The sequence below is a fragment of the Pipra filicauda genome, unplaced genomic scaffold (assembly GCF_003945595.2).
Source record: "Pipra filicauda isolate LSUMZ 115617 unplaced genomic scaffold, ASM394559v2 scaffold31_size4109673_pilon, whole genome shotgun sequence".
Taxonomy (NCBI): domain Eukaryota; kingdom Metazoa; phylum Chordata; class Aves; order Passeriformes; family Pipridae; genus Pipra; species Pipra filicauda.
Genome location: NW_024104443.1, coordinates 2,302,776 through 2,374,864, shown reverse-complemented (window position 1 = coordinate 2,374,864; position 72,089 = coordinate 2,302,776). Strand labels below are relative to the sequence as shown.

Sequence of the window (72,089 nt, the reverse complement as noted above, 5' to 3'; positions counted from 1 at the left end):
GGATCCTGGTGATTTGCACTACTTGGTCTATGGCTCCCCTCCCTCACCATTTATCCTGGTATTTTTTGCAAAATGCCCTGATTTTTCACCTCTAAACTAACTTCATATCTATTATGTACATTAGACATTGCTTATTTCTAATTGTATAATTTGGCTTAGAATTAGCTTCAGCCTGCATAGTGTAATGTACACAGCTTTATGCTGTAGAGCAGAGGATGTAAAATATCTTCAAAATGCTAAGAACATTATAATGCTCCTTCTTTTGTTGTAAGATCAATAGAAATTCTATCCTGGTTCTGATCTTACTAACCAGCATCAGGTAGGAGTTTGATGTGAGCTTATGCTTAGCTGTGATTAGCTTTTACATTTTGATGACTTGTGAGTATGAAAGACTGATGGTGCAGGTAAAAAACCACTTTGAATAGGAACATAAATCAAACTCTATTATTTATGTTTCTAGGTCTTCATGCTACCAAATCCAGAAACTGAACCTTTCTGAATGACTTGCTGACATCACGAAAGAGAAGTTGTACCTCAGCCTACATCTGTGCATCTGTACACTTGATGCAGAACTCAGTGGGTTAGATCTTTGACTTGTATACAGTTATGGAGAAAAGCTGGGTGATCATAGTCGCCTTTTCTTGCCTGAAGGTGTATGTAACCCAAACAGTTATAGCCTAACAAGTGAAATACATGTGTTTGACAGAGATATTGGCTTTTCTTTTTCTCCCAAGAAAATATAATTGTTGAGAAATGCTTGATACATGGTCATACAGACTTGTGTGAATAGTTATGCCTGAAGTACATCAAAGGGAATTCAAATTTATATTGTTATGTTTATACCAAAGGTTAGCATGCTGATTAAATTTTGCCATCTTTCTAGACTCGTTACTTACACCAGCCTTTAAAAGAAATAATATTTGTGTGTAAACACTTTCTTTCCCTGATGTATCCCCTGATGTTTCACTGCCTTGTCTTACTCTACTACACTGTTCCACGATGAGAAGACATAGGGTTTAAATTTGAAGATAATATTTTGAAAACAGCTCATGAATTCTTTTATATGCTTTGTAAAATTTGAGTAAACTCACTCTTCTATTGCTTGCTTATGTCTTGACTGACTTCTAATATTTTGCACATAATGGAGTTTATTTTGCAAGATGGATTACAGAAAACCTTTTCTCATTCATCAGAAATGTGCTACCTTAAGTCACATTAATCCAAATTATTCTCTGCTTGACATCTGCACCACTTAAAATGCGACAAACAGGTTGTCAGTGTTGTAAATTATACTACTGTTTGATTAATAACATGCATACCTTTCAAAAGAAGAGAAAGCTCAAGCCAGATCACATGGTCTTAATAGGATTCTGTCTGCCATTGCAAGTTTGCTTTGACTAGAAAATGTTGTAGTTGATGATAACAGCCATGAAGATGAACTAGCCAAATTTCTGACTTCTATTCCAGTTGAGATCCAGCTGCAGGTGGCATTGATTGATTCTGATCTATTACGAGGTCAGCAAAACAGGTCAGCTTAAGTCAGTTTTATTCCAGGAGAATGGTAACAGCACAAACCAGCTTTGAGCTCATTTCAACCACCTCAGGTTGGTTTCAACCAGCTGTGCTCATCATCCATGTGTGTACGAAAAACAATACTGTGTTCAGTAGATTTGTTGCCAAAATATAAACAGGCATTAGTTCATGGTAGAAAAAAATTTATTTTTGTATAATTCCTTCAAATTGCTTTTATTGAATCCTTGGATTTCTCCGGACCCTAGAGAGGAACAGATCCCATGCAATCATGGAGTATTTTTGTGGCTCTTTTTCTCATCTGAACCCCTCAAGGTACTTTTATATTGAGAAAGAATAACTCTTAGGTATTATGCTATAAATATAATATTTGCAGGAAATAAGCTTGTAAAAAGTATATGGAACAAAGAATGACAAAATTCTGTTTCACATGCTGAATCCAAATAAGGCAAAAATGTTATGAGCCTAGAGAAATTCTCAAGTTGCAGAGTTACTAATTTTCACCAAATTGTGGCCTATAAGACAGACCACTTGTTTATTAGGTCTACACCTTCAGAGTGACAGTGATAATTACACACATATGTTATTTTTAGTGCCAGTTTAATTATCCCAACTGAACTCTGGGAAGGGTTGAGGCATATCAGTACTTTATCATGTCTGCCGTACCTGTGGATGTCTAAAAGCACAGATCACTTATGCTTTGCGAAACTAATCAGTCACATACTCCACATGTGAATGTGTATGTAGTACCAGTATATGATCACACTAAAAAAAAAATCCTCTTTTAGATTATGCTGTTTCATATTTTACACTCATGCTAGTGCAGTGGAATTCTGTCAATCTTTAGTAAGATTAATTAGTAATTCTGCAAAAGAAATAAGTATCACAACCCCCCTTCTTTTTTTTTTTTTGCTGTCTTGTGTTGTTTCAAAACTTAATTATAGTAAATATGTTGTGTTGAGTTGACCTTGGCTGGCTGCCAGGGCCCACAAAGTTACCCTATCACTCCATCAGTAAGGCATGGGGAGAAAGTATGACAGAAAGTTCATGGGCCAAGAAAAGGACAGTAACTTCACTCACTGTACTTGTAACCGACTGACACCACTTCTTATTGACACTCAATAAGCTACATTATTCAGCAAACTGTAGAAATCATACAAGAGTATGTTTTCAAGAGATAACAGGCTGTTTCAGGGAATAAGTAATTTTGTTTTGTCAGAGGAATGATGTTGCAGGGGACACAGCAACTTTAATTCAGATAAGATGCCAAAATCATATGATTTCTAACCCTCCAACTTTTGCTGAAAACTGTCCTATTATACTCTGATTACTACAATTTTTGTATCAGCTACTCAGAATTCTAACACAACATGAGAGAGCTGGAGCACCTTTCCTATGAGGACAAGCTGAGAGTTTTGGGGTTGTTCAGCCTGGAGAAGGGAGACCTTATAGCACCTTCCAGTGCCTAAAGGGACTAAAAGAAACTGGAGAAGGACTTTTTTCAAGGACATGTACCAGCAGAACAAGGGAGAATGGTTTCAAACGGAAAAAGGACAGGTTTTGCTTAGATACTGGGAGGGTGGTGAGGCACTGGAACAGTTTGCCCAGAAAGGTTGTGGATGACCCAGCCCTGGCATGTTCTGGATAAGGCTTTGAGCAACCTGGTCTGGTGGAAGGTGTCTCTGCCCATGGCAGGAGGCTTTGGGACTAGGTGATGTTTAAGATCCCTTCCAAACCTTAACATTCTATTATTGCATAATTCTATCAGTTTCTGTTTTACGTAAATCAATGACCTCATAAAAATAGAAATGTGAAATAATGGTTGAAAAAGAAGATGGAAAAGACAGTACCATGTAGTTTTCTTGACAAACTAGGCAAGCTATCAAAATAATGGCTGCAGAGATCTGTTAATTAAAGATAAATATTACAGCTTTTTAGATAATTTTTCACCATCCATTATTAAAAAAAAAAAAGTTGCAGCAACTTACACTCACACAGGTTACATTCAGTTATGATAAAAATCAATTTAGAAACATTTGTGTTTCTGAGAAGAACATTATTTTTGAAAAGAAAAGTAAAATTTACATATGAAAGAAACAAAACAAGTAGTATGATAAAGGACTCAGTCAGATGTTAACAGGAAGCCATGGACATTGTCTGTAGTCTACTTCTGTCTGTTATATGGTGTATCTTGAGTTTGCCTAATCATGAACTATGAAGATTCTCTGACCTTTGATCTGTGTTTAGCAGACAGAAGAGGGATGACCAGATGACCAGGAAGGAGGGATGACAATACCTTTGTGAAGTTGCACAGATGCGTTCTACTTGCAGGGCATTGTCTTACATCCTACACATCCAAAGCAGCATTTTCTCTACTATAATTCCTTGTAATCCTTAGTTTAGAGACGTGTCAATGGAAGGAGGTAGGTGTGCATGAAGTATCCCAGAGATGTCTTGGGTATGACATATTTTTACCTGCAGTTGCAATTCACACTGAAGTGAGAGAGGGGACAATGTGGTTACTATCATGTGGAAAGACTATGAAAGCATTTAGGTGGCTGGATCAGGAAAGAAAGGTGAGAAATTTAAAGACAACTCTGATCTGACAAGTATAGTTAAGGCAATAAATCTACCTGCAAAATGTAGTGGAAAGTCTCATGAGAAAATCCAATCTAACTGAAAGAAAGTTTAAAAGGCAAAATTTTTAATCAAGATATTTTAGCTAGTTAGTTTCCTTACCTGGGCAACTATTTTAGTGGCAGTAGCAGCAAAATGAACCTCTGTAAAATGAAGGGGAGGGAGTAGGGAGGAGATGAACTTTTTAGACTTTGGAAGCATTTAGATCAGTTTCGCAGTATGTGTTAAAAAAGTGCTGATGCTTTAATATTCTACGTATGTTTGGTCTCAATCCATAGAATATTTCTCATGTTTGTCTGCATGATGGCATATCCATTCCTCCTGGGAGTTTAACTTTGTACAGGTATACCCCTTTGACAGAACTTCTCAATACATGAACTTCAGCAGTTTATGTGACAGTGATGAGAAGGCAACCCAGAGTAAAATAAACAGTGCAGACAAGGGGGCAAACTGGGGTGAAAAGGACTGCTGGGAACTTAAAGAAAGGAAAGAGAAAGATGTGGCTGAACAGAAAGGGAGCTTCTTTGGATCATAGAACATTGATAGGGAAATCTATTTGTTGGCTGGATGCCAAAGAGTCCCTGTTTCTCCTTCATTTTGAGAGTTAGTGTAAAATACTTATACTGTCAATTTCCAACAACATTTAAGCACTCAAGTACTCTGCCTAGTATTCTGTAATTCCATCTCTGTCTAGAAGGGAGTTTGAATATATTCAAGTGTCTTCCTAAATCAAGACAATGGATTTAATGTTTGAGTTCCAAGAGAGTTGTCATCCCTCCAATACATAGCCCTGAAAGTCAGGGGTTGTGTAGTGGTTTGAACCTTGTTTTCCCCAGAGGCTAAGAGAAGTGGTAGACCCCAAGGGGTGGAAACCCCTGGAAGTTTTGAAATTCTGCCCAATGGACGCTCCTGCAGAAATGTAAACATATCACAACCAGACCGGAAAAGAAGAGTTGTAGTTTTGGTTTTAGGAGAGGTGGCCATGTTGTAGAGCCACGAGGAAGGGGCTCTGAGCCCCTTGGGCCCTCTGGGGCCTCCCAGCCCCTGGCTGGGGGGCTGCAGGGACCTGGAACAGCATAAAGCTGGGCTAGGTGCCTGTAGTTATGCCGGGAGATGTTTTCTCCATGGGCACAGAGCAGCAGCCGACACTGACCAGAGAAACAGTGGCAGAGAGCCAGAGATAAGGACCTGAACTGGAGGAGCAGCAGAAGCAACATGCAGCACCAGAGAAAGGACTCCTGGACGGAGAGCCAGCAGCCTGAGAGCTACAGAGTTCTTGGGGGTAAGACTGTACCACACTCCCCCAAAACTCCCTTGAGACCCCTCTTGGAGAGGGGGGACATGGACTCCTATTTTGGGGAGCAGTTTTGGACATGAAGCACCGGAGAGAGAGAGGAGCTGAGAAGCTCAGAGCGTCCCGGAGCTGGATCGGGATGGCCAGATGGAATGTAGGGGGAGTTGACCTTGGCTCCCCCCCCCCTTGCACTGCTGCCACGGTGGCAGCCTGAGAGACAGGGCACAGAGGCCCTGCAAGAGATACCAGACCGTCACGAAGACCCCCCTGTGTCTTCGTGATATGACGTGGTGATACGACCTTGTCTGGGGTTACGAAGTCCACGGAAGACCCCTCGGTTGTGAGGCGATGGGCCGAGAGAGAGGCTTGTATACCTCCCTCGTGGAGTGCTGGCAGAAAGCCAGCTATCAGCTGCTGCATGCGTGAGATGAGGAGAAACCTGCTGCATTAGAAGATCCTGCTGCTTAAGGACTGGAAGGGATCTGTCCTTCTTTCCCTCCTGGACTTTTATTCGGAGGGGAGAAGAGATCTGATCCATTGTAAATACATATGTCATGGTAGAGATAGTTTGTGATCATGTGTATAATGTGATATGGTATTTATTTGTACAGTCATTGTAATATATTCCCTTTTCCCCATTTGGAGTCTGGTGTGTTTTTGTCTGGAAAAACCCATCTCACATTAGGTTGAGATGTGGGAGGGGGAATGGAGCTAGGGAATTGGATTTTGGGACTATCTCAAACCATGACAGGTTGCAAGGTGGAAAGTTGAACATATAATTTGTTGTAATGGTTTGCACAGCATACCTATGACAAAGCTTTCTGTTACACTTCAAGTCTATACAGGCAATTGCTGGCAGAAATCCACCAAATACATATTTGCTGGGACTAGTTTTAAAGTTATTATCCATTTTCATTTTAGGTATTCACACAAATACACTGTAAAATGTACATACAATCTACTTGATCTCTTGTAAGTTCTTGTCCCTCTTCCCTGTTTTAATGGAAATATATAAAATAGGAGTTATGTCTCATTAATAGTTCTCATTTTCCATGTAGACTGAGAATGAAACCAAATTTTGGATTACAGTGTGAAACCATAAATAAGTTATCAAACCCACAGTACTGTAAATTCAGAAATTGTTTTGTTCCAGAGGTTCAGTTTACATAGTTTTCATGTTCTTTTCAGAATTCTGAGCTAGATCCTCACCATTGACCTTTACTTCTTACTTGAAATTCTACTTTATGCTTTATCCAGTTTATTTTTAAAATACTTGAGCTTCTAGGATTTCACAATAACATTACCTGAATGACCACATAGCTTCAAAATATTGTGAAGACAGAAAGATTCAGATGTCTCTTAGGCTTTGGTTGTTAAATCTCAGGATAAGTTATCTTTACTAGTTGAAGAAGAAGTTTAAAAAAACTCCGGTAGAGGAAAAAGGTAAAGGTAAAGGGCGACTGATAATTGAAGAATACCAGAGGACAGTTTATTAAAAAAATTGACTAAAGATGGTTTGCTGTACAGATGACAGGGACTATGACTGAATAAAATAGGCAGAAAGCAGAGAAACAGGTCTAAGGATGGCAAGTGAAGAACTGAATTGGCCAAGCAAAGATGCTGAGACAAGATGTTAATGGTGGTGAGAAAGACTGAATGCAGAGTGGGGGTTGAGCATGCAGTCCTGGCCTGTCCCCCTTCCACAGCCTTGAAAAGAGCTGAAAGTATTTACATTTCACTGTTCTTTTGTTTCATATCACATACTGTACAACATGGAAATCAGTTTACATCTTAAAATCCCATGCACAGGTGTGTGCACACATACAATACGAATTTGATCCAGCATCTGAAGTTAGGAAATGACAAATGGATCTTGCCTTGCAACTTTAATGCATGAGAATTAAACAACCTTGAAGTAAGACCTTGTCTTATTCATTTCATAGACTGGATGCTCAGGAGGTGATTCATTCATTTTATTCATTTATTAAAAAATTGAAAAAGTGTCTAGTGAATGAGGACACTGAGATAAGAATGGATATGGGAATGTTAAGTGATGATTGTGAATAAAACTGCAAAAATATGAGTGCTTTTGGAAGGGGAGAGAATGCCAAATGTTTCACTGTGGTATTTTCTCAGGACATTTTCTAACTTATTTACATTGTAAATGATACCAATAATTTTTTTCCTTAAGAATATTCAAACACCTTTACTACACGAAAACAGTTTTCTCCCACAAAAAATGGACAATAATTTAATTTTGTCTTAATGCATACAAATATTTCCGAAATTTTAATTCTTGAGCCCTGAAAAATAATCCATTATACACAAAGATATCGAATACCTTTGAGGATCATATTCTAAGCTTTATCTTGCTCAAGGTGTGTGAAGATAGTCAAGTCATTTACACTACATTTTTCTACAGTTGTCTGTAGTTATATATTCTTAATTTTTTAAGTGTTTGACATGAGACCGGGGGTCTGATTTGAAAAGCTCTTGAGCAACAACTTTACTTGGAGTTTTCTTTGAATTTTTAAGGTCTATAAACTGCTAAGTGATCTGTAAAATCAGATCACACATCTCTGATGGGATGTTCTGAATAATTTACCACTTTTCACCCTTATCTCTGTATCTCAGACTGCCAATAGAAAATAAGCATAAAAATGCCTTCCTCCCACAGAAGCTTTGTGAAGCTAAATGAATCCATGTGAAGTACAAAAGTACCATATAAATATCATGTAAAAGAGTTCATGAACACAGTCAAATATTTGATTCTACAGTAAGAAGCTTCTAGTAGTTCGTGTTAACCAAGGCCTAGAACCATTAAAGGACAAAAATTACCAAAACCCATCTGAATATCATTTTATATCAATTACACTGAACATAAAGGAGACCTGTAAGGTAAGAACACTGTGCTGACCACTAAAGGAAGACCAACTTACTGTTGCAGAGAAAATTTTGTATCTCCTAATTCCTTGAGTTTATGCTTTTGCTTCTGAAGTAATAATTACTACTACTGTGTGCATACATGAACATTGTTTTCTTTCTTGCTCAAGTCTACCCTCTGAATAAGTCTAGTCCATTAGATAATCCTTCAATAACATTCTTCAGATGTATTCATAATTCACGTTTCTTAGTTAACAGACATTATATGTATTGCTACTCAGCTAGTCACAAAAGATAACAATAAGGGTCTATTTTGTTTTAAAACACTTTTCCAAATTCTGTTGAACTTAAGCCACTCAAAATAAGCATAATCCTTAAAAGGTGTAAAGACTTTTAAGCGGTTTGTTTATATATTAAACCACAATCTATATCTGTGATTAAAGAAAGAGTATTGTACACATTGTATACCTTTTTGACTTCTTCAGTTGTCTCATTTTTAAGATTATGAGATTGTGATAAAGTGGACCAATAGAATCAGTATCTACAACAAGGCAGTGAAAATAATGGCTTGAGTGCTTTGCAACTGGTGTTGGGGTAATGAAATGATTATATAATCCTTTATATTCATTTGTATAAATTGTCTGCGGGGAATATACTTCAGTGGGAATTTCTGTCAGTACTGGTATTTCTGTTTAGATTACAAAGTGTTATGGGACCACAAAACTGTGAAGATATACTTTCTCACATACATTGAAACTCATTCACTGTGAGAAATATCTCTAATTAAAATTTAGAAGACAGCCAAATAAAGTGAAACAAAGAACTTCATGAACAGCATGCTGGGTGCAACGAACTCATTACCTGGTTCGAGCACACCCAGCCGGGAGGGACGAGCCCTTTCTAAGGTCTCTTGATTTACATAACCACTCCCTCGGTCCTGCCATGCCAGGCCTTGCTCTTTTCTTCCTTAGAAGGTAATCTTTGCCTTTTGGCTGTCCTCATCCACCTATCAGGTTGTTTCCCTGCCCCCAGCCACATGGTCCCTTGGCAGCAAGCCCTTACTGCCTTACATGCTCTCCAATTTGCCTCTCTACTAAAACAGTAAGTTAGCAGTAAGTAACAGTGATTAGAACAAGAAGAACAGTAATCAAAGCAGTGGCCAGAACAATAAGAACAGTAAACAAAGCAGTAAGCAGCAATAAGTAACAGTGACCAGAACAACATGCAACTCACCAGCTCCTGACCACAAAATGGCTCTTCAATCTCCCCAAACAAAATGACCTCCAGGTATCTCAACATGAGGTAACCATGGAAATCCCTGCTTGTAATAAAACCGCCTTATTTATTTCCCACAACCACCAACTAAAGAAAATATAAAATAGCTTTACATTTAGGGTTTGCTATACTTGCTTTTGTATCAGCAGACGTAAGCGGTGAAATTTCCTCCTGTACAAAGACACAAGAAAAAAATTCCAGGTGAAACTGATTCTTTTATCAGTGGGATTTCTGTATGTTTTTTCATGATTTTCCAGACAGAAATATGCTTGCATGCAGTGTACAGTCGAGGTATGCAAACCTTTTAAAAATGGCAGATGTATCACATTTATGGCCTGTGGATTCTAGAGCTACCTATCTATGCAATTGCAATTGTTCTTTGTCTGGAAAAATCTGAAACTCTGCTTGTATCAAGACAGATTTTATTTATGTTTTTTTTTTCTGGAAAAGAATTTGTCCAGAGCAAACCAGATATACCATTTTCCTCTTCTGGTGGAATTCCTATAAAGCATGAAGATTACACATTGCAGCTTCTCCCTTCTACAACCAAGAGCTAGGTTAAAAATATGAAAGTATCTTTAATGAAATTACGGATCTAAATGATCAGAAATGAAGATGAAAATCATTTAGTAAATCTCTAGGATGGTGACAGTATGTGCCGAAGAGGTTCTAATATGGCTGTAAGGTAAGGACCAGGTGGTTTTAATTTTGAAAAATAAGTGTTGAAAAGTAACTTAGTATAGTATGCAAAGTCAGTGACCATGTCATAAAATATTCTGAAAAATAACAGTAATGCCATTTGAATTCCATTAAATTCTGAACTGTTTCAGCCACGGAATTTGTCTGACATGTTATGACAGTGCAGCGGGCAATTACCCAAGAGCTTAAGGACACTCCTGTGGGATTATGCACAGCGATGGTTGAGCATGAGTAGTAATATCCCAATTAAATGGCAGTTAGTTGCCTGTGAGAAGTCATTTCAAAAGTTGTTCAGTGCCAAAAATATTGATGTTATACATTATTCAGTTCTCTTTTTAATCATAGAAGGACAATAATATGTGGGGGTTAGTTTATTTGTTTGTTTAAAAGGAAGAAACTGTCATTTATTCCTGTATTCTTGTGCTTGACTTAGCATAGTTTTAAGGCAGGAAGTGGTGGCATTTTGGGGTTTTTTTTAAGCTTATTTTTCACTTACTCCCTTAAGCATGTTAAGCATTTTTGCAGATGAACCATTGAGACTATTAGGAGAATACCAGTAATAACATATTAATCATTGAGAACATTGTCTGCACTCTCTCCAAAAACTGACCTTCCACTCTAAGTGGCACCATATTAATACATTTTATTTAAATAATATGTGCATTGAGTTTTGAAGACCCAATGTGTTTTGTGGAAGAGTAAATTTCAGGAAAAATATTCAGAATTATATGAATTTAAGAGTACAAATATTCACATCAATAATGGATTCTAGGCATTACCTGTTGAGATAAAGTATTGAAACAGCTTTAGTCTTGTTTCCAACTAAAAGTAATGAAAATCACTTGAATTTTGAATATTAAATACTTCCAGTGAATTCCTTCTATTATCCATCAACCATTAACTATTTCATAAATTATTCTGAAAATAAATTAACCAAATCAAGGACTAAATTACATTTGATATAATCAGAAAATATTTCATGGATGATTTGAAAAATACAGCCTATATTGATTAGATAATTTATTGGGCTAGAAGTCAGCTTAAAGAAGACAGAAGTTCTCTATCAACCTGCACCTCAGTAAGTCTTCCATCATCCCCATATCACCATTGTCAAATCAGAGCTCAAATCAGTCCAGCAGTTTAATTACCTAGTGTGGTGGTTTGAGACCCCCAAAAATCCAATTTCTAGTCCAAGCCCCCCTCCCACAATTTGTTGCAGTGTGAGAGGTTTTTCCAGTCATAACACAAGACTCAGTATGGGGGGAAGGGAATTATATTATAATTATTACTTACACAAATAAATACTATAATAAATTATATACACAATTCTAACTCTCTCTCCTATGGTAAAACAATATTTACATTAGATCAAGTCCCTCCTTTCCCTCTAATAAAAGTTCAGAAGGGAAGAAGGAAAAATCCTTTCCACTTTCAGGGCAGTAGTGTCTCTCCTCTTCAAAGCAGTAGTCATAGCTGGAATCTCTCTCTCTCTCTCTCCATTACACACAAGGGAGTCTCTTCTCATCCCTCAGCCCTTCAGCTCCAACCGAAGGTCTCGCCCTTAGACTGTGATAACCGGGACAAAACTAGTTTCACCGTGGTCATACCATGGAATGCAAGACACCCCATGAAAGTCCCTTCCTCGAGGGGTTGAGTTCCCTTGCATCAGAACGTTTAGGGCAGCTCTCAGATCAGTCTTTGTCCCAAGCATCCTGCCAAAGCTCCTTTGCTCTGTCTCAAACTGCCAGCGTGGCAGCAGGCGAGGGTGGGGGGAAGGCAACCTCCCCCGCATTCCATCTGGCCCGTTCTGATCCAGCTTCAGAACATCCCTGAGCTTCTTAGCTCCTGTCTCCGGTGCTGCTGCATTTCAGGACTCCCTTCAAATGGAAGTCCACCCCCTCCTTTTAAGAGGATTCTCCAAGGGTTTTTGGGAAAGTAATTCAGTCTTACCCCAAAAACAGTCTCTGCTGAGTTTTCTTTGCTCTGTTGCAAGCTCTCCCTCCTGCAGGAACATCTCTGCGTCTCTCACCCTGGCTACGTGCCATCTCTGCTGCTGCTGGCTATCTTCTTGGCTTTCGGCCAAAGCTCTCTATTCGATGCTGTCTCTGCTACCACTTTTCTGTCTTCTGCTGCCCACTCACTGCAAGGAAATTTCCTCCAGTTCTTAGCTACAGTACTTGGCCGAGTTTAACACTGTTCCAAGCTCCTGCAGCCCCCAGCAGGGCTTGCTGGCCCCTACCTCTTAATGGCTCAGACCATGGCTGCCTCTCTTCCAACTACGTCATCCTCCTTCTTTTCTGGTCTGGTGTGATATGTTTTAATTTTGCAGGGGTGCTGATTGGGCCAACACCAAGAAACACCACCCCTCTGGAGTTAATGACTTTCCAACTCCAGGGGAAAACCCTTTTTAACCCAGGACACCTAGATAGCCTCATCTCCTCAGATGGTAAGATTGACGGACAGAGAGACAACAGGTTAGCAAAGGCACATAGAGCTTTCGGAAAACTCCACAAAAGAGTTTGGCAAAATAAACACATGAAGAATAGTACAAAGATCAGTGTTTACAGAGCCATAGTGCTGTCTACTCTTTTATATGGATCTAAATCATGGGTCATCTACCGCCAGCACCTGCGTCTTCTAGAACGCTTCCATCAACGCTGTCTCCGTACAATCCTAAACATCCACTGGTCAGATTATGTGACCAATACATTTGTTCTAGAACAAGCAGCAGTCACAAGTATTGAGGCCATGTTGCAGAGAACACAGCTGCGATGGGCAGGGCACGTCTCCAGGATGAAGGACCACCGCCTCCCTAAGATCCTGCTTTATGGTGAACTTGCCACTGGCTGCCGCAAGAGAGGAGCCCTGAAGAAAAGATACAAGGACTCCCTGAAACAACATCTCAGCCTTGGCCATATTGATCACCATAACTGGTCTACTCTGGCCTCCAATCGGGAGGTCTGGAGACACACCATCTATAACACTGCTACTTCCTTTGAGAAAGCACGCAGGATCACCCTTGAGGAGAAAAGGCAATGCAGAAAGAATCATGTCTTGCAGGATATACCACCTAAGGAGTCCTTCTGCTGTGCCTTTTGCAACTGGACTTGTCTATCTCGTATTGGCCTTTTTAGCCACTAGTGCATTTGTAACAAATGTGGGTAAAGCCCTTCCCAAATCTTCATTCGCGAAGCCCAGCCATGATGACATCTCAGTCACGCATCTCAGTTACACAGCTGTTAAATGAACGAAAGCCACTATGTTTCATCTGAGCGCTCCCAGATGCTTGCACATGATGACCTGCAGGTCCGTACTGTGTTGCAGAAATCCCTTGGTCCCAGAACAAACCCAGGCAGCTCACAGTAGGAGAGGAGCCTGTAGGTGGGTCATGCTGGGTACCAGCAAGTACACCTCATGTGCTTCCTTCCCTCCATCGAACAGCGCAGCAAGGAGGTCCAATGTGAACAATCTTTCTGTTTGACAGTAGAAATTATGAATAGAGTTGTTTTCTTCTAAGAAAAACCCATCATAGTTCAAAGAAACAAAATGGGTGAGTTCTGCCCAGCACGAGTGGAGAACTGTGTCTGCAGGCTAATTATTTCAACTTCAGCTATAGTTTACCCTTATTCTGTAAACAATCTACCTTTCTTAAGTGTGATTATTCATTTTATTTGATACACTGATATTCTTGGAGACAGAACTTGTAAGAATGTGGTCTACCCTGTCAGTGTAGCAAATTAGTGACAATTATCAGACTACACGTAAGACGTTTCATTGAAGACTCCCAAGCCTTTATCATCTCATTAATCAGAAAGGCAGAAACAAGCTTACAGTATAAAACAAGAGTAAATGAATACTCATAGCAAGTTTATATTTGTGGATAGTTTCAGCTGCTGGTGAATGATCTTTTAATTTGAGCATTTTAGACACAAATAAGTGTTTCTAACTCTGAAGGAAAGATGACTCAACAGCATGTAACCGTGAAATACTTTGTTTCCCCAATTCTCAGTATAAAATTTTCTTCGCAGTGAGGTCTAAACAAAGGACTCTAGAATAAGTATCTCTAGATATGCATAAGGATGATAGATCAGGTTTTAACTGTTGGAAAATATGCCATACAATTTATTTTTACGTAGCAGCACGGCCTTCTTTGGAGTGTGGGAGAATAAAAAAGCAGAATATCTACCTTTGGTATATTAAAATCTTCCAGCACATTTTCACTAATATGTTATTAATCTCCAGTATGTAGAGGTTTTTCACAAATTATTTTCTCTCTCTGTTGATTTGCTGTAGACAGTGGAACACACAATATGTAAAAGAATATTACACAAGGGTTTCTGAAGGTATAAAGAGAGATTTATCATCTACACAGCATTGCAATTGTAATATCTTACGTCAGTGGGATTGCCTGGCCCTCAGCACTATATTTTTCACATCAAGAATGAGTAACGGAATCAAGCCCTGCATCTTTCTTCCAAGAAACTGAAAGGGTCAGAATTTCAAAGACTGAACAGCTGCTCTGTGAAATTTTGAAGGTCCCTTCACCAGTTAAGTGCCTCATTCTCCACATTTTGACAAGGTTTTCATGCCTAGGCTTTTTGACAAACTCCTCAAGGCACTTACATAATCTTTACTTGGATGTCTGAAACTCTTCATATATGCAAATAAACACGAGATCACCCTGACAGTACATATGTAATGACACAGAACTGGAGGAATTAACTTAAAAAATGCTACATATACTTTTTTAATTGCAGAAGAGGGGAATATTATCACAGAACTGCAAACAGAAAGAGCATTTGTTTCTTAGCTCATGTTTAGGAGTTTTTGTGCACTTCTGGGATTTTTTCTGAGCAGTAGAAATGCTAACAAACAGAGGTTGTTTTTACCAATTACTTTCAAGCCATAAAACAGAGAGATCACATCATGATTGATTTTGACCTTTGCTATCTATGCACCATGTTATGTATGTGCCATTTTCTTGTGGCATCTGCTGAATGCTGAGAAGGTATGTGTCAGCATCACATCATTACCTACAAATTTATTCCACACTCAAGGTGCTAAAAATTAGTGACATTCAGGCTTTCAAATCGGTCTGTACCCTTTTGAAAATCTCACGTTCCCATATGGTGAATTCAAAAGGTTGGTTACCTCCCAACAAAACCTCACATAGTCTAAACCTCACATTGAGAATGCCCCAATAGTTTTGGATCAAGTGTTTGGAGAAGGTTCCTCCAATTCCAGGGTCCTTGAAACATTTCTGTCTTTTTCCTAAGGAAATCAAGAATTATACTGTACAGGTCATTAATGGGATTAAGTCCCAACTGAATTAAGAGGTGAATCCAACTATCAGGTTTTTTGTGTTTTTTACCCACTTGGAAAAGATAGTAAGGAGGTGAAAGCAGAGTTTCACTTAGAAATAAATAACAGTATAGTAGTATTCCTCTAATTCATCTGGAGTCCAGGCTCAAGATTATTGTGTGAGCAGTATATGGTGCAATCTCTAATTCTTCTCAGCAGTGGGACACTCAACTCTCTAGTTTTCTTGAAAATCAATGTTTTTGGTTTTCTGGGGTTTTGTTCTGTTTTATTTGTTGTTTGTTTGTTTGGTTGATTCTTGTTTGGTTTTGTATTCTCTAAAGTATGGAAAAATGGAACATTTAACAAAATAAGAAAAAACCTTTCTTGGTACCTAGGCCTTCAAAGCAAAAATCCTCAAATTCAAGCTATTACCCATCCCAATTTTCTGTAGAAAAAAGATTTCAGGATATGACTCAATGTTTTGACAGTTTCTGCACCAGTGGCTAAATTGACTTAGATTATGACTGGCCTATGCCCTCGGTGTGCTTCTAATTGAAAATGGTTGCTGATTCCACCTTAGACTAGACACACAGCAGAGAAAGACCTGTCTAAATCAGGAGAAGAAATGGAAAATGCTCCAATTGTCTAGCTGGCAGCAGATGTACCAACCAATGGGGTTTTTTTGGTCTTGTTTTACAGATTGTTCAGAAAGGGATGGAAAAATATCCAGGTTGATTGCTCCCATAAGTTTTGCAGACATTTCTTCAGAGAAAAATCTATGTGCTACAGGCTATTAGCTGAAATTAATAATTCATATGGAATGCATGAGCTCAACATGCCATGTTACTTTGTCAGATCTTGGACGGGATGCTATAAGCACAATGCATCAGCACATCTCAAAGAGCAAATTTTAAAATCAAATGTATAATATTAAATTCATTGTAGGGGTATCTTCAAGCAGCCAACCTTAATAATTTATTTTTATGTGTATTTATGCAGCTAGCAATCAAGTATTTTAGCATTTCATAGCTAGTGAACACAATAGGATTATGAACATGGTCAAATCAAGCTCTACTTTTGAACTGGAGAAATGTTTACAGAAAATGTACTGTGGTGTTACACTGTGGTGTATTACATTGCTAGTGAAAGATAACCTGGAAAGTCAAAATATTGATTATTTATTGTCAACTACTATATTCTTCTGAAGGAGTATGAAAAGGGGGAGGTAATGGAAATACATACTGTTTATCCAAAGAAATGCCTGGAAAAGACTGGCTGGTCACTTCTGCTGTATAAATTTGTAATAAAAAGAAGTATTATATATGTGCTAAGCGCAAAAAGGCTAATTAGCCTAAATAAAACTAACACAGCAACATTCTGTGACAACTTGAAAAAGAAAGTTACTATTTTGCACAGAATCTATTCTCTGCAATGCATGTTCTTAACAGCTGCCTAATTTGTCAAATTTAGGTAGTGTCACATCAATTTAGGCCATATACCAGTTTGACAAATTTGGGTGACTTGGTACTTCTGAGGTTTTAGAAGTCTGTATACAAGCAAGAGTGCAAACTTCCTTTTCCCATTGTAACATTATCTACATTTATGCCCTGCATCTCAAAGTACATTTACAGTTAATTTGTACCTCAGAAAAAAAAAATTGTGCTTATAAAATTCAAAGAGTCTCCTCAGCAGAACCCTGAAATTATTTCTCAAATCAGAAAAATAATTAATTTCAGCATTCTTTAATGTCTCTTTTTGTTCTAAAGTAAATATGAGATTTAAAAAAAAAAATTAAAAAATGTTTTAGCAGATTAATCATTGACAAGAGGTATTCCTTACTATGTTAAAATCATTCTCCATAACAAAATCCATGTTTTCTTCAGTATTTATTTCTTCTGTGGCATACTAAATATATTCAACTGCTACCGTTTCAAGAAAAAACCCCAAAGAAACCAAGAAAGGATCAGTTGCTAGAGCAACTACAGTTCACTTCAGATTGAGTATCTGTGTGTCTCTTGTACCTGTTATCCTGAGTTGGATAAGAAGTTAGACAGGACCTCCTTTGTTTAAGCCTGTGTTTTAAGATAGCAAAAGCAATATTTTTAGCAGAATATTTTCTTCACTCTTTACAACTTTGTATGGCTAAGTTTGACTCTGCAACTTTAACGCCAGCCAATCTCATGTGCAAGTATTGCAAACTCATTTCTTACATGGTTCTTGGAAGTTTTACCCAGCCTGTTAATTTGAATTAGGTCACCATTCACCATATATCTTCTCCCTGATGCTTGTTTCGTGCTCGATATTTTAGATGTTCAGGCTTTTGTTCTTTGCAGAGTACAAAAAGCTCCCAAATTATCTGGATTATTGTTTTTGATGTAGGGGGTTTTTTGGACCTGGTAACCTTAAATCACTTTGACATTTTGGAATACCATCCAAATACCAATACCAATACCAATACCACAGATACCATCAAGAACCTCTACTCTAGGGGCTGAAACTGTGGATATTCAAAATTTAATGCAAAATATATTTGTCACACCTCTGATTCACTAGTGAACATGAAAAATAGCACAGTATTCAATGAAGGATATGTTTAAATTTATTAGAGCAGAATGAGAATGTTTTTTAAAACTTTCCTTAAAATTTTTTTTAAAATTAGAAAATTTAATTTTGTCAAAATCAAAAATAATAAGAAAATACCAGGATTAATAAACATGACATTGGAAAACATCAAGTGTCACATGAAAGGGGGGGACATTAATTGATCCTTTTCTATTTGACCACTCCATCAGCACCCCCAGGGAGTAAAGCCTCTTGATCCTGACCAGCCTGTCAGTGCCCCATCATGGGCACCCCACTGAACAGTCCAGGGTATCAAAGGGTGGTTTGACTAACCTGTTCAGGGTCACACACTGACAGCATTCCCACTCTTGGTATATCACCAGTTTTGTCAAGTATGTTACGTACTGCCAGCTGCTGCTAGTGCCCTTGAAGGGCTCACACTGAACAGTTTATAGAATAACACACTTTGTTAACAATACATTGATAATAGAAGACTGTGACAGGTCAAGGTTCAGAGATTGCCTGATAGTTGATAGTATACTAAGTGCAAAAATTAATTGGAAATTATATACAGACAATATCTAATTATCAGTAAAAGCTCATTTCCAAGTACCCTTGAGCACTTTATGTGTAGTGGCAGTAAAGCATCTGAAATGTTAAAGTCATATGTGCTGTTATAGCTGCAGCACCAAGGACACACCGCTCTATCACTCCCCTCCACAATTGGACATGAGAAAGAAAATACAATGAAAGGCTCATGAGCTGAGACAAGGACAGGGAGAGGCCACTCACCAATTCCCATCATGGGCAAAACAGAGTCAGCTTGGGGTTATTAATTGAATTTATTACTAATCAAAATCAGAACAGGATAATGAGAAGTAAAACTATTCTTAAAAAGACCTTCCCCCATCCCTCACTCCTTACCAGGCTCTACCTCCTCCCAGTCAGCAGCACAAGGAGACAGGAATGGAGATTATAATCAGTTCATCCCAGGTTGTTTCTGCTGCTGCTCATGGAGAAGAGTCCTTCTCCTGCTCCAACACGGGATCCCTTCCACAGGAAACAGATCTCCATGAACTTCTCCAATGTGGGTCCTTCCTGCAGGCTGCAGTTCTTCATTAACTGCTCCAGTGTGGGTCCATTCCATGGGGTGCAGTCCTTCAGATGCAGGCTGCTCCAGCACAAGTGCCCTGCGTGGTTACAAGCCTGTCGTGGTTTTAAACTCCCAAAAAGCCAATTTCAAGCCCCCCATGAATTTACTCAAATAGTGAGAGAAGTTTCACATAGGGACACCTCAACATGGGGGAATTATATTAAAACTTATTACAAACATAATAAATACTATAAAATAATATATATATACAACAATTCTACCTAACTCTTCTATGATAAAATAATATATTTATATAGACTAATCCCTCCTTTCCCCCCCATAAAGTCTAGAAGGAAAAAAGAAGTCATCTTTTTCACTTTCAGGGCAGCACAGTCTCTCCTCTTTAAGGCAGCAATTTCGATTCGTCATAGCTAGAAAATCTCTCTTTCTTTCCATCAGAATGCAGGGGGTCTCTCTTTCACATCTGCTTGGCCCCTCGGTTCCAATCAAGGGTCTCACCCATGGACTGCGAGCAGGGACAAAACTTGCCTCACCATGGTCATATCATGGAGTGCAGGGAGTTAAAGCTCAAAGTCTTTATCCTCCGTTTCATAAAAGTGCCTGTCTCTGGGGATCAAGTTCCCCGCGTCAGAATGCTTTAGGGGCTTTTAGTTCAGTTCTTACCCCCAGAACGTTCCATCAGACGTCCCTCTCTATCTGCTCTGCCTCAGCTCTCAGAAGCAGGCCTTTGCTCCATCTCAGCTCTCAGCTGGTATTTCTGTTTTTGCTGCTGTAAACTCAGAGTTTGGCTTTGGGCCATGTTTTGCTGCTCACTGGATATCTTCTCTTGCTCTCTGGAATTCCTCTGCACAGTCTTTTTGGCCAGAAGCCAGTCTTGACTCCAGCCGTCCCATGCTGCCTCCACCGCTGCTTCCAGGGTCATGGCTAATCAGCTCATCCCACTCTGGCCATCCCTCAACTCACGCTGGCTCTGCTCCAGTGCCGGGTCTGCCTGCCGGTTGCAGCCCTCCGGCTGACCGGTTTGGCACTGCGCCGCCACCTCTCCCTGACGGGGGGGGGAGCCAGTGCAGCTTAACTCAGCATCCTGGCCCAGCTACAAAGCTGTGCCAAGTCCTACTGACTTAGGGCCAGGGAAGGAAAGAAGCCCCTGGCCCCCATGGTCAGGACCGGGGGAAAAACCCCCCTGGCTCGCTCCTCTAACATGTGGCATCTCAACTCATGGCCGCCTCTAATTCCAGCTACCTAATTAACCTCTTCTTTTCCAGTGTGGGTGAATATGTAATTTCTGCAGCTCAGTAAGCTGTGATTCGCTCAGCACCAAAAACACCACCCCTGGAACTAGCCGCTTTCCAGCTCCGGGGGAAAAGCCTTTTTTTCAAACCACGACAAAGCCCCACCAGGAAACCTGCTCTGGTGTGAGCTCCTCTCTCCATGGGTCTGCAGGTCTCTGCCAGGAGCCTGATTCAACATGGTCTTCTCATGGGGTCACAGCCTCCTTTGACCAACCACATGCTCTGATGTGGGGTCCTCCATGGGCTGTTGCTCCACCATGGACCTCCACAGGTTGCAGAGGCACAGTTGCCTCACCATGGTCTTCACCATGGGCTGCAGGGGAATCTCTGTTCTGGCATCTGGAGCACCTCCTCCCTCTCCTTCTCTGCTGACCTTGGAGTCTGCAGAGTTATTCCTCTCACATATTCCCACTCCTCTCTTCTCTGAGCACAATTACATTTGCACAATAACGTTTTCTCCTTCTCAAATATACTATCATTCCTGATGGGCTCAGCCCTGGCCAGTGGCAGGTCTGTCCTGAAGCCAACTGGCACTGGCTCTGTCAGACATGCGGGAAGCTTCTGGTAGCTTCCGTGAGAAGCCACCCCTGTAGTCCTCCCTTCCTGCTACCAAAACCTGGCCATGTAATACCAATACAATACAATATCTTTTTCCTAGGCAAACTGATTCACTTAGAAGAAACAGGCAAATTTTAGATATACAGGACAAAAGCAAGCCTATTTTTTCCTGAATATTAGCAGTTTAAAAAAAACAATCTGGTCTTTCTAAAACCTTTGTTTCTATAAGACTTCCAATCTGATGCCTGAACTTCAGGTGATAGGTTAATAATTATTAATTCATGATTCATACTTGGACTATGTGCAATAAAGTGCTGGCTTTCCATTCTCCTTGTGATCACACTGAGTTAGCATTTTCGCCAAGTTCCCATAGATGAACAGCTTTCCTCACAAGTGGACTTAGGTGTTCTCCTGTCTCAGCTGATTGGCAATTCACTGGAGAGCCAGACACTGACAGTGTGTTTCACATAAGCATCTATTTTAAGCAGGAAAGAAAATATTAAGCCGTCTCAGTTTAATGAGACTGAAGTGTTTTGTTGAGGAACATAGTTATGAGGAAGACCAAACTCCTCCCTCTAAGCAATTGTAAATCTGAAATTAAGAGGTTCAAACTGAGGAAGTATGGAAAAAGAAAAAATAACAGCCCTTTATTAAAGGATATATGTGTATTGGCAGAACTACAAAAGAACACAAAAACAACTAAACAGTAATCCTGTACCCAAAAGTCCCCTTAAAAAAGGAAACAGTTCAGTACTTTCTGCCATTTGGCACAATTCTAACCACGATCAGCAGGGGGTGCAGTTGGATCACGGGAGGAGCAGAGCCTGCAGTGCTCGGTGTTGGTCAGCAGGGGGCGCTGCTGGGCTCTGGCGGTCACCGCGTGTGCAGGAGAATCTGACAATGGAGATTCACCCCCCACATCGAGAAGGGGGGAAAAAAAAAGGATTCTTCCCACGAAACTCATGCTGTCTGTGGCTGGCAGTGGCCAAGAATTCCCTCTTTTTGTCAATGAACAGACGCCGCTGCCAAACATGGGAGCAAAGAAGGGAAAGGGCGACCTCCTCCCAGAAAAGTTCCTCTGCAGATGGGTCAAGCCTCTTCAATGAAATCTGAGCAGATCTGGGCTGGGGGCAGAACGGGGCCCAGGAAAGCAGAGGCAAAGAGGGGCCAGAAAACAGACAGATGACCAGGCCAAAAAAACAAAGTGAACCTCGGACCCCTCCAACACACACCTTGCCTGAGTTAAGGCAAAAGTGAAGTGCCTCCTGTTTCCAAGGAGAAAAAAAACAACTCCTCACCCCTCCCCACAGTCCTCAGAGGGTCATCAGCTTGAAATGTGGATCTGCTGGTTAGTTCCTTTGTTAGTTCAATTACCCTAGGCAAACACCTTTCCCTTTCCTCTTCAACATCTTTCTTTTACAGATGCAGGGGAAAGAAAAATTCCCTGCTTTTTTTTTTTTTTTTTTTTAGAACGAGTAAACCTAAGACATAAGCTAATGAGTAGGAAAGGCTGAAGATAAATACAGGCCCAACACCAACACTTCAGTGGCAGATGTCTCAATCTGCAGCTGCAAACTCCTGGAATTAAACAGAAATCAAATCAACCCTTCCTTTCAGTCCCTCAAAGAAATAAAGCAGGTACAAGATGCTGCCCCACAGCCCAAGGGATAAAATTTCTGCATCAACATGTTCAGATAAATGTGCCTAACCATTGAGCATTTCAGGTATTGCAATGGTAATAATATTTAGTATTGCCATAATTTTGAGTAGAGGTAAGAAGTATCAAAACTTACTACCCAGATAAAATCTTTCAGAATAGACAGTAGGATAAACACATAATATAAAAAATATAAAAAAACTTAAAGTAAACCATAGCCTTTGCAGTAGCTGAAGTTTTAAAAATTTAGGCAGTTCTGTGCTTATCTACTAACAGAAATTGGGTGTCTAGAGCTGATTTTCAGTGGAGCAGAAAGCTACCAAGAACCAGCTTGTGGACACTAGTGACACCAAGATGTTAGAATCATCAGCTGTTCCTGTTCCTCTTCTAAACAGAGGCTTTTTGACTGTGTAGACAAAACACAGGAACAATAATGTATGATTTTACTAGTATTTAACCAATGAAAAAAGCACAAATATTTCATTCTAAAATTCTGAGTTCCCAGTGGGTCTTTTTGGGAAACAATTAAACGTGTATTAAAACCTTAAGTAATAGGAAAGATAAAAGTAAAAAGAATTCAATTAATGATGTATTGATTTTTTTGATAGACCTATTTACAAAACCTTTCTGAAAAACAGATTTCAAATGCAAATATACAGCAATGATACAGTTAACTGCAGTTTGGTTTTCTTAAAAAAGCTGCAAATCTGCTCTCCAGACTGAGAGTGATTTTTCAACATCATCGTGTCTGTATAGTGGCAAGAGCTGCTATTTATTCAAGTACCTCTCATTTTGAAAAACGGGTAAAGCAGAATGTAGATGGAGAGAGTGGTTGATTTATGCTCCATCAAATGCCCTGTGTTTTGCTGAATTCCAAGACGTTGCCAAGAAAAAACTTGTGCTTTTTCTCCATCGAGTTTTAATGGATGAAATAATTCCATGAAATATGCAAATTAACATGGAAAATAAGTGAGACCACTGATTAGCCACATAATCATTGATTTCCACACTGAAAGTAGTAGCAGAAACTTTTGTGGGGTTTTTTATACACAGTATATATTACATATTTTTTTCAATGTACAATATTAGCACAATACAGATTAATAAGCTAACTCTAAAATCAAGGACATATATTAAATGCAGAGAATGACCCACTCTCTAAAGGCATGAATTCCAATATTCTCTAGGACTGTAAACTACCTTGGAATTACAGTTAGTGTTACTTACCAGAGGGCAATGTTTAAAATAAACAAATAGGTATTTTGCAGGTTGTTGATTTTCTAGAGATAAATTGGCCCTAATGATGGGGATAAATTGGATACTTGTATAAAACTGAAATACTACAGTTAGCAGCTCTCAGAAATGTGTTCTAGGATGACTCAAATAGCTGAGTCTCCAAGAACTTAGCTCTAGGAACACAGTCACAGCACATCTTAGAGAGGCTTTGGGATTGCCCTAAATCACACCTCTTTGGCAAAGGTCTTTGCCTGCAATCTGTGCTTAGAGTATAGTGCACAGCGTCCACTACCTCTCCAGCTTTGTGTTTATCTCATTGTGCAGAACAGCAGTGCTGGTTTGGTGCAAGACAGTTCCTGAGAGCCTTTGGCACACCACTGAATGACAAAGAGATTATGGTGCCAGGGTATGGTTTACCCCTGTGTATGGGACAGTGCTGGGAAATATTTTGTCATCAGGACCTTTTGCAATTGTGGCACAAAACCCTAGGGTTTTGTTCAGGGAATTGATAACCACAGGGACTGAAAAAATGCATACATTAAAGGAAGTCTTGCCTGTGGTCTTCATTCAAATGCTGTTATGGAAAGCAGCACAGAGAATTCATAATCAGATCAGTATTTCCTCCATAAATCTACAGATATGCTTGTTTCCACCCTGAAACAAGATGTCTGAGGAGGATTTACATACCCTATCCTCTAAATGGAGTGCTAAGGGGGAACTAAAAATTACAATGCAATGTTTGCCTTAATGGTATGGTTGGTGAGGATTCTCGTTAAACTATCCAACTAAGATATTTACAACACAAAAGCTCTCTGATATAATCTCTTTTACAGCCCAGATCTTCCTGATATAACCACTAAAGTCTGCAGATCTGTGGTCCTTATCAGGGAAGCTTTGTGTTACCAGTCCAGAAACTTCCAGCATACAAAAAAATGGAAGTGTGGTGATGGCTTAAGATAAACTGAATTTAATCTCCAAGGAAATAACATGAGACACTCATGATTAAATAAATATGAAAGTGAAAAATGCAGTTGATTTCTACTTTATTGTGTTTTTAATTGTCCCTGTCTCTTCAGTCTGCAACAGTATGCAGCAGAATTTAGTTCTGATGCTTTGCAGAATGTTAAGATACATGTATGATTTGGAGAACTTCACAAAATACTGAAGCTTTGTATAAATAATGATGATTTTCAGAAGCTAGCACTAGAAGACACAAAAAAACTTCGGGCATAGCAAATACAATGAACCAATTAAGGTTCCCTAGATCAAGTACTCATGTTTAATTCTGACAGCTCATAGTTTCTTACTGAAGTTAGGTAAAAGTCTGTCCCTTTATTTGGCAGAGGTAAAAGTTTAAGTGGTAAATTCAGAATTGTTTCTAAGATAACTTGGTACTCATAGCCATAAATTGACCATATTATTAGAATTAAACTAACTATTAAAATGCCTTTCTCATAATATTTGATAAAAAGATACTACAGCACATCACAATTTCAGAGATTAGTGGTACTTTGAATGTTCCCAAATTCCTTTCCTCAGATCAAATGTTGTTTTATCATGGGTTTCAGCCTTCGAGTTGCCAACTTTTCCTTCTTAAGAGGACCATCATTCCTCCTCAAAGCCTGACCTTTTGCACTAGAGAAAGGAAACATTTTCTGTGCTAATACTGTTAGCTCATGCTTAATATCTTTTTCTCTCTTTTGCCTAGTTTAAACTTCTATTATTTTTTTCCGACGCTGATTTTTTATTTTTATTACTGGCACCTGCTGTTTTTAACTCTTAAAATTTAAGTTTATAACTGCCATGGAGACTAATTTCCATAATTTTTTTTGACCTTTAAATATCTGCATGACTCCAGTGGTCATCGCCAACAGATTCTGATGCTGAACTGGGGCTGTATGCTGTAATTAATCCTACTATACTATTCTTTCATTGGTATAATTCTCTCCTCTTTATTAATTAAAAAATATATGTACCTAATTCTTCTTTAACTTTCACAAATTGTTTTAATGTCTCTTGGTTTAATTATTAACCTGTAATATTCTTGTGTGTTGGGGCTTTTTTATTCCTATCCAGTAACATGTGGAAGGATTTACTGAGGAGAAAATGTAGCAGTTATGTATAAAAAGTAAGTTTGAAATCTGCATGGATAAATACAAAAAGCTTAATTTACCAGAAATTAACAAAAAATAATCACAAGGCCCAGTATAGTAGACAGGGACTAGCATAGTAAGATGGAAGAATCATCATCATCATCATGGCTAGGCTTCGCAAATAAAAATGAGAAAAACAGCAAGCAATTTTGAAGGCATTCAATAGACTTATTGTATTGCAAGAAAGTAAGGATTTCTAGCCAAATGGGTCAAAGAACACATAATAGAAGTGATTGGAAGTCCAGGTGGGTGTAGCCATGTCTTTGCTGCATGTAGATATGCAGGTCTGCATACAGTCACCCTGCATCCCCACTCCAGATTAGGACATGACTAAAACCATATCTAGCCTGTGAGGAAGGTGTACTTCATGGATGTATCTATTAATTCACAAACTAAAATAGGATTATAGTATAAATAGAAAAGGAATAATGCATGTTAAAGCCATGTGAAGAATGATTTCTGAGATCCTTCAGATAGTGGAAAGGAAAAAGAACAAAGGCCTTCTTTATGTGTTTCTGGTAGAGTGAAGAGAGTAAGCTGAATGAGGCAGCATAACTGCATTGCATAGCATGGCATGGCATCCAAAGTAACTGGTCTCAGCAAGAAAGACACTTCTTCTCTAGCCACTGATATAGCTTCTCTAATGCCACCTCTGATATTTCTTTGCCGTATTTTAAACCAGACTAATGGACCCTATAAAGTATCCTGTCCCTAAGAGTGGACAGAAGTTCAGGTGAAATTGCATGAGATAGAAGTACAGGACACTGGAAGACATATTCCCATTGTGTGTTAGGAGAATCTGACCCAGAGACTGCAGAATGCACCTTTATGACTATTTTTAATAACATTGACTGAAAGTCAAACCCTCTGTTAATTTGTCCTTTTTTTTTTTTAACTTATTAATATTTTTTGTGTTTACACTACACTATGCATCAATGGGCTCTACAACTTAATTATGCACAGCAGACTGTCTCTGGATAGATCTCAGGGAGAAAACCAGATCTGAATGTTTCTTGTTGGTAAAAGCTGAGCAAGATACTGAAATCCTTTCAATTCTCCCTTGTGCAAGGTCACGCAGACATGGATGGCCCCAAAGTGACGAAGAACAGAGCAAGAACTACACTACAGATACCTGACTACTAGCAGGAGGAAAAATGAGCAAATACTATAACACTTGGGGTAACAACAATGTGACTTTGTTGTCTTCAGCAAGAAGGCAAGTAGTTGTATGCAGTACGGAATAGTTTAGTATTTATAAACAGTTCTGACCAATATTTTTTTTCCTGTGCTGTAGTGACCAGTGAATTTTTACAGTTATGATAACATCTGTACATTTCTGATTTTCTGTGAATTAAATTAAATTAAACCTGCTTTAGGGATTGATTTGTTAAAGTAGCCTCAGGGCATCACAGTTATCTTAGTGATTTAATAAAATAATTATGTAGAAGAGTAACCTCCAATAAGAAGCTACAGAATAAGAGACCATAGTACTTGATGACATTTCAAATCTGGTACTATATCCAAGATAAAAGACAATGGACAACCTTCACAATTTAAAGTATTAGAGAGAAACAAATATTATAGCAAACTCATTTTTTTTTTAAACTCCAGGTAACTTAAATTCTAGGCATAATTTTAAAGGAATATTCATGATAGTGAAATATTAGTCAATTCATTTCATCAACATATTTCTGTGCATAAACTTAGAGATGACAAGGACATTACTGTTTATGTTGTAATGCTTTTCATATGTTTAGTTATCCCCTTTTGTGAATAAACCTAAGTTTTAGTTCTTTATTCTACTGATTTTAATTCTTTATACAAAGAAGGTAGATCACGTCTATCAAACTGCCATGCTAGAGAAAACTATGTCATTTGCAGTCCCTGATAATGATCTTATTATGATCAGCACAACCATGAAAATATGTACATATGCAGAAGATAGTGCTTTATAACAGCACTTAGAAACACAGAATGTGACAATTACAAAGTGTTTGCAATTAGTAAGATTGCACAGAAGAATATTCCATTATGACTGTTTTATATGAAAATAAAACATGATTTTTTTAGACCAAATGAAAATGGAGCATTTTATGATCTAGGTATTTTGATATTTTTCTTTGAAGTAGCAGAAATGTATCCAAACTTTTTTTTTTAATTACAACCTTTAAAAATGTGACTGAACAAACTTCTATCTTGTAAAATCTTTTCTTTTTTTAATCTTTGTTTGAATACAAGGATATCACGAGATATCTGGAATCCCAGTAAACAGTTCAATGTAGTTGCAAAGTTTCCTTAATAAGCAATTTATATTTTACACTTCCCCACTGCCATTTATGTGGCACTTTTAACTTCCTGTGAAAACTACAGGTTTTTGTATATCCTAAACTGAAAAGGAAATAAAAAGTTGTCTTAAAGGACTCTTCTAAAACATAGACATGAGAATTTCTAAATAATTAATGTGTTTCCTTGGTTTGGATCAGTTAGTTTAAAGCTCCTTTTTTTTTTTTTTTTTTTTGCTAAAAGGTCAATAGCAAATAGTAAAACAAAACCATTTTGAAAAATGATGCATGGTGTTTTGTACTCAATCCTCTGACTGCTGCTAAGCAGGGAAAAGCAAAACTCTTCAGATCCTTTATATTGTAGAGAGCTGGACACAATAACTATGACGGAGAGAGTTTCCACTGAAAATCCTTTCCTGGACTTTGACTGATAAGAAAAGATGCTACAATTTTGGAAAGATCTCCTGCACAGCTCCTTCATTAATAACTCTGGCTTTGAAAAGAACCTCTCACAGATCATGCTAGAAAAGAAACATATTGATATGCTATGTAAAAGGGCAGTAAGTACACTGTATTCCTACCACCCTTAAACAGCCATGGGTATCAACAACAAATAATGGTATTTTTATAATTTCTCCACTGTATATTTATTCAACAGAATAACCTATGAACAATTACTTTGTAATGAACAATTCCCTCCTACCCATTTGTCAGTGGTGTCTCATTTACATCCTGGTTTGGTTTTGTCAGTTTGGTTGGATTTGCTTGTTTGTTCGGTGGGTGGGTTTATTTTGGTTGGTTATTTTTTTTGCTGTTTGGGGTTTCTGTTTGTTTGTTTTTCTTTTCTGATCTTTCCTTTTTTGAAGCACTGAAAACTGGAATCACACAGAATATGAAGAAGATCAGTGTTGCAGATGACTTGGTGCGAGCTGGATTTCCCAACAAGATTCTTAGGCCTTGCTGGTGCAGATACGCCAATTTGTTTGCAGGTTCTTCTCTGTGAAACATGACTGCCTCTCAGCAAGCTGGCAGCTGCGAAGATAAAAGGTATTTGGGCCCCCCAAATTTAGCTAAAAAGCTAATAATCTTTAAGACAAAATAACTCTGCCAAAAGCAAAGCAGAGTTTTGTGCTTGAGAACAGAAAACACCTGGCAGCATTGCAGTCAAAGCTACTGTTGTAGCTGATTTACTTGCTACCTATTTAATAAAACACTAAGCCTAAAAGACTTCTTGGTGCCTTTCTAATATGCTCTATGTTTTGGGTTGTTTGTTGTTTTTGTTTTTCAATTTGAATGCAGTCTTTGAAAGGTATTCTACTTAGAAGATATTTTATGCTGCTACATTTCAGTGATATCTAAAAGGCTTAAATATTGCAGAAAGAACTTTTAGATTTCGAATATTCCCTTGAGCAAAATTAAAACTCATACAAGTTATCTGTTGATGCCAAAACTGTTTTTATTAATTGCTAAGAGATGCAAAGAGAAAGAGGAAAAAATAAGAAAAGGTTGGAAAATACTAAGATTACTTTTAGAAGCAGAGAAAAGATTACCACCAAAACTACCTTTCTGTCCCAGCTGGTCTGTGGGGGGGAAGAGAGAGAGAAGCAGTTTTTTACCTTTTTTTTTCTCTGGTCTCTGCTGTATTTGATGTTATCTCTTTACCTGCAGGGGCTCTTAGTTCTCTGGAATGCAGCCAGGCCGTGGGCCTCTCCGCCGATCACACCGGGCTGTGTCCCAGGCCGTGCAGAGGTCTCGGTCTGCGCCTCTCGGCCCTCAGAAATATGGTCAGGGTGGAAAAAACTCACGCAGGTAGCACGGTGGGTCTCAGTCCACTTCAAGATGGCAGAAGCCCAGTCTCTGGTAACGGCAGGCAGCTTATGGTGGCAGAAGAAAAGGTGAGGCGGAGAAGAGATTTTTAGCTGCTATAGCCAACTCTCTCTCTCACTCCTCTTTCCTTGCTTTTCCCAAACTTTTCCTCATCTTTTATAGTATTCAAAGGAGGTTGTGTGTGGTTTCTTGGTAGCCCTATTCAGATGTTCGCAGAGATATGATAACCATGAACAATACCAGGATCCTTTGGCAAGAAAACTCCAGTGGGAAAATCCTGGTGAGAACTTCTGGTGGAAAACTGACACAGAATTTTTGGTAGGAAGTTTTTGACAGGCAGAAACAATGGCGAAACATAATTTTTGGTATTTGTATGTTATCTGTCTGTTACAGGTGTGTGCAATTCTTTTAAGGTAATGCAGTGAGGAGCTCCTTGATATAAAGAAAAACTCAACCCCTCACTTAAAAAAAAACCCAAACCATACAGTGTCATAGCTATTGTATAGCCATCACAAAGCAGTGGATTCTTTTTCAGAGGTGTTAGAACTTCATGCACAAATATATTATTGTATTAGAAGCACATTTCAAATTTAGACTTTATACTCTTTTTCACTTTCTTGTTTGTAGGACATAGCACCTGCAAGGAAATAGGAGCAAGATAAGCAGAAATGAAGGAAAAAGTAACATTCTTCTTTTTCAGCCTCCATGCTCCAAAGCTAGAATCCACAGCTGTATGGAGTTTCATCAAAGTGCTGGGAAAGCAAGAAGGCTCACTTCATACCAGCAGCACTGAAGTATGCTTGCATTTTGACCACTGGGGACCTCAATGGAAATTACTGACATCATAATTATAGAATCATAAAATGGTTGGAAGGGACTGTAAATATCACATAGTTCCAATGCACCTGCCAAGGGCAGGGACACCTTCCACTAGACCAGGTGGCTCAAAGCCCCATCCAACCTGGCCTTGAACACTTCCAGGGATGGGGCATCCACAGCTTCTCTGGGCAACCTATGCCAGTGCCTCACCACCCTCACAGTCAAGAATTTCTTCCCAATATCTAATCTAAACCTACTCTCTTTCAGATGGAATCCATTCCTGTCACTCCATGCTCTTATAAAAAGTCCCTCTCCATCTGCCTTGTGGGCTCCCTTCAGGTATGAGAAGGCTGAAATTAGGTCACCCTAAAGCCTTCTCTTCTCCTGGCTGAACAAACTCAATTCTTTAAGCCTTTCCTCATAGGAGAGGTGCTCCATCCCTCTGATCATCTTGGTGACCCTCCTCTGGACTTGCTCCAACAGGTCCATGTCCTTCCTGCACTGGGGACCCCAGAGCTGGATGCAGCACTGTGGGTGGGTCTCACCAGAGCAGAGCAGAGGGGCAGAATCACCTCCCTTGACCTGCTGCCCACACGGCTTTGGATGCAGCCCAGAACACACTTGGCTTTCTGGGCTGTGAGTGCAGATTGATGGCTCATCTCTAGCCTCTCACCCACCAGGACCCCATGTCCTTCTCAGCAGGGCTGCTCTTGATCTGTTCATTCCCCAGCCTGGACTGATACTGGGACTTGCCCCAACCCAGGTGCAGCACTTTGGTCTTATTAAATCTCATGAGAGTCCCATGGTACCACTTCTTGGGTTTATCCAGGTCCCTCTGCATGTCATCTTGTCTCCTTCAGGTGTGTCATCTACACCACTCAGCTTGGTGTCATCTGCAAAGTTACTGTCCTAGTTAGGACAACTGAGACCAGTTCATCATGGCATGGGTGTAACCCAAAACTGTGTTTTCTATAGCCTTCCATGCCATTTCCCAGAAACTGTTGTGAATAGACTATTCGCACCCTCTGCCCATAGAGCCTGACTCCTCAGTCTATAAACTAGGTGTTAAGAGGCCTGTGAGATAGGAGGATGCTCTTGTCCTCACACCCTTTGTGGAACTCCCCGCCCTGAGGGAAGCACTGAACATTCCTACCTGAACTGGAGGATATATAATCTTGGAGTCTTGGAACATTTTTAACCACTCTGTGGGATCCAGAGAAAGACTGCAGCTCATCGCTCTCAACCAGACTTAGACCACCACCCTATACTGGACTGCAATCACCACTTTTGACCAGACTGCAACAGCTTTTTCCCCAGCAGGCTGACAGGCTAATAGTTCCCAGGGTCCTCCTTTCCTTCCCTTTTGAAGATGGGTACAATGCTTCCCCTCTTCCTGTCGCCCTGAGTGCCGTGATTTTTCCAATATCATGGAAAGTGGCTTGGCAACTACATCAACCAATTCCCTCAGGGAATGTATCCAGGATGCATCTCATTGGGTCCCACAGGCTTATGTACACTCAGGTTTCTCAGGTGGTCATAAACCTGATTTTCTCTTACAGTGGGAACAAAGTCCCCCAGTCCCCATCCTGCTGTCCATCCACTCAAGAGGTGTGTAGGAAGAGAGGTTTCCATTGAAGACTGAGGCAAAAGGGTTGTTGAATACCTCAGCCCTCTCCTCATCTGTTGTTACCTGTTTCCCAGCACTGTTTATCAGTGGGATTAGACCTTTGACCTTCCTTTTCTGTTAACATACCTGTAGAATCCCTCCTGTTATTCTTTGTGTTCCTTGTCAGGCTCTGTTCCAGCTTTGCTTAGGCCTTCCTCGACCCAACCCTACACAATCAAAATTCATCTCTATACTCTTCCCAGGATACCTGTCCTTGCTTCTACTGCCTGTGCATTTGCTTTTTTCCCTTTAGTTTGACCTGCGTGTCTCGACTCAGCCATGCTGGTCTCTTGCCTTTCTTACCAGATTCCTAGCTTCTGGAGATTGCTAACTTTTGGAAGACAAGAATGCTTACAGAAACACACATTCCTCGGAGACTTCAAAATCCTCTCATTTTCTATCTCATCACTCCTTCTTCACCCTTATTCTCATTTAAAATGCGTCCACACTTAGAGAGCAGAGACCATGCTCCACTTTCCCTGCACCATGAGCTTTGATACCTTCATTTGGAATTCAAGTTATTTACTCGGTCTGAAAGCCTGTTTTATCCACATGGACTCTGAACTGCTCACCTTACAGAAAGAATAGGAGAGACTGATGACCCCTCTGTAGGAAGGACTGGGTTGTTTTGAGCTCCTGAATAAAAACAGCTGGCTATCTTGGTTACTGTCCAAGGTCCGTATGAACAGCTGGTTTTTCTTTGCATCACAGGACCATGTTCAGAGAACATTTCAGTTTATTGTCAGGGGCTCTGTGGTGAGCATTTTTGCACTTTCTTTTTGTATACTTTATTAATATTGTAGCTGTTACTGTTAATTTTCTTATTTCATTGCCATTTCCAGTAAATTTTTCTCATCTCAACCTGTGACCTTCACCTTTTGTGCCTCCAGTTCTCAACTACATCCTGTCACAGAGGGAAGGGGAAGGGCAAGGGGAAGGGGAAGGGCAAGGGGAAAATGAAGGGGAAGGAGAAGAGAGAGGGGTGGGGTTTTGGAGAGTCTTTGTGGGGGCAGTGAACTGGGGAGAAACATTCCTAAACCACAACAATAACTTAAAACGTAAATTTAGATTTCTCCAGAGCTCTTTGTGGGAGAGTTTTAACAGTTTTTCCACTAAGGCTTCCTTCCACTTTTCTAAAAAAGCTGAACAGTGAAGGTGACAGGCCATCACTGCATAACAGCAGTTAGGAGGCTTCTGAGGAGGTAACATGGCTAAATACAGACCATGTCATAACAAGCACTACAACACTCAGGCAGGTCTGTACTCTCAGCACTCTTTCTTAGCCTTCTGCAGCCTCTTGTCTCTCTGTAATGCCTTGGCTCACCATACCCAGGATGTCATTCACGGATTTGCCTCTCATACCAACCCAAAAAGACTTTTTTATATGTTATCAAGTGTTGATGGTGGATTCTATCAGCTTCTAATAGGCTCCTGCTTACTGCAGTACAAAATTATTTTTTGATTGCTATTTTTTCCTTTTCTGGTTAGCTAAAAATTTCATTAAGAAATACAAATTTCTTAATATGCTCCAAAAATTATATTCTGAAATTTCTATTGTGAACAATATACATATATAGAAATGGTCACAAGTTTTTCAGAAACAGACACCCATTAACAAAATTAGGATGTAAAATTCTGACCAAGTGTGAAGTATGTTCTGAAAAGCAATTCTACTCACAGGCATCACTTAGAGTCCACATACTTCTGCACTAGCTGCATCCACAGAGAAAACTTATGCAAGACATTATCTCACTTTTCTCCTAAATCTCTTCTGATACCACATGATCTCTTACATCGGAAAAAACAGGCATTACAACATTCATTTAAAATTGGCAGATAATAGTTAAAGGACTGAAAGCTTAATTTTCTATCATAAAGTACCAGATTCGAATACATGAATCAGTATTTTTGCCTGATACTAAAAGATTACAAAGACATTACAATTTTAAAGGTATTTTGAAGCTTTCTGAGAGGCACTTTTTAATAAAATTGCACATAAGAGACTATATTTTTAATGTGTTCATTCACACACACCACTTTTTGTAAGTACTTAGCTAATCTATTTAAGAGGGAAAAGATGGGTGCTATGACTTAAGAACCTAATTTAGCAATGTCATCCATCTGTCATTAGCTTCATTTTAAATTTGTCTGTAAGGAACCTGTACATTAAAGAGAGTGAGAAAAATTGCCAAAGCCACTCTTGACTCTTTTATACTGGAAAGGCCATTAATGATAAAAAGGGCTGACACAGAAGAGGAAGCTCACTATAGCAAATTATTTCACATAACAAATCACTGTAAGTATTACAGCATTTAATCACATAATTTAGGACTGAAATTTTTGTAGGTATTAGTTTTAGCAATTATAGGTTCTATTTTCTGCTATGATATGACCATCTAGTGAAAGAACACAATGTAGATGTGCAAGACAGTCTTGCTGGTTTACCTTCTAGAAACCCATGATTTACAGTACATCTAAGTCTTTGTGTACTGTCTAAACAGGCCTTATGAAATTTTCTGCACTCTTTAGGCTCTATTTTCTGGCTGCATCTTGCTTGATATGACACACTTCACACGCTCTTTTGCTAAATTTTTATTTCTCAACAAAAGGTTACTGGTTAAAAATCCTTTTTCTGTCTACATTGCATTTCACTGTTGAGAGGTGACACCTCCAAATATGTAACAATAAGTGTTATCAACAAACAAGCACTCTCCATATCTTCACTGTTACCTCAACATGCTCTGTTCCCTCTTTCACTCAACGTCTTTGAAGATAAAAAGTAAGGTGTGATAAAAGTACAGCTGTGTTTCTTGATACCCTAGTTCATCAGTGTAAGCTGTATTTGAAAATATTTCTCACTCACTGTTATGTTGAAAAACAATTGAGTCTTTTAAGACCACTATCTGTTCAAGGATTACAGTAAAATTTGATAATGAACTCAGTCCATCTTCAAAGTACAGTTGCACCTACTCTTAGGAGTTTTAACGTAAATTAGGTGTGTGCATAATACTGAGAATCTAAGTCTTTAAGAATTAATTCATACTTTGGAAACAGTCCAGACAGTTATAAGCAGAGAATCATGGTACCACCATTCCACAGTTTCATAGAGGAAATAAAATGGATTTCTATAACTGATTTAACTGTTTCATTTTTATTGTTCCTAAAAGAAGCCTTTTCTTTGCAATGTTTACAACACACAAAAAAACTTCAGAGATTTTATTTTTTGTTTGCCTTTTTTTTCCTAGTTCATGAAAATCATCTTTTGGGAGTCCATTAAAGTATACTTCCCCACTGGTATCATTCACCAAAATATTGAATTCTTGATGCTTTTGCAAGAAAGAATGCAAGCAACAAAACACAAAATTTTCAGAAACAGGTGAACATGTAATATTAAATTGCAAATAGTCATGCAAACCAAGAGACTGCTTGTGTGTGCACATTATCAGTAAGTTTCTAGCATCTAATGAGAGTCATAAATGTAAATCTCTAAAATGGATACATTAGATTTTTAAGAAGCAATCAAAGTGGTAAGTAGCATGTTTATTTTGAAGCCCCTACCTTCAAGACTTTTCAACAGCAGACATCATACATTGTTAAAGCATCAGGAAACAGCCACAGGCCACTCATCCTTACAGAAAATATTCAGTGTTTCCAGGAATGGACAGGACTACCATGGGTGCATGAAGCACGTGTATCATGCAGACAGATTTTGCTAGGAGTAGCATATCTGTGCAAGTGAGCCTCTGTGTACACTGGAGCAGCCTGGAAAAGAAATGAGCTGCTGTCAAGAGAACGATTCATACATATTGAGCTCACAGTGACTCCTTCTGCTGGGACTACTTTTTGTCCTTTTGCTCATCACTTGGCCAGGACATAGCTGTGATTTCTGGGGAGGAGAGCAGAAGATTTTCAGGAAGCACCACAGCAGTGTTTAGTAGCAACATGTTTTACTTCAACTAAGAAACAGTGCACCTCTGGAAAGTTTACAGGGTCTCTCTGTGACAGAGGAAGAGGCTGCAGTGGTCCATAATCTCAAAATCTTTAGGTACCACAGGTTTGGATGAATTCAATTAAAGAAAAATAAGCAGAGCAACATGATAGAAGGTTATCCATAACAATGCCTGATACAAATTGTGACCCCTTCTAGCTTCCATATATAGGTAAACAGCCTAGATTCTGCCAGAAACTGTTGGATCTAAAGATAAATCTGAGAAAAATGAAAGAAAAATATTGCCCACTGGAATACCAGAAGACACTGCTGTAGATGAAAACTTGCCAAAGAAACACTCGCTCAGACCAGTAACAGGAACCAATTTTAAAATCTTTAGGTAAATTTATTGTTGCTATAAACTACTGACTTTTTATAGTTGTATATAAAATGACTTCTTCTTTGAAACAAATTAAAGTAGCTTGACTACCTTCAGCAACTTGCTGTTATAATAAAAACAGACTTTATCTGGCAACTCAATTTTAAAAAAGGACAATAAAAGCGCAATGTTTATTGTTGACTCTTACTGTTCCACTGCTTAAAATAAGAAAGCAAAATATAGACTGTATAAAATGCACTGATTTTATGTGCAAGCACCACCCCAAAATCGAACTCCAAAAGGAATTTAAACTTTTGTGATATATTCCTAAGTATATGTTCATGATTTAAAACAAAAAGCATAAGCCACTTTTTTTGTTTTTTTTTTTTTGGGTTTTTTTTTCAGCATCCTTTTGTCGTCTTAATTACTTCATGTTCTTGAGCACAAGAAATTGATCCTGGTACTGCCAGGGCCTTTCGGTACTACAGGGACAAAAGGTAAACATGAAAACATAATACTAAACATGTCGAGATTTCCCAGTCCCTTCAAAGCATTTTGCCAAAAACTTACACAGAAATATAATTGATGAGTTCAACTATGATGATAATTTTGTGCAGGAGTACCATGGCAAGGACAACATAGAGTAGTTTTACTTCAGTGGTGTCAGACACATTAGTCTCTGGCTCTGTAATTGTACATGTACAGGAAGTGCCATTCCATGTCTCCTCCAGGGAACATTTGTGTGCAGCATCAGAATTCCATTCAAACTCTGGTTTTAGATAGTATTCTCTCAAACTTTGCAAAGATTCTTTACCTTCAGATTCTAGACATCATTTTTATGTTCAGGAAGTTACACTGTCTTTTTCACCAAGTTTTCTTTAAACACAACATCTCAGTTAGTTTTATCCAGAGCTACTGAAGACATTTCAAATAACAATTATGTAGACATAATAGCTAGATTTTTAAAGGCACCAACATAAAGAGGCACTCAGCTGCATTCTAAAAAGTAGTCAAGGACAAGTTTTGAGCTCGTTGTACATAAATGTAAAATGCATCTTTTTTTCTTAGAAAAATTATGCACATTTTTTTTTCAAAATGTATCTGTAAATCCTCTGCAGAACATATTCTTCTGCAATCCTTTGCAACAGTCTGTAGTTAAGTAGTTTGCATATCACCAGGGGAGGAGTAATTAAAAGAGACAAAGATTAAACTGAGCTTTTTCTAATTGATTGATCAAAAAGATTTCTTATCTACGCAAGGGTAAGTATAGAGATATTTGGATAAAGATGTCCTCAGCATAAATAATAGTGAGTAGAACATGGTTTGGAGACCTATAGAACTGGATAGTGCTATTTGGGGTTTAGGAGTTTAATATGGCTCACAGGGACCGCAGGCAGCTTGCACCCATGTAGGCTCCCATTAGAGCAGAGAAGAGTGGCCACTTCTGATGTCTTCATTTTTCAAGATCACTTGAAAGTCATTCCACAAGGACTTCATAGAGAAGAAACAACTTGACATCAGCTCGGATGGTTAGAGAATGGTGCTAATAATGCCTAGGTTGTGAGTTTGGTGCCTGTAGGGGCCAGTCAGTTCAGAGTTGCACTTGATGATCCTTGTGGGTCCCTTCCAACTCATAATAATCTGTAATATAGACAGACTAATAGAGCTGAGGGAAAAGGAAAGAGATGTTCTCTGTATGGTGCCCTTTGTTACTACAAGTATCAGGAAGCACACATTGACATTTTAGGTGAACTAGAAAAACAAGACAAAGCAAAAATAGAGAGCTTCCAAGTGCCTTTCTCTGCATCACTGTTTCATTTCCTGATGAAAAGACCCCTTCCTAGACGTCCTTAACACTGACATAATCTTATAAAGTAATTTTTCTGCTGTTTCAACTCATCTGAGTGGCCTGCTTTATGGAACTCAAAAAAAATTTGCCAATTTTGTTTTTCTCAAAGGTAAAACTCAAGTAAGCTCCATTATTTTAATGGACAATTTAGCAGTCTCAGGGTCTTTCACAGGCACTCAAGTTCTTTCACCATTCGAGTGTAAGATACAAAGTTCCTTATTTCTTTTGTAAGTGAGAAAAGTTCTACAGTTTACACTCAGATGGGGGAATATAACCCCAAGACACATCTTGCAAAAGCTGCTGTATACCAGGATGATCACAGAACATCACAAGTTTTTAAATTCTTTTTCCTGTCTTTGTCTCCAACCAGTAAATTAGACAACAGTTACTAACAGTCAGGTAAAAATGACTGTCAAATCAATTTCCATATGCAGGTTCAAAGTTATGTCAAATTTAATGAAAGAATTATAGTTCTCTCAAAGCACATTTTTGCATACAAACTTGAAGTTTATTTATACCTGACTTGAATACTAAACAAATCTATGCATTTTGATGATTAAAACAAACAAAAAACAACAACAAAACCCCAACAAATATACAAGGACTTTAATAACTATTTTTGTTTCAAAATAAGGAACACAAATTGTTCTAGCAGTACTCTTTTCTTTTTCCCTCATGCTTTGCATCTGACATGCAGTATGTTGCCACATCACCCTGAGTGAGCAACTCAGCACTGTTGCATTTTACACAGTCCATGAGTCATGGATACTTCTTTAGGGCAGTTTAACATCAATGACGGACATTCTAAACAGTATTCCTCCTTGACTTTTGAATATGACACTTTCCTCTGTCATAAATCACTGTGCTGGAAGGAAGTTGCTTGAACTTGTCAAGAGAAAATATACCTCAAGGGAATTCATGGGGTAGAAGCAGCTTGATTGGGAGTGGCAGGACCTGAATCAGTCAAGCCTATCAGAGTTATAAACCATGGTAAAAGCTATCAAGAAAGTTTATTCGCATGCTCCATCCCTCCAGCACCTTCAGCAAAAACTGTTGTTCAAAGAATCTGAAAATCTATTCCCATTAAAAGGACTACATTTTTTCAAGAGAAGATGTACTACTGATGATAGTTTAAAGGCTCACTGCTATTTAAATCAGTTTTACAGTTTCCACATTCCCCTTGAATCTGTTTTCACAGTTAACTAACAGCTAAACTTGTTAGCTTGTTAATAAATTAACTAATCACTGCTGACATTACCTATATGTGATTCCATATGACCCAAAATGATTGATACACCAGTAAGTTTAAGGCCTCTGTGATAACAAGTCTGCTCATAAAAAAAAAAAAAAATCTGGTTATTACTTCAACTGCAATAATATTTCTATACAAAGCTTCTTTGCTGCTCTGGCATTTTATCCATTCCCTTCAACACTGGCAATGTGGATTTCACCTTCTCTATGCACATGGGATCCTTGAAAGCCTTGTTGTAGTTTACTGTTCACAAAAAAAAGAGAGAATAAAAATAATCGAATAACAGATTCTAACTATAAAAGGATTATCCTATCAGGACAGCACGTAGTTTAAGAACACACATGACACAAGCACAGTAAACTTTATGACAGAGTCATTCTGTGGACAGCATTACCCCGTGTCAGGGCCCTGTCTCCTGTACTCGAATGCCCACTAAGCTTTGTAATGCTTCTCCACCACCTTGCCCTGTGATCCGCCCAGACACAACCCTGTCATGGTCTTTCCAACACTGTACCACATCTGAAGAAAATATTGGAGTCCAAGCCTTCAGGCCCTTTTCCAACTCTTCCTTTTGCTCGTTGTCGAGGAATACATCTGGTGCAGGCAGCAGGGTTTGCGGCTGCAGTGCGAGATGCAGGTCAAGCTGCGGGTGGGAGCACGAAGCGCACGGGGACCGGCGGTGGCAGCAGGTGGATGGACACTGGGAGACACATCGGTAGCAGAGGACTCGAGAGGGAGAGGACTGTAAGGGGATAAAAGGCACTTCCTTTGCTGAGGGGTCCTTCATCGAAGGCACCAGCTCAGGCTGTTTCCGCGTGACTGCGCCGCGAATGAACGAGATTTGGGGACTCTGCCATGGGATACCCGGCATCGAAGCGGGGAGGAAACCTGGTCCGACCGTGTGGGATTTAGATGGGGAATGATGCCCGCAAACCGTGTACAAAGGAGGACTCTTTAAAGAGTCTTTGTGAGTACTAGGGAGTATTCCTTTGTATGCTGGTTTCGGGCATGTGGAGAGAGCCAAAGGGGCTCCAATCTGATCACTGGAACCGCCCGCCGTCAAGGGGCTTCGGTCCCAGCAGTGACAGCCTCTGGCGCTAGGAATGCTCCCGCCAGACAGCCTCGGGAAGGGTCACGCTGGGAATTTTCCTGCTTTCATTTAACTCAGTTATAAAATTTCCATTCTTTCGCACGTAGACAGAATTAGGCTAAAATAGGGGGATCAGTTAAAAAAAAATAAAATCTGCCTTAAATCCGGTTACATTCCAAGTAGCCCCTGAGCGACATTGGCCGCTCCCGGAAAAAAGGTATCTCCAATGAAATCGACGGAACCCCCAGCGGGGCGGGTCCCAACGAAATCCATGGAGTCTCCCCGCAGGGCGGGCAGCCCTGGCCGCTTCCGCTTCCGGCGGCCGGACCGAGGCGGCGGGGCCCGGCCGCGCTGCGGGGCCGCGCCGGGCGGGACGAGCGGGAGATGCGGCCGCGGGCGCTGCGCGGCCTCCTGGCGGGGCTGCTGCTGCTGCTGCTGCTCGCCAGCTGCGGGGAGGCTGCGGCCCAGCGGCCCCGGGACGCTTCCACCGCCTCGCCGAGCCCCACGGAGGCGGCCGGCGGGGCCGCCACGCGGAGCAGCAGCAGCAGCAGCAGCAGCAGCAGCAGCCGCCTGGCCGAGGTGTCGGCGCCGCCCGAGCAGGGCCAGCCCATGACCCAGCGCGCCCTGTCCGTTCTGGTGCTGGCGAGCGCCACTCTCATCGTCTACTTCGTGATCCGGACTGTGCGGTGAGGGCGGGAGCGGGCGGGCGGCTGGGGGAAACTCGGGCAGGAGCGCTGGGGAGCTCCCGGTGCCGCCTCCCCCGTGTAGGCGGGAAGGAGCTCGGTGGGGCTTGGGTAGGAGCGCAATAGTGCTGGGCCTTTCCGACCCCCTCCTGTGCTCCCCAAGTGGCCTTCGTCCATCGGCCCACCTGAATTTAATTTTGTACTTTCTCCAGCAGGTTGTGACCTGTTTGCAAATTTCTGACCCGCTAAGCTGCCGAATTTGTGCCTCTCCCCGTCTTTCTCAGTAAACATCTTTCTTTTATGGTTTCTTGCACAGTAAACTTACCTATTTTGTACTTTTTTATGGAAAGGGCCTTTAAAAAGCTTGCACTACCAGCCAACTGCCTTTATGTTTCTCATACAGTTAAGTACACCATTTGTGACCGTATTTTTTTGTCTTTGTAGTTTTACTTGTCTCTGTCGTGTTTTAACTTGGAACTCTTCCAGGCAAGGCCCAAATGTGTGCTTATGCATAAAGCACATTAATTATGCAGCCAGTTCTCTATGTACTTTTCATTGTAGTTAATTATGCTGGTGATTATTGTGCCTGGTATTTGCATCACTTATTCCAGAAAGGCAGTCGAAAGGTGGTGTGTGGCATGTACAAGCATATACAGTTAACTGGGGTATTGTGATTGCTCCATAGCTCTTACAGGTCATTCTTGAGAAGCCTTCAGTCTTATTTTTGTGTAGGATGCATATCTTGTTATCATATCTTAAAAGGAAACGTCATAATCTTTTTTTAAGGGAGTAGGAGTAGACAAGAGCACTTCTCAGTGTTAGTGTTTCTCCTAACAGGAGCCCATTGGATTTGGAGGTGTGAGTAAATAAAAGCCTGTCATTGCAGGAGCTGAAGAGAAAAACTCTCATCTACTGCCATTATTTTCTGGATGAGTGGTAATTCCTTGACATTCTGGTTTTGGCAATAGGAAGTTGGCAGTTCTGCATTTGAAACTGTGGTACTGTCTTCTAGGTGCCACCATAAACAGGAAGGTTAAGCCTCACATTATTTTGTAATTCTGCTGCATCTTGCTTTTGAAATTAGGAGTAGATAAAGTGCGTGTTTTTTAATTTGAACTTGTAGCTGAAAAATTTTTGCAACAGTTATATAAGAAATAGAAGGTCTAAGTACAAACATCTCTGTTTTTTGAAAGGTTTTCTTGGGATGAATACATATGTCTTGCTATCAGATATAAAAACTTCAGGGCTCTTTTGCAACCTTTCAACCAGGTGACCTGCTCAGTGGATGAAGGGAAGACAGTGGATGTAGTTTTTGTGGATTTTAGTAAGGTTTTAGATACTGTCCTTCACGGTACCCTCCTAGACAAGTTGTCAAGCTGTGCAGTGAGCAGGTTCATGGTGTACTGGGTAAAGAGCTGGTGGAATGACAGGGCTCAAAGGGTTGTAATGAAGAGCTGCAGCCAGTCACCAGTGGTGCTCCTCAGAGCTCAGTTCTAGGGCCGATTCCGGTCAATATTTTTATCTGAAGGCTGGAGTTTAATGTGCCATTAGCAAGTTTGCTGATGATACCAAACTGGGAGGTGCAGTTGGCTTTCTCAAGGGATCTGGATGGATTGGAGCATTGGGCAATCACCCGTGGCATGATATTTAATGAGAACAAATGCTAGAGTCTGCAGCTGAAACAGAATAACACTGAACACAAGTATTAATTGGGAGAGGACTAGCTGGAGGGCAGACCTGCAGAAGGATCTGGTAGTGCTGGTTGATGGTCATCTCAGTATCAGTCAACATGGGCAAATTGCGTCCCAGATGCATCACACACAGCACAACAAGCCAGTCAAGAGAGGGTATTGTCCCCCTGTGTTCAATACTGGTGTGACCTTCCACTGACTATTGTGTGCAGTGATGAGCCCCTCAATTTAAGAAGAACAGTAAAGCACTTCAGTATGACCAGAGCAGGGCAACCAAGCTGGTGGATGGGCTGGAAGGCATTTCTTGTGAGGAGCAGCTGAGGACTTTGGGCTTGTCTATTTTGGCGAAAAGAAGGCCTGAGGGTCAACGTTATGGGTCACCAGGGGAGGTATAAATGGGACATCAGGAAGCATTTCTTTACCAATATGGTAGTCAAAGAGCTTCCTAGAGAGAGGGTTGTTTGGACAATATCATAGTACCATCCTTTAATTTTTGGTCAGCCTTGAATTGATCAGGCAGTTGACTAGCTGGTCATTGTAGGTCCTTTCCAACTGAACAATTGTATTCTAAAACAGTCACAGGGTAAAGGATTTTAAGTTAGGTTTTGTTAAAAGTCAGGACACTACTTTAGAGTCATAGCTATGACTGTATGTGAATCTTGCATAAGCATCTCCAGTATTCTTGTAGCTGTAGTCTTTTGACTAATTGGTATATAGAGAAAGTTTTGTGTCACAAGGGATTAGTTTATCCTTTTTTCAAAAGGATTTGTTTGAATCTAGAAATCTGTGCCAGCTTTGTGATGTTTTTTTTTTTGCATTATCTCCAATCTGAACATTTACTATGACTGTCTTAGGTTATTTTTGACTCACAGTACCAATTCACGTTCCATATTAACCAATTAAGGAAAAATGTGACCATCAGCATCTGTAAACAGATGGCTCTGCACAATGTTTGCTGATCTGAATTTTGGATCTTAGGCAAGGCTTGTTCCATGTGTGCAGGAGTAGTTCTGAAAAGCCAGATGGAAGAGTTCATTGTGTGGGGGCTCACATGGGATCTGGGCCCGTGCAGCAAAGCCCCAGAAAGTGAGAAAAGCAGATGTAAACTGTCGGTGTGTCTGTGATAAGCACTGTGCCTTAATCTGAAATGTGAGTCACTGCCCTTCCTTCCTTCCTTCCTTCCTTCCTTCCGTTTTGTGAAGCATACAAGGCATTGACTCTACAAGTTCTCTCTTATTCTGAAGTGTAGGTATAAACAGTGTTTTACTTGATATTCATAAAAGACTGCACAAATTATAATAAAAATTTTCAGTGTCACCCATGGCTTGTGTTACACCTTTGCTATAGCTTTGTTTCGTTTCTCTCTGATTTGATCAGCTGTTCTTTACAGATGCATAAAACGCATAGAGAATATGTAACAAGGCAATTTTTTCTCACTGCTAGACCTGCTAGAACTATACATTTGCATGTATTTTTACTTGGCTCTTACATTTAGCTGCCAAGTGCCTGTGTAGGCTTTTTGTATTCAATGCAGTAATTCTGTACAAAACTACAGATGACATTCTTATTGGCCTTAATCATTTCATGTAAACTGTTGACTCTTAAAATTGCCCTCAGAATTTCATAGAGCAGAGTGTTTACACGTCACTTATACATTGTAAGAAACTTATACTAAATATCAATATAGAGGTATTTTAAGGAATAGTTTTCTTAAATTATTGAAGTAGAAAGTAGAGAAATATTCATGTAACTTAAATGTTTTAAAATACCTTTCAGACTCAGAAGGCGAAACAGAAAAACCCGAAGATATGGAGTTTTGGACACAAACATAGAAAACATGGAGCTGACCCCATTAGAGCAAGATGATGATGATGATGATACAACACTATTTGATGCCAATCATCCTCGAAGGTTAGTATTTAGAACCCAAATGTACTTCTAGCAATAGAAGTGAAGGAGTGTGGGTGATAAGTAGTTTCTTTGAGAAAGCTCACTACTGTGTTTCGTATGCATAGTTGGAGAAGGGATGTCAAGATCACTTGAATTTTAAATGGGCAAGAATTTAGTGGGCAAGAAGATAAGCACCATTTGTCTTCAGCATGTGAATTCCAGTGAAATGGAGAGGAAGGTAGGATATTTTTGTTAACAATACAGTGTCATTATTGAAGCTTATGTTAAAGTCAACAACTAACTTTTACCTTTCTCTTTCCTAGTTTTATTTTTTTTTTCTGTTTTTGAAGCTCCTCAGGTTTTCCTGCGTATTTTCACCTGTGAGTTCTGCTTCAAGCAGCTTTGCTTCATTCTACATTCTCATTGCTAAAGTAGTCAGCAGTTGATGATCTTGAACGAGTTGTTTTACATTTGGTGCTGCTGCACTTAAAGGCTCATATTCTTAGGTCACTCTTTGCAACTACATAGATAGAGGAAAATTTTGTTATATTTCCTTATTGTCTTCAAATTTGGTTTTATTTCCGTATTGTCCTTACACTTAAAGATTATGATCAATTCAAACTTAAATTTACACAATTCAGACTTCAAAGTTTTCCTTTTTGAGTAATTGCCACCACACTGCACATATGAAGATAGAGTAAAAAAAGTTGATAGTATTTTCATAGTGAGGACTACTGTCAGGTACCAGAAGATATAAATGATGAATTCTGCCAGTCACAGCAAGTAGTTGAATCACGCTGTTTAATGTTAGACTGAATAAGTCTCAAGCAGAACAATTCAACAGGTGCAATACACGGTGTCTCAAATGAATTAGAAGTATTGGTATAGTAAGGTGTTCTGCTGTTTGTCAGGAAATAACATTGGGTGCAGTTCTGGAAACTGAAGTGAAAGGTTCAGTCTCTTTTGTCTCCTTAGGGGGAATCTTTCTGATTAATTTTTTTTCATAAGTCAAAGTCTGTCTTTCTGGTTTTTTTCCACCGCACACTAGAATAAACTAGTTGGAATATCTACACTTAGCGTTCCTCTGTATTACAGAATCATGTGGCTCTTATAGTTATCCCATGTTACTAGTCTTGCTCCAGTATAATTGTCACACTGTATCCAGGAATTCCCTCAATGTCTTCCTTAAATCTCTTAACTTCTGTTGTAATTCAGCATACTGACTAGACTTTGAGGTATTTGATGGCCAGTTAACATGATATTCTTTATAAATGTTTATTTGCAGGAGTATCAAGTATATTGTTTAGTAGGAAGTACCATCATAATAATAGTGTCATCATTAACAAATAGTATTGTACAATTACAATTTTCAGAGCAGATTTCTGATCTTTCTTTTTTTTCCTTGTACTTTTCTAAACACTTCAGTCTGAGGGAGAGAAAAAATTCATTTGAGTATTTAATTGTAGAAGTATCTAAACTGTTGTTTCAATATCGCTGAGAAAGTATGTGCTTAAATTATCAAAGTCCTTATTTTGATACTGGGAACTTGAGAAAAAAGTTGAGCTTCAGTTATGTTTAGTCAAGACTGTGAATATACTCTGTTTCTGTATATTGAGATCTTGTGGTGTTCTCCTTTATGGGGAGAAGCTCTTAAAATGATAAGAGTTACTTTTTATTTTGAAACTGTTCATGTGCAGCAGGAAAGCAATGCTTAACAATGTGAATTCACTCCACAAATCTCTGTAGAACAGCTTGATAAAGTGCTGTCCAAATTTTGCAAGGCAAGGGCATTGCTGGGAGGAAAGTTTGAAAGAGAGAGTACTTGAATTTTTTTTTTTTAACCTTAGTTGAAGGTACTTTTTAAAGTTAATTCATTTCCCCTTGTTTCAACTAAGTCTTTCGCATCTGCATTGAAGCTTAGTAATCAGTCTTCGTGTCACTGCTTAAGTAAGAATGACCAAAGGCAGTACAAAATATGTAAATAATCAAAGAGTCGCTGAGGACAACTTGATGAAAATGATACTCAGATATTCTCAGGAGATGTTGTTACACTTTGTCCTGACGTTTGCAGTAATTCAGAGAAAGGATTGGTTGGGGTTTTTTAAGGTAGCATAAATATATAGTCAAGCTTGGAGCAACTGATTAGAGAACAACAAAGAGAGGCCCTTAGTGATTTTTGGATTTAGTGCTTTGTTGAGTAAAGAACAGTTGCACTTTTGCCTAACTTATCATCAACAATTTACTTATTCAGTGCATAAATTTCTTTTCCTCATAACTCATAATAGAAGGCACTAAAAAACTGTTGCAGGAAATTCTAATCTACATGTTCGTATAAATTTGTTATTGACATCAAATTATAGATGTCTTTTTTTTTTATTTCTTTATGACCTGTATGTGGTATCCACTCTGCTTTCATTTTTCTTGATTGAAACAATCAGGCTTTTTTTAAGGTGATGGTCTACAGCACAGTATGCATATGTTAGAAATTCCTATAGGCTAGTTCTGGGCTAGCTGATAAGTTTATATGACCTTTCCAAGACTAGGCAGAGAAACTGGCTTCTGTCCTAAAATCACCGTAGTAGTGTACCGGTGTCCAGATACAGTTTTCTCCAGTATTTTCTTTCAGAGATGTATGAAAAAAAAGTCCCCAGTGCCCCCTGTTGTAACACAGGTGCAGTTTAAGGGTACTCCCACTGTTACCATCACCATGCCCCTAATCTCTCTGCTGCTGCAGTTTGGGGCAGTTTACCTGAGCAGGATGTTTTAGTCGTTTTGTTCAGTAGCATACTATTAAATGTCCAAGTTGGAAATTCTAAACCTTGGTTTCTCACAATACAGCTTTACATACATGTTAACTGAGGTACGGTGTACTCATATCACGTCTTTGTTTTTCAAAGTTATATCACACTAGTTGTTTACAACCCTCATTAAATGACTTCACACAGAAACTACTTGCTTCACGCTGCAAGGCGCAAGGAAAAGCACTTACTCTGTTTTTGTTACCAAAGTTTCAGTAGGAACTCGGGAGCCTTGGAAGTTCAAAAATACATTCACCGTGGTAAATCCCTTTTTATTTTCATCAATGAGCTATCTCTCTTTTTGGAAGGTTTAAATGAATGCAGTTTTGTGGCACTTTGCTTCACAGTCCTATGGTAACTAAGAGCTTTTGCAGGCAAATTTAATAATAAAATGTCTTGTCTCTCTTGGTTCTTTCATAATGTTTAATCTTCAAAAATGTAGGCTAAATTTCCCCTTGAAACAGGGCATTTCAGATTAATGCATCTGTTTCTTCTGTTGTAGAGAAGTACGTGCCTTTCAGTGAAAGAACTTAATCTTAGAACCAGAGAAGGAGACTGCTTCATGGGAGAAATAAGAAGCAAGAGGGTATGCAAGTGTGGGGGGGCTAATTTAATTTGTGTATATTATGGCATCCTTAATTTCTTGCAATAAGTAATGTACCAATTTGTTGTACCTTTTTGTATATAGAGGATTCTAAATGTATAGCCTATGGGGAGAGAGTGCTAACTGCACTAAAATAAAAGCCTATTTGGAAGGGAGATTACTGGTAAAACAGGGTTTTTTTGCTTGTTACAAATCTTGTATGCCATTAATTGTGGTATACACTTTTTTCCTACAGTAATCTGGAATGTTAATTTTATTTTTTTTCTGATATTAAATTGTAAGTAAATATAGCCACTGTGGACTCCTCAGAATTGTTAGAACTTAATTTTAATTGGGGAGATGCTTTACTGTTTACAAATAAAAAACCAAACTACTGCCTTCTGTGTTGAGACTTTTTTTAAACTGAATTAATATGTTTTGTGTGAACTTCAGTGAACAAATAAAGAAAAGTTTACAGTGTTCGTAGCATTTAGCGTGATACTTCAACACTATACATTTTAAAAGATATTAATATAATAATGTAAAACATAGTATTGCAACATCTTGCTGTTAAGACTGCTGATTACAACTGTTGAGTCAGGGGTTTTTTTTGTGAGATCACCTGTGGTGAAGCAGAGATAAGCCTTTGGTAAAATACTAAATATTATGTAACTCTAAACTGGACTCTTAATATATAAGCCATTTGAAAGACTTGGGTCTCAAAAGACACAGTGTGACTGCAGTGCTTCATAGTTTTAGAAAAGACTGCTGTTTACTATAGATGTTTTGTTTCATGGTACTGTTGCTGAAGTTGTTCCAAATTTTAAACTGTTAAACCCCTGCAAAATTGACCTGGTTCTGTGGTGAGATTTTTGTGTGATTTTTTTTTTTTTTATGTGGTTTTTCTCTGTGCACAGTTGCTCATCACTCAGTGACTTGCACTCTGTTTAGCTTACATCTTGAAACATTCTTATTGTAAGACATGATAAAACAAGGAGATTTCTTAAAGATTTCTTAAAGATATTATCAGGGTGAATGGATAAGTTCAAGATTTTATTAAGAGATACAGAGGAGGTTCTTTAATCCTGAAATCTTTTGAAAGTGATTCCCTGCTTTCCTCAATTGGAAGAATATAAACCAAAAGGTTTATGTTTTTGTCATAAGCCCTTTGGATGCTCATGACAGTATGCTTTGCACAAAATGCAATATGTGTAATGTTTTGTGAATGATCTGGACACAGGAATTAGATGTACATTAAGTAAATTCACTGGCAATACTAAACTGTTAGGAGCTGTGGACTCCCTTAAGGTTAGAGAGATCTTGCAGAGAGATCTGAAAAGACTACAGGGCAGGATGATCACCAGACACATGTAGTTTAACAAAGATTAAGTGTTGCATTCTCCACCTGGGATGTGGTAATAATACATACAAACTGGGGGACAAGAGGCTGGAGAGCAACGCTGCAGAAAGACATCTGGGCATTTGAGTTAATGGCAAGTTGAATCTGAGTCAGCAGTGCCCTGGCAGCCAGGAGGGCCAGCCGTGTCCTGGGGGGCATCAAGCACGGTATTGCCAACTGGTCAAGGGAGGAGATTGTCCCGCTCTGCTGTGTTTTGAGCAGTATGTCCAGAGAAAGATGAAAGGTCTCACAGGCAAGACTTAGAAGAAGTAGCTGAGGTGACTTGGTTTGTTCAGCTTGGAGAAGAGAAGACAGCAAGCAAGAGTGGCAGCAGAGTGGGAGGTGCTGATTTCCTCTCTCTGGTGACCAATGATAGTTCATTAGGGAAGGGAATGAAGGCGAAATTCAGATTGGACATAGGGCATAACCCAAAAGTTAGCCAGAGATCCTTTTGATATTTATTTATATCAAATTAGGTAACGAGCACTTTGTTTATTGATTTCCCTAAGCTTCACTCTGTTTAGTAGAAACAAAGATTCATTCATAACAGCTTCAGAAAACCTGACCCGTAAAGACGGAGGATGAAATAGTGCAACATTCTCACCCAAGCTTTTCATTGTTCATGTTTTAAAGAATAGTCAGTGTCAGTTCTGACAACTATCTGACTGGATCATGCATTGTACAGAGAATTACTCATTTCTAACAAACAACTCTTTATTTCTTCCACAACTTTTTCTTAAAAAAAATCTGGAAAGAAACCTTATAAGTAAGATAAATGGTATTTATGAGGAATCTGTATGAAAATCCTAGTTTTAGGGGGTTTAAACTTGCACAGACTTCTGCAAGAGATCACTTTATTCAAAGGTCTGTATGCCACAAATGTTTTATAACTTGGGAGATTCCACAGGGACAGTGCAATATATTTACACTGATCTTACTCCTTGAACCCACCTTAGCCACTGTCCAAAAAGAGATTTGTGACTATGTGGATTTCTATTCAGATCAAATACAGTTAACTCTGATAGAGTCCAAAGGCCCCTCATCTTTTTAAACACAGAAAACATAGTTTTATGGCGATTTCTACTGAATCAAAGTAGAAAAATATATATCAACATTATTGTGGTGTTTCTGAAAGTTCTGGTAGGTTGTGAAATCAAAGTTTAACTATCCTTTCTAGCAGATTGATTTTTAATTTTGTTTTTCCTGGTATGAAATCTACATCTTGTTTTTAGTCATTTTAAGCCTATTACACTTAAGCTACAGTGAATGATAGAAAGTGCTTTGTTCTGTTACAGATCTACCACTTCTTTCAAGATCATTATATTTCATCTTTGTCTTGTCTAAGCAAAGCATGCTCAATTTCTTTCCTCACAAGTTACTATAATTGACAAGCTTACTTAGTATTCTTTCCAGTCCTGGGTCCAAGTAGTTTATGAAGATGTCAAAGAGCACTAGGCTTAAAAAGGAGCCCTGCAGAACCCCACTAGTGATCAGTCACTATGGCTGTGACTATGATGTGACCCCATTCACTTGTAACCCTTTGTGCCCGACCTGTGAACCCCAGTTCCTTACCCACCACATGATGTGTTTATCCTGGTGTGTGCTGGACATTTTGTCCAGAAGGATATTGTGAGAGACAGTATCAAAAGCTTTACTATAACAGATGATTAAATCAACTGGCTTCTCTTGATCGCTGAGATGGGGAACCTTGTCATGAAAGGAAATCAAGTTTGTCCAGCAGGACTTTCACCTCATGAACCTGTGCCAGCTGTGATGGATGACTGTGTTGTCCTTCAGGTGTTTTTCAATAGTTCACAGAATAATCCTCTCCTTAATTTTGCCAGGCACTGAAGTGAGACTGATAGGCCTGTAGTTACCAGGGTCATCCCTCTTGCCCTTCGTGAAAACTGGGACATTGCCAGCTTTCAGTCAACTGACACCTTCTGTGATTCTGTGTTTCTGTGATTATATGGTGATGAAAACATGTACACAGGTTGTTGCAGCTCTCATAGCTTCAGCCTTGAGATGTATAAATCGTTTCCCTTCCTCCCCTACCCATTTAAAAGATAAGTTACCATATTTTCAATTTATAACTGTTATTGATTTAGAGCCTTAGATTTTGTAGCAGCTTCAGAACCATTCAGTACTAGACAGTAAATGCAGAAAATAGGGTTCTAAATTAAATATGAATAACTACACATCTGCTTTATATCTGTGAGCAGAATGGACAGTCTAGAGCTTGTTCAGTCTAAGCTAGGACACAACAGCATTCATTTTCCCAGAGGTCTTGTAAGATCAGGGCTCATTTGCCTGAGCAGCTGTGGTGCCTCTGGCTCCAGTGTTACCTGTTTTCCACTGACAGAATATGAAATATCTGAGTACCAGTGTGCAATATTGATTTAACGAAAGTATTCATAGTCTTTTGGATATAAATAGAAGAGAGTGGTTAGGATTTTAATTGATTACATTGGCAACTCTACCATTCTGGAAGAAAAATGCTTAAATTCACTTGTGTTGATGTAAATTTCAAGAAAAAGAAAGCTGAAGTAGGATATATGAAAATCTTGTTAATTATAAAATATATTGTTGTTTATTCTGCTATTTGAATATAAACTCTTTTGTCTTTGGTGCAGATATATCTGTTCTTAGTACCTATGGAATGGAAATATTCTCCTCAGTTTTTAACACTGTAGATATTGTTCTGCCCATTTACAGGCCTAGATATAAATAAGAAACAAAATTGTAATTTTTAAAATTTTAAATTAAAATAAAAACTCCCATGTTAGATTCAGTTTTGTCTTATTTCTAAAATCATAAAAGGACAAAGTTATCATTAAAAAAGGCAGGTTGCAAAGTTTTGGGTTTGAGTTTTGGGTTTTTAGCTGGGTAATGTTGCAGCTGTCACTGTTCTGTCACTTCAGCTGTGCTTTTGAGTGCAAAGTGTTAATAGTCACTGTAGTAAAGTACCTATACTCAACACCCCTTACGCCAAAGTGTTAGACTTGCCTTGAATATGACATTTCAGAGCAAAATCCCGATGAAACATTTAGGATTTTCTTTTGTTTAATTTCTCACAGCAAACCCAAGTTTATTTTTGGGTAGCATATGTGCCATTCTCCAGTAAGCAAAACACGAGAAGGCAACTGTGGATATCTCTTATTTAGCAAAGTTAAATCTGCAGCTTCTTAAAATTGTTTCTAGTTAAATGGCAAGGGTAATAATAGTTTAATAGTTTCAGAATTCAATTTGAATATTTTGTTCAGAGAATATTTAAAGTCTCAGACTGACAGTGGTCTACAGCCTTGTTATGTAGAGGAAGCAATATGAATTCCTTTATGCTTCAGAGCAAAGTTGCAACTGACAGTGGAAGGAAGAGAGCACATGTTTTGTACAAGCTTAGCCCTTGACCAACAAGACCATTTTGGGTTGTTAACGTACTATAATGACCACTGTTGCATGTGCCAACAATGTCCTTTGCACACTTCAAAATCATATCTTCTTGACATCAATCCTAGAAATATTTATGGCAGACTTGTGAGGTACTCTGTGACAATGCATTGAAACATAACATGCCCTTAAAAAATTCTGCAGCAAGGCCTCTGAGGTGTACATATGTCTCTTTACTCCCTAGCTAGCAATCAGAAATCTAGTACCTAAGTTGTTATTTAATCTCAGTAAGAGGTCATAGAGATGAAATATGTGTGCTATAAGAACTTTACTAGCATGGCAAAGTAATATTTTCTAATTAGTTGTACTGTCTTGAAGTTTATGAAATAAAATACTGACTCCTGCAAGACTTTCACAGGAGTGTTGGTGGTTGTGGGAAGAAGATGACAGTTTCTCTCTCCTAATGCAGAAATATAGGAGAGTTAATGTTCAGCCTGTATTGGCCTAAATCAGAGAAGTGGTATTTTGTTACCAACAACAGCAAAACCAAAAGGGGTCACAAGCTTTTATCCTAAGGATATTTCTGAATAATGTCACTGTTAATTTGGCACAGTTGTGTGACAGAAGGTATCCTGTCATCACTGACAGAGCATCCATCCACTTATTTTACCCACCAAAGCCAAGTGCCCACCTTGTTGGGATTGCTACCAAATAGTAAAATGTTCTTTCCGGAATATACTACCTAACACTCTTCTACTGACTCCTTGGCTAAGCTGGCTGGTAGTCCAACCCTCTTATTTCTTTAACTGTTGTCAGTCAGCATGGACTTCTCTTCAGCAGCAGCTGCCAAACTGAACTCTAATCAGCCAGGCTTCCTCTTCCTTACCAGTCAGGCACTCAAGAAACATGTTTGATTTAGGATTCTTAGTGGGTTTTTTCTCAAGTAACTTCCCAAGTGGGCCCCTCCAGCCATGCAGTGAAGGTACTGTGAAGAAGGACTGATTGACAAAGCAGGCAAGCTCTGTGAGCTGATCCTATTAACGCAAGAAGGCACTGCCCTTCACTGAACAGCTGTCAATGGAACATGAATGAAGTGCTGTCAACATATTTCTTCACTTTTTATTGTGAATTTATGTACACTTTGGGCACTTGATGAAGCAACAAAGTAGTTGCATGTTACAACATATGAGTTTTCTGTCTTGGAAAGGTCATCATTTCCTCTCTGTGACATGTAAATACTGTCTTTTATGTTACGTGTTCTTCTGTTAGCTTCTTGAGAAAGAAAGGCTGGGTCCACATAACTTGAAAGATAATTAAATGGGATGGAGTGATGTGAAATGTTAAGAGGCCTTTGAGGAGCCATGAAATAAATGGAAAGATGAACCTTGCATAGGTATCATTCAGAGGTGATGTCTGCCTTCCTGTTTCAACAAATCCGCTCTTTTCCATTGTTTAATAAGTGCTGACAATGAGACATATCCTTCCTATGAGATGCTCTCCTGAGGATCATTGTCCAGAAACAAAGGGAACCTGCAAGATACCAGCTTGGATGATTTACTATTTCTCTTGTGAATTATAAAGTATGCAGCAGATCATGATCATCCTGCCAGTGCAGACGGCAAATCTGGTGTGTAGGGGATGCCTGAAGGCCCAGTTCATGGTTACGTGGCAGAAGTTAAGGATCCACTATTTCCAGTAGCTTTGATGATTGGAATTGGAGTAATCTTAGCCACTGGAGCAACAGGGGTAAGGCAGTCCTGCTGACAGTGTTGTAGTTGATGCCCCATGTTTGGAATAGGTGCCAGCTTATTGCGTGAGATAACTGCTTGAGATCTTCATTGCGTCTATGTCAGCTCTGCAGTACGGAACTGCTGTGCGGCTCATCCCTTGGAGATTAGTGTTACCTGCTCCAGGATTGCAACCAAAGCCCAGAAAATGGAGTTCACTGAGTTGAACACACCACCAGCTCAAAAACTGGCTCAGGAGTGTAACCTCCTGCACCCAGAAATTTATGGCTAAAGAAGTTGCAGGGATCAGCCTGTATACCTATAATTTTTTAACTATGGTGGATGTAGACTCAGAAACTGCCAACTCAAAACTACTCAGCAGCTTACTCTTTTTTTTAATTCCCTGACCAAGTTGTTGCAGACTCTTCTGTGCTTTACTAGATATCTTTTGAAGTCCTACTTGGTAAAAGCTCTGTCTCAGCTACCTCCACCTTGTCAGTCACAGGTTGGTGCACCATACTGGCTCAGTGAGGTTTGTGTGGACATTGAAGGTAAAGGTCAGGCAGAGCTTAAAAAAACATATCATAGATGAGAGAGAAGCTGATGAGTTGGTAGTGAGAAGAGGCCCAGAACAGTCTTGCCAAACTTAGAGCAAATCTTGTAATTTTTGCTTTAAATCATGCCTTCTTCATGTCTTAAATCTTGATTTAGTGATCCCTCTGTGGTTTATTAGTGTAGGTATGAGTGAAGATATATTGAAATCCTGCCATATGGGAATGTTGTATGCATATAGATGAAACTGTGTAGCCTAAATAAACCCTTTGAACTAAAGTGGCAGGCTGACCTAGACATAGTCACTCAGGCATGTGCAAACAGGACAGTTGTATAAGTCATATCTTGTATTTGTGACAGATTTTTTTTTTAAGGTGAATGCATCTTTGTAACCAAGCGCCTTCTATATATAGATGTCAGCTCAGACAAGTGGCAGATAATATTTTCATTTCAAATATAGTATTGATGTGAAAAAGCAATGATGGCTATGTCTCATTACAATGTATTTAATTCCCTCTTGAGCTCTATTTGAAATAGATTCTTCTAGTTCTCAATACGGTGTACTAAGAGAAGATACAGTTTATTAACAAGCTGTGTGCATATTTAACTCCAGAATAACTGCTCTACTCACATCTCTGCCTTGCAATGCTCTTGAAGCATTTCAAATAGCAGTAATGAAATTCCAGTTTGTTTGGAAAAATCAGGTAACTATACCAGGCTACTGCAAAGCTGTTCCCTGTGTAAAGTATGCAGACAGACACCATACCTTGTTTATGTCAATAAATTATGTGTTGCTTAGTAGAACTAAGTGAAACTTGACAGACCATAATGTTCTGTCTTACTCTGAAGTAGATATATTTAAATTAGTCATATGAAGTACTTGGAAATGACTTTCACATGAAGAACTTGCGAAGCACTTTGATTGCACTTGTTCCTCAACAGGTACTCGGAAGGTTATATGCTTCAGTGTGCCAAAAAGAGGAACTCTCATTCAAGTTAAAATTTGCAATTACGTATTTAATGGCAGGGTGCACTATCAAAAATTCAGCTACATGATGTGTTAAACATTATTTTTTGCTTTATATTGAAGTAAAAATTTGATCAGGTTTCGCTAGACAATCAAATTCTGTGATATCTTCAAAAATAAATGAATTTAATTTCCTCGAAGATTCTTGTTTGATATGAGTCTGTGTTTAAGACAGATGGAAATCTGTACATGAATTCTGTTTTATGAATTGAACATGAATTGAACATGAAATCTGTACATTACATCTGTACATGTAATGTCTGTTTCAAGTAATCTTTATTGTTACCTTAAGGGGTTTTTTTTGGTCTTCTTCCTGATCAGAAGTCTGGTTTTCTTTTTTTTTTTTTTACTGTTTTTCATGTACATAGAGTAACAATGGTCTGGGTTACACACTTTTTTTTTTAATCTTAAATCTAAACTTTTTCAATATTGTAGTTGATCGCTTAGTTGAGAACTGATCATGAATATTTATATAGGGAGTATTTCAAACAGAAGTTCTCTGACACTTGTTAGGTTCTGTCACATCACATTGCATAGAAAGCACTTAAAATAGCTGAAGTTACAATACAAAATCAAGTGCTTAAATGTTGGAAAGTATCATTCAGATTTTCTGAGCAACCTTATTTTAGTTCTTGTCTATAAACAAAATGATATTATCAATATTGCTGACTGTATCTCATTTTTCCCCCCACAGGACTCTCCTTGCTTACTGCTGGGTGAAGAAAATAAAGACTTTAATTGTACTGTTTTCTTCACACATTGGCATGACTTAGGCCGTATTCTGAATTCCAATGTTTTTCTATATAAAGAGCAACTACTTTTCTCTTGGCTTTTTTCCAAGACACCCATGCTAATTGTGTCTTAGGCCTTCAAATGAATAAAACACCAGAAGTCCTTATTCCCATTTTGTAGTTAGGTTACTGAGACTGTGAGAGACTAAAATGTTACTGATTTCAGTAAGTTTTCCTCAGTTAGAATAGCTAGAAATTATTTTCTAGGGTGTTGAAGCATTTCACATGTTCTGAGCATGTGTTATTTTTTTCATTTTCATGTTGTAAGAACTTGTACAGATCAGAGCCAGAATCTTCTTTTGATTGACCAGCAAATGAGAACTACATAGCGAAGGACAAACTGGACAAATTTTGAGTTAAAACATGTGTTTAACATCACCTGGAAACTCAGTGGCAGAATTTGGGCTGGAATCAGTTTCTGTAGAGCATTGTTCAGTTTTGTTTCCTTTTCTTTTTCCTTTTAGTCTTGAAATAAAACACATAGATCCTTTATCATCATGTATCCCTGGTTCATTCGCTGATTGTACTCCATCTGGTGTGCTGAATGAAGCAGGGTCTTTTGTGAAGAATACTTTCTGATTATGTAATTAAGGGCTGTATTGCAGTGCACATGCAGAAGGGGGCAACTTTCTTCTGCTATGATTAAAGAAAAGTTGTTTGTCTTTTGAGAACTGAGCTAGTAATCAGGAGGAAAAAATAGGAGAATGAACTTAAGAACTGTTAAATTAAACTTGCAGTTGTTTTGGAAGGGGGATAATTTATTAAATATTTTTTTGAAGGAAAAGGGATTTCTTTGAGGATAGGGGTATGAGATGATGTGTTCAAGGAATAAAAACAGTCTTTTGAGTACATTTCCTACAGGTTTCGATTTACTTCATTGTCTAAGAGAAGCTAATTCTGAATTTATTTGCTTTGAATAACCTGTTACAAATCTGGATCTGTGAAATGCATAAATTATCTAGAATTCAATAGTAATTTCTTGAGGCTGACAGCAGGAATTTAGTGGTTGGCAGACCAAAAGGTTGAAGGAACCATTTATCTGCAGTTGTAAATTTTAAATTCTCTCTGAGGATATGCTTTACTTCTTCTTGTAGTAGATACATGTCAACAGTCTGTCTTGCTGTGTTACAGCTATGTGCTCTGCTTGCTTCCTTCCCAACCATTAGTATTTGGTTTGCTTACAAATAAATGTGACAGACCAAGAGCTTAGAAACTAAGTAAATGAAGCAGACAAGAAAATAGACAGGAAGAAGCAGCGTCTTCAGTTTATGGCTACAAGATGTAGAGTCCACTACCAACTGCCACAAACTTTGCATCAGGTAGGGCAAATCATGAATTATTTGCTAGTCTAAACTCTTCTGATCTTCCACTCAAGAAAAGTGAGAGCAGAAGTTTTCCTTTTATTTTTTTTTTGTAATGAAGGAAGAATAAAAGAATGTAAAAACTTCATTTAAGGGTCAGTTTTAAGTAACATATCTTTTCTGAATTAGGGAAAGATGCGTCCCATCTTACTGTGTAATACAAATTAGATGGTTGGGCTTGGTCTTCCTCTGCTGAAGTAGATTCTATTGAACGTATGTCTAACAAGTGTAGTTATACATAGATAAGAAATGAAATATGACAATAAGAAAGGTTTATTTTTATTCTGAGTGAGGAATAACTTTCTCATTAATGCCTAAAAAACTAACTAACAGGAAGTTTATTAATGGTAGATTCCAGAGGAGACTGCTGAGCCTACCCACATCTGTACAACACTTGGCCTGAGTTAAAAGTCAAGTTATGGGACCAGGTGGTAACCAGGGGGAAATAGCTTCAACATACCAGTCCTGCCCCCCAACTGCCAGTGTCTGGGGCAAAAACAAGGAGAAATCAATGCACTGGATTCCCATTTGCATGTATGAGTGTAATGCTTGTTGGTCATACTGGCTCGAATGTGAACACAGACACAACACTTTAGTGGGACTGAGCCAGAGTGGCTGCAAGTGAGAAGAGCTTGCAACAAACCGAGAGGTGGCATTAGACTTCCAGCACTCAGGGGTCCTGAAAACACTTTGGATTCCTAAGCTGCAGAAGATACAACCAAACTCAGTTACTTTCAGCTCTGCTTGTCTTTTAGGCCACATCATCATCGTGGCTAGGCTTCGCGAACGAAGATTTGGGAGGCGTTGAGCAGCAGCATTTAGAAACAGCAGGAAGAAATAGTGGATAGCCAAGAATTAAAATCACTAGTGACTTAATCCTCCTGAAAGGAAGTTGATCTCTGAAAAGGGATTTGTGTACAGAAGTCCACTTTTCAGATCAACGAAAGTTTGTGAGATAATTACAATGCATGTTTACTAAAACTTGGTTTAAGTCATTTCAGTGTTTAACAACTTGTGTTTGTTGTTTCGTATTCAAGGTTTCCTTGGCTAAGTCTTCCTTCCTTTCCTTTAGTTAAACATGATTTAATTCTCCAGGGGAATAAACATTTTTTTCCCCTCATATTAAAAATTATTCCTTGATTTCCTGTTATTCTGATGTGTAATAGCACATAAATTTTAGGGATTGTCCTTAGTAATTTCCTTGGCCACAGGGTGTCAGCACTAAGCATCAAGCCCAGAGCGCTCTGTTTCAAGGAGTTCACCAGGACCTGGGGGGGAGGAATGAGGAGCACCAAACCCTCCAAAGAGCCCCAGATGCAACGGTAGGGCTCCCAATAGCTCCTTCTACTGTTCAGAGACACAGTTCTCAACCTGAGTGTAAATTCTGATTTCAAGTTTGTTAACAAATGGAGTTTCTGACAGATGGCTACAACTTGACATTGATGCACAAAACCAATTATAATGTTAACTTTTGCTGAAAGCGGCATGAAATATTCAGGTGAAAGGACTTTATTTTCAAGCTGCTAAGGGCAGAATCAAGTAGAATGCAGGACTACCTTCCAGTAGAACATTAGAACTAGGAGAATGAGTTTTCCAAATTCACACCAGAATTTGCTATATAGCAGAGAATAAGTAGATACTAGAAGTAAGTCACCATATATTTTAGGTATGAAGGATGAGGAGAACAATAATTTTCATTACACTTAGCTAAGATAGATTTTACTTACAGAATTATATTGACCGATGTATTAAAATCATAGGATCATAGAACGGCTCAGGTTGGAAGGGACCCTCAAGATCACCTGTTCTAGCCCCCTGCCATAGACAGGGACGCCTTTCACTAGACCAGGTTGCTCCAAGCCCCCTCCAGCCTTGCTTTGAACACTTCCAAGGATGGGGCATCCACAGCTTCTCTGAGCAACCTGTGCCAGTGCCTCACCACCCTCACAGTCAAGAATTTCTTCCCAATATCTAATCTAAACCGACTCTCTGTCAGCTTGAAGCCATTGCCCCTTTTCCTGTCACTACACGCTCTTGTAAAAAGTTCCTCTCTATTTGTCTTGTGGGCTTCCTTCAGGTACTGGAAGGCCACAATTAGGTCACCCCAAAGTCTTCTCTTTTACAGGCTGAACAATCTCAGTTCTCTCAGCCTTTGCTAATAGGAGAGGTGCTCGATCCCTCTGATCATCTAGGTGACCCTCCTCTGGACTTACTCCATGTTCTTCCTGTGCTGGGGACTCCAGGGCTGGAGGCAGTACTGCAGGTGTACTTGGGTATTTATATACTTGACTACTCAAAGTATTCTTGAGTAAACATTGTGAGTGTAATACTCAATGTATTTCAAGTATAGTTATTTTGAAATTATGACTAAAACTAACTACTCCATGACTTAAACAGTAAATGTGTAGATATTTGTCAGTAATGGGCTCAGTTATAAGAGGTTTGTTAGCACTAAAATCTGACGTGATGCCCTTTTTCCAGCTGATGGGCAGGCATGGCTGAATCTTGTCATAACAGAGTTATAAGTTACTGTAAGTAATGCAGTAGTCTGTCCTTCATTCTACCTTCTTTTCAACCTGTTAAACCTTACTTCATATTGTAACAATGGGTCTTTAATCAATCTATTTATTCATCCAGACTGCATATGAAAAACACCCAACAATGTGATTATTGTGTTTGTGAAACAAATTAAGAGAACTATGTAAAATTCAACAGACCATGTGTCAGAAACGTGGCCTTGAAGTTAAATATTTTTCACTGTTTGCTGCTTTAAAAAAGCTTTTTATTCACATGTTATAATTCTTTACTGTGTGAAAATGCTTTTTTTTAATAAATATCACCAGTATTTTTTAAGACTAGAATATGTTGTATTGATTTCTTTTGTTTGGACTGTGATAGTAAACTCAATTTCTGGAAATAGTGTTGTAGGTGCTTTCTCATCATTCATTCATTTATGCCAAAGAAGAGAAAAATGGATGCAAAGAACTAAAATGAAATTAATCTTGTTGACATCCTAGATCAGGCTAGAAAAGTTAGAATCAAGTTTCAGTTGGGATCATGATGAGATTAGGCCTTCTGTAGCCTTATTTTTTTAAGACAGAAAGAAACTTACATGCAGTATTTTAGCATCTGTGATTTTACATCTCAAAAGAAAGTTTTTACAGTCAAAATTGTGGAGTACATATTTTTAAAGTCCTTCTGAGTAGTGCCCAAGTCTGAATGACCGCATCATTGTATTTAGATTCTAGTAGTGCACTCTGCACTCCTATTTAAAAATATCCACCCTTATCTTTTAAATAATATGCTAGTGTTTATAATTTCACAATTCTTTGCAATCTAAGTTCTTTGTTGAAACTTCCTTCATTTTTTGTTTACTCTGGTTAGGTACATGTTTAAAAACTCTCTGTTTCTTTACCAAAGTCTTTCTTTTACAATTGGAAGACCTCAAGTAACCAATACATTTTTTAGTCAGGACAAATACCTTCCAGTTCTTTTGCAATTGCTTGCAGTTAGTTTGTTTACCTGATCTCCTACACGTCTTCTTGTGTGAACTGCTTTTATAAGTTCAGTACTGCTGCTTTTGTAAAAGTTTGTAGAAGTTTACTAAGTGATGGGTACTGGTGGTTGTGCAACCCAAGACAGAGGTAGGAATTCACTGAGGAAAATAGTAATTAATAAATTAAATACCTTGAATACAGCTAGTTCTCTATACAACTAGTGTACACTAGTATTCTTACTTAGTGTGCAAGTTAATATATGCTATTATTTTAATTCAGGAAGTTAGCAATTATTTTAATGTGCTTGGTTATATTTGACACCAGAATAGAATTTCTAAACATATCATTCTGATATGCAGATGATAACTACTTCTGTTACTACTCTGTAAACTGCAAATGAAAGAACTTTTGATTGTTTGTAAAGAGAAATACAACTAAACTCTCAGAAAAAGGTAGGAAATAGAATCTGATGTATCATAGAATCACAGAATATCTTGAGTTGGAAATGACCCATAAGGATTGTTGAGTGCAATTCCCTGCACTTCACAGGATTACCTAAAACTGACCCATATGACCAAGTGCTGTGACCACTTCCCTGGGAAGCCTGTTCTAGTGACCGACCACTGTCTCAGTCGACCTTTTCCTAATGTCCAATCTGAACCTCCCCGGATGCAGCTTCATTCCCTTTCCTCATGTCCTGTCACTAGTCACCAGAGAGATCAGTGCCTGCCCCTCCAATTCCTGCCCTGAGCAAGCTGTAGATTCCTATCAAGTCACCCTCGACGTTCTCTTCCCCAAGCCAGGAAGGGTCAAGGTAACAAAATGAAGGGACAAGAAAATAAAAATTAAATTAGCATAGCAGTATCATTGATTGCACACTGCATTTTTTGTCCAGCATTTTGAGTTTCATGACTGCTTTGAACTCTGCCTGTTTCTTCTTCGCAGTGACATTCATTGTTAATCCATTTCTAAACTGCGATTTCTTCTCTCTTATCTCCTCACTTCTCAGCATTTAGCTGGTCTTCAGCTCCTTGTACTCCTTAATCACTCTTTCCCCCTGTGGATTCTTGACTGCCCTTCATGATCCTAAGCTAACATCTAAATGGGATATAAATGAGTAAACCCTGGGAAGCAGGTATTTTTCAGGCTCTAAAATTACTATTTCATACCCAGTGTTGAAATAGTACCTTTGTCCTCAAATAGACTACACTAATGACTATGATCATATGATTCATACATCCTTTTAAACCTCTTTAATTTTGGCCTCTCTATCCATAGGAAATATGGTTAGACTGTTTCTTGAGTACATAGAAGACACAGTTTTACCTGAATCTAGGGGAAACTTTGGAAATTTTGAAATTCTGTGGGACTCTTACCAATTTTTGGTTTTTTACTGGTATATGAAGCATAGGTGTAGCTGCACTTTAATGTCTTCCTTTCTGACTACAGAGTAAATCAGGATAAAACAATGAGGGCAGGAGACAGGAAGTGACAGCTTGGGTAGAGAAAATCAAAGTTCTCAGATCTTTCAGTACCCTTGGAGGTAGAATCCAGAGACGAAGGAGGCCGGGGAAGTGCCACGATGAAAGATTTAGTGGAAGAGGGCAGCCCTATGTCTATAAAAATGGAAGGGGAAAATTGGAAATCAAGATTAAAGGAAAGATCATCATAGCTGCTTAAATTTTGTTATATGAAATGCAATGTGTTCGGTGTCCAAGGGAAAAACAAAGCAGGTAAGGAGTCCTGTAGACAGTGCGTGCTGTGAATTCTGATACCAGATGTAGAACAGTCATTTTCCATCTCATTGGTTCCCATAAGATCCCTTCCTTAATGCAAGAAGATTTTCCCAGGTGCATCACTGCTGACACCACCCTTCCTAATGGATTTCAGACAGGATCCAGGTGCTGCAAATGAGAGGTTGGCTATGTTATCCTTTGCGATAAAGAAAAAGACCCAAGTCATTTTGTGATTCTATGATTCCGAGTTGCAAGAAACACCAGTACTTAGGTCAGCTCCTTCTCTCAGGAGAAGAGTATCAATTTTGTGACACATGTAGTCCTCTGAAAGAGAAATTTCCAAAGAGAAGTCTCTTATATCTCAGGCCATTGGCAGCTGTCTAAAATGAAGTTGTTGCTGGTTTAGGAAAAAAGTAATGCCAGCCATGAGTAAGCCTCACATGCTTCTGTGCAATAAACATACCCTCACTGGTTGGGTATTTACAGAGTATTTCACAGTAATTGCAGCAGTGTGTTGGTTCAATGTGCTTCTATGCAGGTGAACAGTTTTTAAATAGAGCAGCTGAATTCTTTGGATCTTTATAAGAATATTAAGGATTTTAGCTGGAATTTTTATTCCTAACTGTCAGCAAGGTCACAAGCTGTCTGTATGTTCTTCGTACAGATTTAGAAATATGGAAACTGTCTCAAGTGTGAATGTGTCATGCCAAAGTCACTGAATCTTTCCATGTTAATGTATTTGTTCTATTATCAAGTCAGGAGGAATGGAATAAGGGATCTATGCTTAGAGATTGTTGAAAGTCCACACAAGTTATTGTGTACAGTTTCAAAGGAAATTACAGTGCTTACATGGAATGAAGGTATTTGGCTATGAACACATTTTCAGAATATTTAAGTTAGTAAGTTTCAGAACCTGATACTTATCACTCATATCCTGTAGCTTTTAAAATATCACGGGCTCAAACCAATATTATATTAAATATTCTCTAGAAATGTTGTTACCTCCTAGGACTTACCTGAATGTGCCATGTTCCTGATGGCCACTGAGACAGTTCAGATCAGTTAATAGTCTTATAGTCTCCAGACAATTTTAAGCCATAGTTCAGGAATTAGTATGGGTCAGAACAGTATGGTTGTGTTTCAAACAGATGTTTTGCGTGTATCAAATTTTTGTATGAAGAAAAAAAATATTACTCTGATGGAAGATAAATATTCAATCAATGGAGACATTTGTCAAAATATTTCAATGTAGGGAGCACTATGGAGGATCCAAGTGTCAGAAATCAGTACCCATCACTACAGACTAATAGTATGAGTTTGGAAATGTTGCTAGCCAAAAATATAACCTGTTGAAGCTAAAATATTACGTAGAAAATTGTTTATTTCAGCAAAAAATGTTTTCTGTTTTTATAAATGTTTTATACCTCTTATTTTCTTTGCAAGCAAAAATATAACTCTTTTTTCCAATTCCTGATATGAAACAAAATTTCCAGTGTCAAATAGGCATTTGCCCTTCCATTTCAGGTCTTAATTACATTTGAAATTTGATTTGAAATATTGAGCCAAATATTCAACTGTTCTTAAAGTAACGATATGTTAAATTTCAGTCAGTTTTGAAAAATAAATTTAGAGCATATTGGCATCTGCAAAATGCCTATCTTTTTCAATTTTGTCCTAATTTGAAAGAACAACAATTCTTGTAGTACTAGAAATTCCTAAAGAGCAAAACACCCTTGTATAACCTGGACAACAATTTTATTTCCCCCAAGCTCCACAAGTCTGTTTCTTTTCCATGAAGTATAAGCCTAGAGGAGGTTTTCATGACATTCAATTGCTAAAGGCAAGTCTGAGGTTTTGATTGCACAAGCTTGATCCTCTGATTCCAATAAACCTAGACATTGTTTGGCTCTACATAGCTGAAACTAGACTTTAAGAAAATCTTCATTCCTATTTACGCACTTAAATAGCTGATAGATTTTGAGAAAAAATCAACTCTTATTGTGATACTGATGGTCAAATTTTTAAGAGAGAACTGAGGTAGAGGTTTAACAAACATGTCTGTCTGTAGTAAAAGAACTTTCTATTAAAACCAATTATAGTTGCTTTTGTTACAAAAACCTAGCTATAGACCTATTCATAGATAGCCGTGAAGGAGTTTAAACAGGCTCCCAGATGAAAAATTAATCATTAACCATAAAATACTAAAATAGAGCTGAATAAGCAACTAAAATACGTGCTTGGCAGCAGAAATATCTGGAACTTTATTGGGTTTTTTTCACTTCTCTTTCTCTTTGCTGCATCTGCCTGTGGTGGAAGATGAGGTGACAAAATCATTACAGAAAAACACAGAGCAGAGTAACACACAGGCAAAACAGTTTCCTCCTTTCTCTCCCTCAGTGCTGGCCGCACAGCCACCTCAGCTGTGATCACTGGGCTAGTAATTGAAAAATGAAGGAGCATACAGATGCTGGAAAACCCCGAGGATGGGAAATATGGGTATTGGCATTTCTTCCTCTGGTGTGTGTGCGTTTACATACAGAAAGGGCATACTCTTTCTTATAGTTATGTTTTTTTCCTTTATCCTTGCCCCTATAATTACTTTTGCAGGCAACAAATCACTTCATAACGTATCGTTTATGCTTCCATATTTAGTGGCATTTCCTATGACTTTTGCAGATCCTGCTTAACTCATATTTTTTCACCCATTCTCTTTCCCTCCCTTCATCCCTCAAAATGTACAGCCTTCTTTGATATTAACACAACTCTTCACCTTTCTTAGACAAAGACAATTGCATTATTCTTGAAAATATTTGGCTCTCTGACTGTGCCTTTGTATTGTTTACTCAGCAATATGCACAAAGATTCTGCTGTCATGTTATGTCTGGCACATACATAAACCTGTACAGCAATTACATGAAAAACTTCTTGCAGAAATGTTGAAAAGGTCTGTGTTATGGTTTGTTCAGAGATAGGCAAACTAGAATGCAACTTAGAGGCTGAGAAAGAAAGAGAAATTCCTTCCCTTCTGTGCCAAAAAAAGCTGATTGCATTTATCAGTTCCAGCCTTCCACAAGTCCTTGTATCCTTTGATTTTTTTTTTATTCATCTTTGTCACCCCAGGTTCTCTTACTGAAGCTTGCCAGTGCTCTTCTTGCTCTTTGAATGTCACCTGAAAGTGGTTACTGCTGCCAAAGATTACTGGCAGCAGTGGTTACTGCTGCCAAGTGGTTACTGCTGCTGTCTGGTATTTGAAAATTCAACCCAAGTGATGTTGTTGAGAAAGGTTGATCATACACTGCCTGTGACACAGGCCTATGAGCTACTGATTAAACTCTCTAAAAATGTCAGGTTAGTTTTGCTAGTTCATTGTGCTGATTCTTCAGACTGGCTGTGTTCTGATGAGCTTCTCCCTTTTTTTCTCCTGTCATTTCAGGATGGCACCCTCAGCAAATTCACAGACAACATGAAGCTGAGAGGGAGTATTGATCTGCAGGAGGGCAGGAAGTCTCTGCTGAAGGATTGGACAGGCTGGATCAATGACCTGAGGCCAATTGCATGAGGTTCAACAAGACCAAGTGCCGGGTCCTGCCCTTGGGTCACAACAACCCTGGGCAGTGCTACAGGCTGGGGACAGAGTGGCTGGAAAGCTGCCCAGGGAAAAAGGACCTGGGGGTGCTGGACCAGAGCCAGCTGGACATGAGCCAGCATGTGTCCAGGTGGCCAAGAATGCCAATGGCATCCTACTTGGAGCACAAATAGTATGGCCAGCAGGAAAGGGATTGTTCCCCTGTACTGGGCACTTTTGAGGCCACACCTCAGGTGCTTTGTTAATTTTTAGGCCCCTCCAGGCCAGAAAGACCCTGATGTGCTGGAGCAAGTCCAGAGAAGGCCAGTGGAGCTGGGTAAGGGTCTGAGCACAAGTCTGATGAGGAGCAGGCGAAGGATCTGGGGTTTAGCTTGGAGAAAAGGAGGCTCAGGGGAGACGTCATCACACTATACAACTACCTGACAGGAAGCTGTTGCCAGGTGGATATTGGTCTCCTCTCCCAGGATACAAGTGACAGGATGAGAGAGAGGAAGTGGCCTCAAGTGGCCTCTCTGCACCAGGAAGATTTGGATTGGATATTAGGAGAATTTTTTTCACTGAAAGTGTTGTCGAGCGTTGAATTAAGCTGCCCGGGAAAGTGGTGGAGTCACCATTCCTGGAAGCATTCAAAATATGTGTGGATGCGACACTTGAAGACATGGTTTAATGGTGAGCATGGTGGTGGTGCTGGGTTAATGGTTGGACTTAATGATTTTAAAGGTCTTTTCCAACCTTAACAAATTTATGATTCTATGGTATGGAATAGTTCCACAATAACAGAGGAAAACAGACACTTACTGTTTTAATTGTTAGTCAGGTAGCAGAAATGAAGGTGCCAGGACACAAGTTATTGACAAATAGATCAGAAGAAACGTCCAACATCAGTGGACTGCTGTCTACCCCTATTGCAAAGTCTTTAAGATTGTAGAAGTGAATACAGACTAAACTTTGTCCTGGAATGTGCTCTAATAAATGTTTGTTTTGTCTTGAGGATGAAGCAAGCATACTCCTGTTGAAATTAAAAAACAAACAAACCAACAAAAAAAGGCAGGAAAAAAAATAAAAACCAGCCAAAAAAAGCCCTCAAAAACAGCAACTCTGTATACTGATGTAGTAAAGAATGGGATAGGAAGATAAGAAATGTATAGTATAATTTCATAGTTTAAAAATAATTAGAGTTTTACTGAAAAGGAGTAAACATTCATCAGTTTGAAAGGGTGCCTGATTGCCTAAATTGCATGTACAAGCTTTCTTACAGCCTTCAGATACATAAAATTTCAATAGCATACATTTCTACAAAGTTTCATAAATTAGCTGTTCTGAATGCTAGCTTCTCAATCAAGAGGGGAAAAACTCTGCTCTAAACTCATTTTGGAACAGGTCGAAGACCTGAAAGCCTGTTCAAACCTTTAGAAGACTGTATTTATAGAAGGGATGGACAAATATTCAGTTTGCAAAGAGATGTGATATTATTTCTGCTTACAGTGTTTTATTTCCCTCTGGCAAAAAGTGGTTTATCACTTCATATAGAATCATAGAATATGCTGAGTTGGAAGGAACCCATCCAGGATCACTGAGTTCAACTCCTGTTCCTGCACAGAACCATTCCCAAGAGTTCTGTGCCTGAGAGCATTGTCCAAATGCTTCTTGAACTCAGACAGACTTGGTGCTGTGATCACTTCCCTGGGGAGCCTGCTGTGTATGATTTATGATTAAGTGGGGGGGAGAAGAGGATGGATGGATGGATGGATGGATGGATGGATGGATGTTAGTTTGAACTACCCCATGCAGGAGTAGGAGTGTTTACCTGACTGCTCTCTGTCAAGAGTTGAGGGAAAAGTGAGCAATTTGGAATGGGAATGTTTCCAGCTAGCAGAGTTAATCTCTGAAGATATGATGCAAGAATTTTGTAGTCTTTTGCATGACAAAATAAGTACACATCTGTATAGCAGCTCAATTTCCCCAGGTCAGGTCTACCTGTGAGTTTGCAGAGAGATTTTTTTTTTGTGCTTGCATGATACACCAATCTGCAGCACAGCTTGTAGGTTCAGATCCAAAATCTGTAAAATACGATCAAATGCTTTGGGACAGAGGTCAGACATGAAATACTGATATTATTCTTTTACCTCACAATAGTTTCAGATATTGTCAGTGCTTTTTATAACTTTGAAACATGTGATCAAAACAAAAAGGTAGGACAGGAATATTTGTCCTTTGGACGTTTTTCTTCAGTTTTCTTTTTTTTTCTGATTCATGTGTTCAGACACCCATACAGCCTCACCTTCCTAAGTATTTTTGCTCTCTGAAATGAACATTGCTGACTGCATAGGTGAGATGCAGATTGTGAACTCTTTATGCAGTGAACTGTATTTATGCTTTGGTCGCTGGGTATGACCCATTTTCAAAGGCACATACTTGTGATGTCAAAAGTAATGACAGGACTTATTGGCAATGCCTGCAGCAAGCTTACAGTCTAAGAAAAATGGACAGATTTTTGTCAGTTGCTGCAACTGGTTTGGCAAAGATAAATCACACATTTTTGCTGAATTACCTTTGTTTCATTAGGCAATACTCCTTTTACTGAATTTTTCATGATGAGCAAAATAATGTGTCTTTAATTTTTTATTATTTTCCAGATCTTTCTTTTTCTTTGTTGATTTTGTAAAGCAGCTGCTCAGATTATAAGATATCCATCCATATAATGGCCTTTCATGCTTTCTTAAGGTTTAAGCACTTTTTATATCTGCTCTTCATTGTCCTCAACTCGGCCTGCTTTAAGTTGGACCCCTAGGGAACAAAGTGCTTCATAAGCAATCTTTTTTAGTATTCAATTCCTTATCATATGTCCCCTTTAGGACTTCATTTTATATTTCTCTCCAGCAGAAAATAGTAATAGATTCTGTAAATCTCCTTTTATAATATCTTCTATTTATTGCACACATCTAATGGAGCTGCATGTCATACTCCAGTTACTTTGGAGCGCGTGTTTAATAACCTGCTATATATTAGAAAACAAACATTGATCTAAGAGCCTTTGCTCTTCACCATTGTAGTTAGCTACATTAGTAAAGCAGAAAATGCTCTTTTATGTGAGCACATGTTCAAAATTGGACAGGTATGATAAATATTACTGTGTTAATAAAAATCCCACACAGAAGCAGCTCTATAGCATTTAACATCCTGCTTTGCAGAGACTGCTGAGCTTTTTGGGCTGGAAGTCAGCTTGAAGAAGATAGAAGTTTTCTATCAACCTGCATCTCAGGAAGTCTTCCATCATCCTCATATCACCATTGGCGAATCAAAGCTCAAATCAGTCCAGCAGTTTAATTACATGGGAAGCATCGTCTCCTCGGACGGTGAGATTGACAAAGAGATAGACAACAGGTTAGCAAAGGCATATAGTGCTTTCGGAAAACTCCATAAAATAGTTTGGCAAAATAAACACCTGAAGAAAAGTACAAAGATCAGTGTTTACAGAGCCATTGTGCTGTCTACTCTTTTGTATGGGTCCGAATCATGGGTCATTTACCACCACCGCCTGTACCTCTTAGAACGCTTCTGTCAACGCTGTCTCCGTTCAATCCTAAACATCCACTGGTCAGATTATGTGACCAACACATTTGTTCTAGAACAAGCAGCAGTTATGAATATTGAGGCCATGTTGCTGAGAACACAGCTGCGCTGGGCAGGGCACGTCTCAAGGATGAAGGACCACTGCCTCCCTAAGATCTTGTTTTATAGTGAACTTTCCACCGGCTGCCGCAAGAGAGGAGCCCCAAAGAGGAGATACAAGGACTCCCTGAAACAACATCTCAGCCTCGGCCATATTGATCTTCATCATTGGTCTACTCTGGCCTCCAATTGGGAGGTCTGGAGACACACCATCTATAATGCTGTTGCTTGTTTTGAGAACACACGCAGGATCACTCTAGAGGAGAAAAGACAATGTAGAAAGAACCGTGTCCTGTCGATACCATCCAAGAGTCTTTTTGCTGTACCTTTTGCAACCGGACCTGTCTATCTGGCATTGGCCTTTTTAGCCACCAGTGCACTTGTAGCAAGTGTGGGTAGAGTCCTTCCCAAATCTTTGTTCACGAA

The 72,089-nt window shown here is 39.0% G+C and overlaps 1 protein-coding gene across 4 annotated transcripts; it reads left to right on the top strand.

Annotated features, from left to right (window-relative positions):
* The first annotated feature begins 41,638 nt into the window (after positions 1 to 41,638).
* FAM174A (family with sequence similarity 174 member A) lies at positions 41,639 to 67,959 on the top strand. Of its 4 annotated transcripts, none has more exons than XR_005564433.1 (4): positions 41,639 to 41,969; positions 45,434 to 45,568; positions 45,673 to 45,785; positions 67,839 to 67,903. XR_005564433.1 is itself a non-coding variant. In XM_039383672.1 (3 exons), exons 1-3 carry the CDS (start codon positions 41,668 to 41,670, stop codon positions 67,870 to 67,872), a joined length of 471 nt encoding a protein of 156 aa, XP_039239606.1. In that variant the 5' UTR covers positions 41,639 to 41,667; the 3' UTR covers positions 67,873 to 67,959. The 4 variants fall into 4 exon arrangements, 2 of the variants coding, with proteins under 2 accessions (XP_039239606.1, XP_039239607.1); XR_005564432.1 differs by lacking the exon at positions 67,839 to 67,903 and adding an exon at positions 48,848 to 49,414; XM_039383672.1 differs by lacking the exon at positions 45,673 to 45,785 and having other exon boundaries at positions 67,839 to 67,959.
* Positions 67,960 to 72,089: the final 4,130 nt, after the last annotated feature.

What these genes read in the sequence shown, in the direction of transcription:
- FAM174A (XM_039383672.1), top strand. Translation starts at nt 41,668, where the DNA reads ATGCGGCCGCGGGCGCTGCGCGGCCTCCTGGCGGGGCTGCTGCTGCTG. An exon ending in TTCGTGATCCGGACTGTGCG is followed by an intron (nt 41,970 to 45,433) that starts GTGAGGGCGGGA and finishes AATACCTTTCAG; the next exon opens with ACTCAGAAGGCGAAACAGAA. An exon ending in GATGCCAATCATCCTCGAAG is followed by an intron (nt 45,569 to 67,838) that starts GTTAGTATTTAG and finishes CTGTCATTTCAG; the next exon opens with GATGGCACCCTCAGCAAATT.